This window comes from Delphinapterus leucas, chromosome 19 (genome assembly GCF_059928025.1).
Source record: "Delphinapterus leucas isolate spDelLeu-1000000601 "Yukka" chromosome 19, BTC_Dleu_Yukka2, whole genome shotgun sequence".
Lineage (NCBI taxonomy): Eukaryota > Metazoa > Chordata > Mammalia > Artiodactyla > Monodontidae > Delphinapterus > Delphinapterus leucas.
This window is the reverse complement of record NC_143147.1, coordinates 48,151,989-48,219,422: the sequence shown is the minus strand read 5'-3', so window position 1 is coordinate 48,219,422 and position 67,434 is coordinate 48,151,989. Positions and strand designations below refer to the sequence as shown.

General features: G+C 53.4%; 5 protein-coding genes across 19 annotated transcripts; 1 reads left to right on the top strand and 4 right to left on the bottom strand.

The window, feature by feature from the left end:
- Nucleotides 1-16,173: 16,173 nt before the first annotated feature.
- Nucleotides 16,174-28,611, bottom strand: OSBPL7 (oxysterol binding protein like 7). Of its 8 annotated transcripts, none has more exons than XM_089901151.1 (24): nt 28,471-28,599; nt 27,028-27,182; nt 26,794-26,919; nt 26,566-26,619; nt 26,215-26,259; nt 25,841-25,954; nt 25,375-25,485; nt 25,162-25,279; nt 24,381-24,484; nt 23,935-24,027; nt 23,718-23,850; nt 23,535-23,629; nt 23,256-23,351; nt 22,448-22,585; nt 21,760-21,853; nt 20,593-20,825; nt 20,311-20,448; nt 19,394-19,457; nt 19,215-19,293; nt 18,142-18,286; nt 17,898-18,042; nt 17,685-17,811; nt 17,352-17,474; nt 16,174-17,193 (listed from the first exon to the last, which is right to left on the bottom strand). In XM_089901151.1, exons 2-24 carry the CDS (start codon nt 27,100-27,102, stop codon nt 17,085-17,087), a joined length of 2,559 nt encoding a protein of 852 aa, XP_089757277.1. In that variant the 5' UTR covers nt 27,103-27,182; nt 28,471-28,599; the 3' UTR covers nt 16,174-17,084. The 8 variants fall into 8 exon arrangements, 7 of the variants coding, with proteins under 7 accessions (XP_089757277.1, XP_089757278.1, XP_089757280.1 ...); XM_089901152.1 differs by lacking the exon at nt 28,471-28,599 and adding an exon at nt 28,188-28,457; XM_089901154.1 differs by lacking the exon at nt 23,256-23,351 and having other exon boundaries at nt 28,471-28,590.
- A 1,398-nt stretch (nt 28,612-30,009) lies between these two features.
- On the bottom strand, nt 30,010-36,212 carry MRPL10 (mitochondrial ribosomal protein L10). 4 transcript variants are annotated; one of them, XM_089901159.1, is made up of 6 exons: nt 36,106-36,198; nt 35,944-36,006; nt 34,069-34,238; nt 32,670-32,834; nt 32,271-32,415; nt 30,010-31,550 (listed from the first exon to the last, which is right to left on the bottom strand). In XM_089901159.1, the coding sequence occupies exons 3-6, from the start codon at nt 34,171-34,173 to the stop codon at nt 31,294-31,296; spliced, it is 672 nt and encodes a 223-aa protein (XP_089757285.1). In that variant the 5' UTR covers nt 34,174-34,238; nt 35,944-36,006; nt 36,106-36,198; the 3' UTR covers nt 30,010-31,293. The 4 variants fall into 4 exon arrangements, with proteins under 4 accessions (XP_089757285.1, XP_089757284.1, XP_030617910.1 ...); XM_089901158.1 differs by having other exon boundaries at nt 35,916-36,212; XM_030762050.2 differs by having other exon boundaries at nt 35,944-36,212.
- Nucleotides 35,726-41,005, top strand: LRRC46 (leucine rich repeat containing 46). The gene is made up of 8 exons (XM_022557984.3): nt 35,726-36,649; nt 36,750-36,855; nt 38,167-38,275; nt 39,118-39,164; nt 39,451-39,560; nt 39,750-39,819; nt 40,119-40,267; nt 40,516-41,005. The coding sequence occupies exons 1-8, from the start codon at nt 36,640-36,642 to the stop codon at nt 40,884-40,886; spliced, it is 972 nt and encodes a 323-aa protein (XP_022413692.1). The 5' UTR covers nt 35,726-36,639; the 3' UTR covers nt 40,887-41,005.
- SCRN2 (secernin 2) lies at nt 40,861-45,122 on the bottom strand. Of its 4 annotated transcripts, XM_022557983.3 has the most exons (8): nt 45,043-45,122; nt 44,486-44,659; nt 43,998-44,179; nt 43,205-43,404; nt 42,545-42,760; nt 42,283-42,448; nt 42,010-42,190; nt 41,469-41,779 (listed from the first exon to the last, which is right to left on the bottom strand). In XM_022557983.3, exons 2-8 carry the CDS (start codon nt 44,657-44,659, stop codon nt 41,621-41,623), a joined length of 1,278 nt encoding a protein of 425 aa, XP_022413691.1. In that variant the 5' UTR covers nt 45,043-45,122; the 3' UTR covers nt 41,469-41,620. The 4 variants fall into 4 exon arrangements, with proteins under 4 accessions (XP_022413688.1, XP_022413687.1, XP_022413691.1 ...); XM_022557980.3 differs by having other exon boundaries at nt 40,861-42,190; nt 45,043-45,103; XM_022557982.2 differs by lacking the exon at nt 45,043-45,122 and having other exon boundaries at nt 44,486-45,036.
- Nucleotides 45,123-48,128: 3,006 nt separating this feature from the next.
- On the bottom strand, nt 48,129-55,407 carry SP6 (Sp6 transcription factor). Of its 2 annotated transcripts, none has more exons than XM_089901150.1 (2): nt 54,670-54,894; nt 48,129-52,834 (listed from the first exon to the last, which is right to left on the bottom strand). In XM_089901150.1, exon 2 carries the CDS (start codon nt 52,774-52,776, stop codon nt 51,649-51,651), a length of 1,128 nt encoding a protein of 375 aa, XP_089757276.1. In that variant the 5' UTR covers nt 52,777-52,834; nt 54,670-54,894; the 3' UTR covers nt 48,129-51,648. The 2 variants fall into 2 exon arrangements, with proteins under 2 accessions (XP_089757276.1, XP_022413846.2); XM_022558138.3 differs by lacking the exon at nt 54,670-54,894 and adding an exon at nt 55,007-55,407 and having other exon boundaries at nt 48,130-52,834.
- Between the last annotated feature and the right edge of the window lie 12,027 nt (nt 55,408-67,434).

Below are 67,434 nucleotides of genomic sequence, written 5' to 3'. Positions count from 1 at the left end.
CACAGACCTCAATGTAAAACTATAAAACTTCTAGAAAACATAGAAGAAAATATGTTTGCCATTAGGTTAGGCAAAAATCTGCTAAATACTATACCAAAAGCAGAGAAAAATTGATAAAATTGGACTTCATCAAAATTAAGAACTTATGCTCTTCAAATGATACTGTTAAGACAATAAAAAGACAAGCCACAGGCTGGGAGAAAATATTTGCAAAATACTTATCTGATTAAGGACTTGGACATAGAATATATAAAGAATTCTAAAAATACAATAATAAGAAAACAATTCAATGATAAAGGGGCAAAAGATTCAAACAGATGCTTCAGCAGAGGAGATATATTAATGACAAGCACATGAAAAGATGCTAAGATCATTACTCTTTAGAGAAATGCAAATTAAAACCACAATGAGATAACTCTACACATCTATTAAAATAGCTCAAAACAGGGAATTCCCTGGCGGTCCAGTGGTTAGGACTTGGCGCTTTCACTGCTGTGGCCCTAGATGGGGAACTAAGATCCCGCAAACCGTGTGGCAGCCAAAGATAAACAAAATAAAATAAAATAGCTCAAAACAACAAAAAACAAACCAATTTAAAAATCCCTAATAATACAAGTGGTGTTGAGAATGTGGAGCCAATAAAGATTTCATCCATTCCTAGTGGGAATGCAAAATGGTACAGCCACTTTGGGAAAGTTTGCAGTCTCTCATAAAGTTAAAGATATGCTTAACAATTTTTTATAAAGTTAAACATACACTTAGCATAAGACTCAGCGATTCCACCCCCTATATCTATCCAAGTGAAAAGAACACTTAAGTTCACACAAAAATCTGTACATGGATATTTATAGTGGCTTTATTCATAATTGCCAAGAACTGGAAATAGTCCAAATGTCCTTCAACTGGTGAATGAATAAACTATGATACATCCATACGGTGGAAAACGAGTCAGCAATACAAAGAAATGAACTGTTGATACACCCAACTATGTGAATCTCAAATGTCTTATGGGAAGTGAAAGAAGCCGGATTCAAAAGGCTATATATTCTATTATGCCATTTATATGACATGTGGAATAGGCAAAACTACAGGGACAGAAAACAGACCAGTGGTTGTAGGGGGTGGGGTGTGGGAAGGAGTTGACAACACAAAAGCACAAGAGAAATTTGGGGGGATATGCATTTGTTAAAATGCATAGAAAAAATTAAAATGCATAGAAAATTTAAAAAATGGAACTTTAAAAAGGGCGAATTTTACTGTATGATTACACTGCAATTAAATATTGCTAAAATGATGTTATTTGATTTTATTAGTTACTTATTTTATACATTTCATGGGTGATCTGGCAGAGAGAAAAATTATGTATATGTGTTCAATCTGTAGTCTTTACCCGAAACCCATTTCATATGCGTCTGAAAAGTAGCTTTTTAATTTCTATTTTGTTGGGTTTTAATTCATTTGTTCCCATGTGGGATGGTAAGGTTTTTGCTATCAAAACCGATGCTGCAGTGAATAGCTGCTCCTTGTTTGTGCTTTTATTACATGGGATACGACTTTAAGATTAGGATGTCAAAATCAAAGGGCACTTCTCTCTATGAGTGGGTGAAAGCAGGGAGTAAAGCTTCTAAGCCTGAGGGACCTGGGGCAGAGAATCTGCTCCCCGACACAGCAGAGTTCTGCATGTCACCACCAACCCCACTTACCTTGGAGGAAATCAAGCTTCTTTCTCGTTGCTTGCCAGCCCTACCCTACACTGGCTCAGAAGTTTTAGTAACAACCAACAATTAGTGCATTGCTGCAACTAAACTGATGGTCATAAAGTTTTAATAACACCTGTAAGTACTTTAGTGGTATTATAAAAATACATTATAAAAATGTACACTAATATGACCACAGCGAGGAAAAATGAATGCATTACATGGAAGGAAATGATCTAAAAAGCAGAATTTATCATTGCCTTTGGAGGTAGGAACATGAGTGATTATTTCCTCCTCTCTGTATGTTTGCATTTTTCTATATATTAAGAGGATGGCGTTATTTTTAAAATCATGGAATAAATGAAAGGTTGATGAGCAACTTTACAGTGGAGGCTTCAAGTTGTTACCTACTGATCAATATTGGCATCACTAAGAATGGGACACCCTGACATTATGTGCCTTCTGGGGACATGTGACGTGAAGGACTTAGCACCACCTCTGAAATGTTCTTATCCAAGAGAAAAGTTAAACCTGAATCGAATCAAACCTTTAGAACTAACTTCGTGTTCACAGGAAATGCAGAGGATAAAGGAACAAGTTAAATGCCATCCCAAAGACACAGAGAAATCTGGAATATGGGATATTCTACAAGGAAACTGGCCTGGTTTCTTCAACAACATCATAGTAGAAGAAGGGTGAGAAGAGGGTGGACTACTCTAGATTAAAAGAGATTTAAGGGGCTTCCTTGGTGGCGCAGTGGTTGAGAGTCTGCCTGCCGATGCAGGGGACACGGGTTCGTGCCCCGGTACGGGAAGATCGCACGTGCTGCGGAGCGGCTGGGCCCCTGAGCCATGGCCGCTGAGCCTGCGCGTCCGGAGCCTGTGCTCCGCGACGGGAGAGGCCACAACAGTGAGAGGCCCGCGTACCGCAAAAAAAAAAGAAACCAAAATAAAAAATACAAAAAAAATGAATCCATTTGCCAGTGCAGGGGACACTAGGGAAAGCCCGTGCACAGCAACGAAGACCCAATGCAACCAAAACTTAATTAACTAATTAACTTTAAAAAAATAAGAGATTTAAGAGACATCATGAAGTGCAGTGTGTGGACCTTGACTGAATCCAGATTCAAACAAACTATAAAGAAACATTCTTGGAACACTTGGAAAATTTGAAAATGGACTAGATGTTAGATGACACCAAAGAAATTATTATTTTTTAAAGGCATGATAATGGATGGAGTTTTGAAGAAAATATCCATATATCAGAGAAGTATACTGAAATTTATAGGATTGAAAAATATGTGAGGTCCAGAGTTTAAAACAATAATAACAGAAAGAATAGATTAGGCAAGTGTGGGAAAAGTTTGATAATCGCTAATTCTGGAGGATGAGAATATGGGGGTCATTGTGTTTTGTAATGCTTTCATAATAAAAATTTTAAATGTATATAATAGGTGGTTCTGTTGTGCAGATCACAAATAGCGAATGGGTATCTTGGGGTAACATTTCCAGGGACACCATCATACGTGATGCAAAAATTGCTTATCCTCAAGTAGCTTGGATGGAAGTGCTCAAACAGTCCCAGTAGTGAAAACAAGTATAATGATATCAAAGGAGCAATTTGGATCAAAAAGTTTCATAAAATGGGAGAGTGACAAAGCAATATTTCTAAACTAGTCTATAATATATTGCATAATTTTATATAATGACATTTTCAATATAAAAGTGTAAAATTAACAATTTAAATGTTTTCAGTAGTAACAAACAATGTCAGAAATGAAAAAAACAAAAGCTTTCATTTCTTTGGGTGGCCCAGTTCTTTCAGCACCTGGTAAACACATCCCTAGGCTTAATTTTTTTTCAAGATTCTTTTAAGGAATATTCTAAATCTTCATTATCTTTTATACTGCATTTTTGGTTCATGTAAAAAAATACATGTGGCATATACCTAGGACTTAAAGTGTAATATTAAAATAAATGCCTATGAATCAAACACTCAAATTAAGAACGAAAACAATACCAATAACTTTGCCTCTATCTGTGTCCTCCTTCCCTACCCAGCTGCCTTAGTCTCCCCCGGAGTTTACCATTATCCGGAGTTGTGAGTTTATTACTCTTTTGTTTAAAAATTATGATCCAATGTTCATATATTCTTAAACAAGGTATTATTTAGTTGTACTTCTTTTTGAGCTTTGTAACTCTTTTCAAGGCTCCTTGGGATTCTAGTCTATTTGGCTCAGGACACGATATCTCTGACTTAATTTTCTCCAGGGTTGTGGGGGAGGGAGGATTCTGGACCCTCCTTGAGACTGGAAGCCATAAAGCCACTGGAGTTAATTTCATAATTAGCATCAAATTTTTCCAACGTGTTTGGCAGGATGGCTTGTGAGTCGTCAGCACCCTGGACAGATCAGGGTCATCTCAAGTGTTCTGCTGCCTTCCCTTCTCCTGAGACAAAAATAACTTCTTCTCCTCTCACCCCTTGGGGTTTTGCGATGCTATCCTAAGTCATCAGTGTTCTCAACTCTGAATCTGTTGACTCTTCTGGTTCTGGATTTTGCCCAAGGCAGGAGCCAAAGAATCTGTGCTGGGTCCAGGCTTGGGGATAAGATGATTAAGGCTTCCATCTCTTCCACCTGACATTTTTCTTATATATAAAAATATGTAAGAGAATATTTTTCTTTTCTTTTAGTGTTGACAATATGATTCTCTAGTGCCTGAAAACATACTTTTCCCCGTGTAACATTCACATCATATTTCAGGCAGCGACTGACCTCTTCAAAATCCTGTCAAATCACAATGTGCAAAATTTAACCCGATTCAAAAATATTACTGTTTGCTGACCTCACACCCGTTAAAATGGTTATTATAACCAAAACAGAATAAAACAAAAAATAGCAAGTGCTGGGGAGGATGTGGAGAAAGTGGAACTCTTGTGAAATATTGGTGGGAATATAAAATGGTGCAGCCACTATGGGAAACCAGTATGGCAGTTCCTCAAAAATTAAAAATAGAATTGCCATATGATCCAGCAATTCCACTTCTGGATATATACTCAAAAGAGTTGAATGCAAGATCTCAGAGAGGAACTTCCCTGGTGGCGCAGTGGTTAAGAATCCACCTGCCAATGCAGGGGACATGGGTTCGAGCCCTGGCCCGGGAAGATCCCACATGCCACGGAGCAACTAAGCCCGTGAGCCACAACTACTGAGCCCACGTGCCACAACTACTGAAGCCCGCACGACTAGAGCCCGTGCTCCACAACAAGAGAAGTCAGCACAATGAGAAGCCCGCATACCCCAACGAAGAGTAGCCCCTGCTCTCTGCAACTAGAGAAAGCCCGTGTGCAGCAACGAAGACCCAAAGCAGCCAAAAATAAATAAATTTTAAAAAAAAAAGATTGCAGAGAGACATTTGTGCACACTTGTTCAGAGCAGCATTATTCACAATAGCCAAAAAGGTGGAAGCAAATTAAGCATCCACTCATGGATGAATGGATAAACAAAATGCGGTGTATACACAAAATGGAATATTATTCAGCCCTAAAAAGGAAAGAACTTCTGACACATGCTACAACATGGATAAACTTTGAGGGCATTATGCTAAGTGAAATGGGCCAGTCAAAAAGGACAAATAGTGTATGATTCCACTTATGTAAGGTACTTAGAACTGTCAAATTCATAGAGACAGAAAGTGGAATGGTGATTGTCAAGGGCTGAGGGAAGGGGAGAATGGGGAGTTGTTAATCAATGAGCATAGAGTTTTAGTTTGGGAAGATGAAAAAAGTTCTCAGAATGGACGGTGGTGATGGTTGCACAACGATGTGAATGTACTTAATGCCGCTGAACTAGACACTTAAAAACGGTAAGATGGTAAATTTTATGTTATGTGCATTTTACCACAGTTAAAATTAATATAATAAAATTACTATTTGCATTTTTAAAATTTAGAGGGGAGGTTCACAGCAATCCTCAAGTAATGATTTATAAAACCTTAGGAAAAGCCAGCCATGACAATCCTGGGCATATAGCATGTGTGTTATTCAATTATGCTCACTCTAGAAATATTAACATTTTACTTTTAAAAAATATTTATTTATTTGGCTGCATTGGGTCACACAGGCTCTTCGTTGCAGCACACGGGCTTCTCTCCAGTTGTGGCACGCAGGCTCTAGAGCATGCAGGCTTAGTTGCCCCGCGGCATGTGGGATCTTAGTTCCCTGACCGGGGGTCGACCCCGCGTTCCCTGCGTTGGAAGGCAGATTCTTTTTTTTTTTTTAATAAATTTATTTATTTATTTTTGGCTGCGTTGGGTCTTCATCGCTGTGCGTGGGCTTTCTCTAGTTGCGGCGAGCAGGGGCTACTCTTCATTGCGGTGCACGGGCTTCTCATTGCAGTGGCTTCTCTTTTGGAGCACGGGCTCCAGGCGTATGGGCTTCAGTAGTTGTGGCACTTGGGCTCAGTAGTTGTGGCTCGCGGGCTTAATTGCTCCATGGCACGTGAGATCTTCCGGACCAGGGCTCGAACCCGTGTTCCCTGCACTGGCAGGCATATTCTTAACCACTGTACCACCAGGAAGCCCCTGGAAGGTGGACTCTTAATCACTGGACCACCAGGGAATTCCCTAGAAATAATAAACTTTTAAAAATAACCAAATGGTATCCGTTAATAAAATGTGAAACAAGAAAGAAATGAACAGCTCCCGGAAGAGGAAATTCACATTTGGGGAAAATATTGCAAAACAGAAGTACTCTTTCCTTTTTCTTTTTTACTTTGTATTGAGGTACAGTTATACACACAGTCAAGTGCACAGATTTTAAATGTATAGCTTGGTGAATTTAGAACATTTTCATTGGAATCCCTCTCAGCCAATCCTCTCTCTGTAAAGGTCATCACCAATTGGTTTTTAACACCATAGAACTTTCCATAAATGATGTCATTCAGTACATAGTATGGCTTCCTTTGCTCAATATTATGTCTGTGATATTCATTCACGTTATTGTAAGTAGTGATATATTCTTTTTTCATTGCTCTATTGCTTTGTTTTCCACTGTATAGGCATACCACAATTTATTTATCCATTTCCCTCTTGATGGACATCTGGAATTTATCCACCATTTTGGTAATAATGAATAATTAATGTTAGGAACATTCTTATACATGTCTTTTAGGGAACACATGCATTCATTTCTGTTGGGACTATGGCTAGGAGTGGCATTGTTGGTCCTAGAGTATATATATGCATTTTTAGCTTTAGTTAATATTGACAGTTTCCCTAGTGGTTGTACCAATTTACATTCCCACCAGCAAAGTAAGAGAGGTCTACTGTTCTATTTCCTTTCCAGTACTTTGTATTATCAGTATTTTAAATCTTAACCTTCAGACAGAAATAAATTTGAGAATTAAGAAGGGGATGTGAGGGACTTACCTGGTGGTCCAGTGGTTAAGAATCTGCCTTCCAATGTAGAGAACGTGGGTTGGATCCCTGGTCGGGGAACTAAAATCCCACATGCCGTGGGGCAACTAAGCCTGCGTGCGCTAGAGTCCATGCACCGCAACTAGAGAGAGAAGCCTGTGCACCACAGCAAAAGATCCCGTGTGCCACAAATAAGACCCGACACAGCCAAATGAATAAATAACTAAATAAATATTTTTTTAAAAAAGAAGGGGATATGATAACAGTTACTGGGTTAATGAAAATAACACATACAACTACATACTAATATATTTGGAAATGTGGATTAAATGAGCAATTTTCTCAGAATACAAATGACCAAAATCCACTAGAGAGAAAGAAAAACCATTATTATTTGATTAATATTGAAGAAATAAAAATTATTATCAAGTTTGTCAGAAGTTAGATATTTGGGCGAGTGTGTTTCGGTTAGGAGAGTCTGGAAGTCAGAGGAGAACAGGTGAGGCAGTTGCTCAAATGCAAATAGACTCTGAACTATCGCTGAGAACTTTGCTTTTTATTATTATTATTATTTTTTTTTTTTTGGCTGCACTGCACAGCCTGTGGGATCTTAGTTCCCTGACCAGGGATTGAACCTGGGCCCTTGGCAGTGAGAAAACAGAGTCCTAACCACTGGACCGCCAGGGAATTCCCCCAAGAACTTTGACGTGATCTCATATTAAAGGCCATGTATCTCTGACAGTCTTTGTCCATCCATAGCTGGGCAATATGCCCCAGAAGCCGGCCGTATGTGTGGGAACAGACTGTGGGAGGATCCAAGGTTGGAGGCCAGCAGGAAGGAAGAGAGATACAAGCAGGGAGGTTCTATAGCAAGGCTGGTTCAGTCAGTGACCATGGGGTCCAGGGGTGGTGAGGGAAGCAAGATGTGGATGAGGCTGGTGGACTAGAGAGCTCTCCAGCACCAGCGCCAGCAGCCTAACTGTCTCAGACTGTTTGGGCTGCCATAGCAGAATGCCACAGACTGGGTGGCTTATGAACAGAAATTCATTTCTCACAGTTCTAGAGGCTGGGAAGTCCAAGTTCAAAGCGCTGGCAGATTCGGTGTCCGGTGACGGCCCATTCATAAATGGCTGTATTCTGAGTCCTCACATGGCGGAAGGGGTGAGGGAACTCTCTGGGGGCTCTTTTATGAGGCTACGAATGCCATTGATGAGGGCTCCACCCTCATGACCTAATCACCTCCCAAAGGCTCCACCCCCTAATACTGTCACATTAGGGATTAGGTTTCAACATATGAATTTTGGGAGGATACATTCAGTCTATAGCACTAGCCAAGTGAGTGTTATCTTTTGCCTGAACTAGTGCAGTTTGCTCTTTGCTGCTCTTGCCAGAACATTTGTGGCTCCTCGCCGTTTCATTCTTCTCATAAAACCCACAGTATTTGAAAGGCAGTTCCAGTAGTGGTTGGAATTGTGGTTCAGCTTCAATGATACGGGCTCAAGTTGTCAGCCGTCCAGAATCTCCTTCTTTGGGAGTATATACTCCTGTATTTCTTGATTTGTTTTTGTAATGAGTATGTATTATTTTCCTATTATTTGCCTGATATGCCATTGCCCGTCATAAACATATCTCCGTGTTTGAACATATACATGCATTTATATACATACACACACACTGAAAAAAGCAGGGCCACTAGCACCAAACCGCTAATAGAGGAGCCCTTGGCAGTGGGAGGGAATGTGGGGGCAGGATGCTTATTGTGTCTTATAACTTTTATACCTTCCTTTCGTTTGAATATTTTTCTAGGAGTATATGTTACTTTCAGAACAAAACTAAACTGAGATAAAATATTCCTACCCTTAAACCAGCGGTTGTCCACCTGGGCTGCATGTGAAGCATTTTGAAAATAGTGAGGCTCAGACCCCACCTGGACCACTCTGGCTCTGGTCTTTTGTAAAACTTCTCAGAGCAGCAGAATGTGTGACCAGGCTTGAAACCTGCTGCGTTAGATTTAATGATTCCATGTTTAGTAATTTAGCCTAAAAAATCAGATGTGGGTAAAGCTTCAAGAATTTTCATTTCTGTGTTATTATGATATGTTTTAAAGGTTATAAATCTAAACCTTCTATTCTTCAATGGAATATTACGTATATACTTTTAAAATCATATTTTTGAAGACTATGACATGGGAATGTAGTCCTGATGTAGGATACAAAACTATCAATGTATACGGTGTGATCATGCAACATTAGGGAAGAAAATGCTAATGAGTGGAAGACAGTCCCTGGGATATGGGATTATGGGCTATATTTTTTAACAATTTTTTTAGGACTTAAAAAAATTGAGGTGTAGTTGATTTACAATATGGTATAAGTTTCAGGTCAGGTGTACAACATAGTGAGTCAATTTTTAAAGATTATACTCCATTTATAGTTATTATAAAATATTCGTTCTAAAGCAACTATACTCCAATAAAAAATAAAATAAAGGCAATTTGGCAGGAATAAAGATAGATAAATGGATAAATGGACAGAATAGAAAGTCCAGAAATAAATCAACACTTCCATAGGCAATTGATTTTCATTTCAAGTCTTTTCCCCACATATTGCTAAAATAATTGGCTGTCCATACATAAAAAATCAACTCCTATTTTATGTAATACTCAAATGTTAATATAAGATGGATAATATACTTAAATATACATACTAAAACTATAAAGCTTCTAGAAGAAAATGAAAAAAAATATTCACTATATTCCCTGTGCTTTACAATATATCCTTGTAGCTTATTTACTTTATACATAGTAATTTGTACCTCTTAGTTCCCTGCCCCTATCTTGCCCTCCTCCAATTCCCTCTCCCCACTGGTAACCATTAGTTGTTTCCCTCTATCTGTGAGTCTATTTCTGTTTTGTTATATTCATTCATTTGTTTTATTTTTTAGATTCTACATATAAATGATAATATACAGTATTTGTCTTTCTCTATCTGACATATTGCACTAAGCATAATGCCCTCTAGGTCCATCCATGTTGTTGCAAATGGCAGAATTTCATTCTTTTTTCTGGCTGAAGAGTATTCAATTGTGTATATAAATATACCACATCTTCTTTATCCATTCATCTGTTGATAGATGTTTAGGTTGCTTCCATGTCTTGGTTATTGTAAATTGTGCTGCTATGAACATTGGGGAGCATGTACCCTTTAGAATTAGTGTTTTTGTTTTCTTTGGATATATACTCAGGAGTGGAATTGCTGGATCATATGGTAGTTCTATTTTTAGCTTTTTGAGTAACCTGCATACTGTTTTCCACAGTGGCTGCACCAATTTACATTCTTACCAACCCTATAGGGTTCCCTTTTCTCCACATCCTCGCCAACATTTATTTGTGGTATTTTTGGTGATAGCCATTCTGACAGGTGTGAGGTGATCTCTCATTGTGGTTTTGATTTGCATTTCCCTGATGATCAGTGTTGTTGGGCATCTTTCATGTTTCTGTTGGCCATCTGTGTGTCTTCTTCGGAAAAATGTCTATTCAGGTCTTCTGCTCATTTTTAAATCCACTTGTTTGTTTTTGAATTGAGTTGTATGAGCCGTTTACCTATTTTGGATATTAACCCCTTATCGGTCATATCATTTACAAATATTTTCTCCCATTCAGTAGGTCCTCTTTTCGTTTTGTGGATGGTTTCCTTTGCTGTGCAAAAGCTTTTACATTAGGTCATATTTGTTTATTTCTGCTTTTTGTTTCCTTTGCTTTAGGAGACAGATCTTTATTCTTTTCGTATTTTCTAACTGCCCAACAATGAACATGCATTATTTTTAACAGGGGTCGAGAGGGGGTAAAAACAAACAAACAAACAAAACACCAAAAACCAAAACAAACACACAAAAAAGACGAAAAAATCCACGCGCTATATTGTTGTCGTTTTAAAGAAATAAAAGGAAAACCCGACAACCTAGAAAGGGAACTTGGTCTCTACCTCCTCTCCATGACAGGGGCTCTAGATAATTCTGTCTTCAGACATCTCTGCCTCCATGCCTCCTGTCCTCACCCCTTGCGGCTCTTCCAGCCCACGCTGCCCCTTCTCTGTCCTCCCCTCGGTCAGGACTTCCTTTTCCAGGTGGTCATCCCCGGGACACACCTCATACTCGTTGAGGTGGGGAGGATGAGTGGTGAGGCTGTTGGGGGAGGCCGTCCGGGGCTGGGCTCCCGGGCCTGCCCTCTCTGCTGGGGGAGCGCCGCAGGCGGGGACGCGGTCCCCGGTCCCACAGCGCCAGGTGCGCGTGTTGGGCGAGGGGACCGGCGTTCGTGCGCGCGGAGGGAGGGCACGGAGACTCCGGCCGCCCCCGCGGACCCCGCGTCTCCCCGGCGCCCCGAGCCCCGCAGCCCCGGGGGAAGCGCAGAGGCGACCGAGGACGCGGCGCGCCTCTCCCTCCCGCCCGGCCCAGGCCCCGCGCTCGGGCGTCTCCGGTCCTCTGGCTCCGCCCCGCGGTCACCGGGCCAGCTGCAGCCGAGCGGCCGGGTTGGGAGGCGCGGCTCTGTCCCCGGGTCTCCTGCGAAGCTGGGTGTCCACACGCGCCCTGGCCACCTGCCACTCCGGCCACCCCGTGTCGGTGCCACAGGTGAAGGCGAAAGTGCCTGGGGCAGGTGCCCACTTCTGTCCCTTAACCTTCATCTTTATCAGCCTGGGACTTGCTGCCCTTCCAGGACTTTCTGGCCCCTTTTAGCTTGGAGTGTCTGAATCAGGTGGGACAGGAGTTTCTCAGAGCCCGAGGCTCCTTAACTGGGGAGGGAGGATCAGTCAGCTAACAGACACAGGGATGCCGTGTTCCGTCTCAGGCACTGATGGTGAGGGGCCCACAGAGGTGAGGGGTGGTGGCCATTCCCCTTGACCAGTGCCTGAACCACCCACCTTTTGGGGAAGGTGCTTTGTATCTTCCTTTTCTTGGAAAAAGTATTGGGAAACTTAGGGCACTGCTCGTGTCCGCATGCCCACCCTTGAACTCTGCAACTTTCTCTCTCAGGGAGGACTAGAGCTGCACTGGGAGCCCCCATGTGTTGGGGCAGCAGAGCCAGTGGTGACTCTGGTCCAGGTCATCTGAAGCCACCCTTGTCCGGTGCCCCACTGCTGTGTCTCACAGTCTCCTTTGACAAAGGAGAGAAACTGGGCCATTATCATTATACCCACCCTACAGAGGGAAAAACGGAGGAAGGGAATAAATGGCAGAGCCAGACCCAGAACTCAGACCTCCTGGTTCTTAGTCCAGTGCTCTCCCCTGCCCACCTTGCCTTGCAGGTGGTGGAAGGGGAGTGTGCCAGCCTCTGATGGACTAGCTTGGAGGAGAGAAGCTGCCCTAGGCCTGGAGTATCTTGCTAGGTGATAGAGAAGGGAGCTAATGGGACCAGCCCTCGCTATCTCCCACTCTCTAGCTCTCTCCAGGGGTCCTAGGTGAGATGGCTTCCCACAGCAGTCAAGACTTCTCTGCTAAACTGGCACTGACCTAGCTCCCTTCGCATGCCCAATCTCATCCTTCCCAGGAGGGCACACGGATGCCCCTCACACCCCACACCCTCCCACACATGCATACACCCTTGAAAAACACAACACAGGGAGTCTTCCCAGGCCCAGAACAGGAGTACGAATGCAGGCCTGTGTATCATGTGTTAAATACTTAAAGATTATAAACCAAGCTAACCAATATGTTCTATTATCCAAACTTGACAAAATATAACTTCATTATGACCTGAAAGGTCAGGTTCGAATTTAGAATTTCCAGACTCCTCCAAGCTCCTCGCCAGTGTAGGGAGACCTGGCACTAGGCCAACAGCAGATCCTCATTTCTGTCATGGGTGGGACTGCTCACACTGGTGGGCAGTTAACCCTTGACAGGGTGTGCCTGGAAAAGATACCTGCTCTGTGGCCTAGAAGCCAGTTGGTCAGGAATTCCGTCCACCCCACAGATCTGCAGCCCTGTGGGAGGGGCGCTGTCAGAGGAAAGCCAGAACCAGACCTTTCAAAGCTGAGGGCCCTGACAGGGGCACCTCTTGTCTGGACTTAAGCATGGCCCTCTTCCTACTCTACATTCTACCTGCCTTTCTCTTTGGAAGTTCAAAGTTAGGGTAGAAGACTAATTCAGAGTTTCCTGACCCAGTGTGTGATGGGTCTGGGGGCCACAGAAGCAGGAGAGGTGTTAGTAGAAGCTTAGTGGAAACTTAGTGGAAAGTTCTCGCATAGGGGCTCTGTGGGGTGGAGGGGTCTTGAAAGAGCCCCTGGGGGCACTGTTGCCTGCAGCGAGGAGGCCCAGCAGAGTGCCTCCCCCCGACCGCCTGGGCCGTTTCTGGGAGTGGCTGGGACACCTGGGTCTCCCAGAAAAGGGGGTTTCCTGGCCCAGTGAGTGTTCTCTGAAGAGTACAGGTGAACAGTGGTTGGATACACTGCTGATAAATGGTGTCTGTGCTCTCATTTCTCACTGCTGAGCTGGGAGCCAGCCACTGAAGATTCTCGGGGGCCTGATACTCTGAGTGAACAGTGGATGCAGCCAGCCACTCACCAGGTGGGTTCAGGATGTGCCTGAATGGGTCCTTTCAGGAGACCCAGGTGCCCTCTTGAGGCTACTTGATGAATCTCACTACCTCCATCCTGCATACAGGGACTCTAAAGCCAACTCTCCTCCCCATCCTTCTGGCTCCTGTCCAGACCCTTCCAATTTCTTCTTCCACCTACAGCCTCCCCATAGTCCAGCCCACCCATCATTCTGAGAGGCCTCTCATGTTAGGAACCAGCAAGGCCCAGCATCCCCAGTGCCCTGGCATCCTGGGGCACAGTAAAAACACTTTGGACTTACCCATACGAAAGCACCCTTCCAAATACTTTGGGGCCTGGAAGCATCTTCCAGCAACCTGAGGATTTGGTACCGTGTGATGACATATGTTAATGAGACATGGGTAGTCTCATTAACCCCAACTCCTAGGGCCAAGCTCACCCTGCCCCAGAGCCCCATGCTGAGCTGACTCTGGTGTGTTGGGGATCTCAAGAGCTCTCAGTGACCCCTCTCTGCATGGGGGCAGGTGAGGAGAGGATGAGGCAAGAATCAGGGTGGATCAGTCCCTGAACTCTTCAGGCCAGGTGGCTGGGTTAAGAGTCTGTACCGGGGGCTTCCCTGGTGGCACAGTGGTTAAGAATCCGCCTGCCAATGCAGGGGACATAGGTTCAAGCCCTGGCCCGGGAAGATTGCCGCAGAGCAAGTAAGCCCCGTGTGCCACAACTACTGAGCCTGCGCTCTAGAGCCCACGAGCCACAACTACTGAGCCCACATGCCTAGAGCCCGTGCTCCACAACAAGAGAAGCCACCGCAGTGAGGAGCCCGCGCCCCGCAACGAAGAGTAGCCCCCACTTGCCGCAACTAGAGAAAGCCCGCACACGGCAACAAAGACCCAACGCAGCCAAAAATAAATAAATAAAAATATAATCTGATCCTGCCTGCAATCTATTCTGAGTCCATATGCGGGGAAATTCTAAAAAAGAAAGTCTGTACCAGGAATAGGTGAGCAAGACTTAGCCCAGAGCAGCCTGTGAGGGTCCCTCTGAAGTCTCTGCTGCCCTCCCTGACCACCCAAGGGGCACAGAGACAGGTCCCAGGGGGAGAGCACTAAGCCCCACCTCCTTTTCTGCCCATGCGGGAACCAGAGGGTCTCTGAAGGGGGAAGTCACTTGTGCAGTGGGCCCTTTCCAGGAAGAGGGCATCATTAAGCTAATGACCAGCCACAAGGGGCCCCCTGAGCTTTCCCTAAAGAGGATCCCAGGCAATGTGACCAGGGATCTTTAAGGAGCCTGTGAAGAAGGGGAATAGTAGGGCCTTTGTGGGACAGGCTGAAACCAGCGGACCGAAACCAGCGGACTTGAAGTCAGGCATCAACACCTTTGCATCCTGAGCAGGCGCTGGTCAGACCCTGAGGGTATCCCCACCACTGCCCCGATGCTGCTTTCCTACTCCCTGTAGCAGAGCCAGTGGGAAAACCCCACTCACAGCCACCTGGGCTGCATGCCGTTGGGGAGCAGGGAGGTGGGTGTCTCCAGCTTCAGGGGATCAGATCCGGACCCTGTCCTCCAGGAGAGGAAGTGAGGTGTCCCCTGAGAGCTGCAAATCAGCACATAACGACTCCGCCCAAACCCCTGCACTAGGAGATGACCAAACTCTAGCACAGCTTCCAGCAGCCTGTGTCCCTAGGATGACCCCAGTCCCCTGAGATGCCTGCCTGAGAAAGCTCCACACTGCCAGCAGAATTCACTGCTTGTTCTAGCCAACACCTGACACAGGGCCCTGACTTCCTTTTCTTAGAGCAGGGCCTGTGTGTGCAGTGCGGTGGGCTGAGGGGCTAGGAGACAACAAATGAAATCAGGAGCCTGGACATACATTCTCCTCTAAGACACAAAAGAAGCCAAATGCAGGACCACGGAGTCCCTGAACAGAAAGGCAAGGCACTTGACCAAGATCAGAACAGCTTTGGAATAACAGAGCTGGGACCTGAACTCAGCCAAGGCCGTGCGGGAGGGGGAGAAATGCAGCTCGCCCTGTTCTCCCATCCCTTCTAGTCCCTCCCCCCTCCCCCCTTCCCTTGAAAAGTCACTGAGGGGGTGAGAGGGTGAGCACAGACCTGACGGAGGATGCTGGGGTGGGGGCAGCTTCTGTGCCAGAGGGGGACAGGGACCACACAGTTTTCTGCCTGGTTAAGGAGTTTGGGTTTTCCCCTGAGGCGCTCAGAAGCAATGGATGTATTTGAAGCAGGTACGAGGTGCCATATTTCTCTTTTAAAATATCACCCTGAAAGCCAGCATTAGAATGGAAGTGACTGGAGGCTCCAAGGATACTGCAATAGTCCAGGCGAAAGTTGATAAGGGCCCAGCCTAAGCTAGGTGCAATCACGAGAAGGGGTCAGAGAGACACTGAGGCAGAACTGACAGGAGGTGAGGATTCAGGGAGAGAGATGACATTGGGTCTTTAGCCCAGGTGAGTGGGGAGCTATGGGCCTTCACTGGGCTTGAGCGCACGTGTTTTTCAATGAATGGTCACAGGCCAAAGTTTGGGACAGTCTTTACTGGAGTTTGGAATGTCATAGCAATTCACCTTAATCAGAGGCAGACTGGTAAAATGAGCAGCAATGGTGGCGGACCCCCCGCGGGGGGCATCCGGCCTACACGAGGAATCCTGCTCGCCCGCAAGCAGTACACAGGCACACGCACACACTCTTCTACACAAACCAACACTCTCATGAGTGCTCGCTCACTCCGGGTGGGTCAGGGGCCAGGCGCCCTTCCTGCCCTGTCTGCTCTGGGGGATCCACTGAGCTGAGACTGAAGGAAACCACTTGAGGACCAGGGACGAAGGAGCTGCAGGCGTTTTGCAGTTTGGGAGAAGGGGATCCAGGAGGATAGGAGAAATTACCAGGGCCAAGCAAAGGGAGCCCCTCTGGGCCAGGGCAGGGGGAGAAGATGCTGGAGATGGGGCATGGGAGGGACGGGGGTGGGAGAAAAGGCCATCCCCTCTCCTTCACTCGCTCCAACCTCACAGCTGGGGCCAGAGTCCTGGGCATGGGAATCCTGGGGAACGTCGAGGGGTCCCCTGTGTCCTAGGAAGGCACTGAAATGGGGAACAGATCCTGGAGGGCCTGGAGTCTCCCCCAAGTACCCCAGGGGGTAAGGAAGGGGTTGACAGAGCAAGGAGGGTCTTACATGCTGGTTGTCTGGGGCAACAAGACTGGGGAAGCACGAATACTGCTTCCCACCCCAAACAAGGGGTGGGTGATGGGCTGAGATGCAGCCCCTCTGGCCGGCAGAGGGGAGAGGGCCAGAGCCAGGGCTTCCCCTTTGGTCTCCAGGGCAGTGAGTGGGAGAGCCTGGCCTCGCCCATGTGTCCGTGGCAGGGTGGGGGCAGGAGGGGGGACCGGGGCCTCCTGCCCCTGGGGCCTGGGCTACCAGAGCACGGCTCCGTCCAGGTTCCCGTAGCCCGGCTCGGCCCGCAGCCGCCAGTATGTGTTGTTAGTCACCCACCACTCCTTCCCGCTGCTGTCTGTCTGCCGCCTGGGGGGAAGGGGGCCATGGAAGAAGAGGGGTGAACATCCAGCACTGAGGCCGGGGTCCCGAGATGCTGCCGGCCCCACTCGAAGCAGGAAGGGGCTAGTGGGGAGGAGGAGGGGGGCCTGGGTTGCAGAGAGACCTGGAGAGGGGGGCAGAGGCACCTGAAGAAGCGAGCCTGGTGGACAATGTTGTTCTCCTCCATCACTTTGCGCCTGTCTCGCTGAAGCTGCTCAATCCTTCTCTTCTGGGCCTCGGCGGCCTGTATGTTCCCCTCCTCCAGGTACCTGAGCATCCAGACGGCAGTCAGCGGAACTGCCCACTCTCAGAGGCCCCCAAATCCAAGGCTGCTGTGCCTGCCCAGTTCTGCCCCCAAACGGGTCCCATCTCCCCGAGGCAACTCAAGGAAGGAAGGACATAGTCCCAGGTCTGCGTGGAAACCCATGTGGGGAGGGAGGAGCCCGGAGCTTCCGGAGCGGCACCCGCCTGGCACTGACCTCTGGTCTGGCCGGAGCCGCGTGTCTGTGGAAGGCAGGGACCGCTTCAGCTCTGCCGTCAGCTCATTCAGCTCCAAAGCAAACTGAGTGAAGCCGAAGTTTCGCTCATAGTTTGGGGGCATTGAGTCTAGGGGGAAGGCAGGGGGCTGGGGCAGGTGGGCTGTGCACAGCTGCCCTCAACTCTGCCCAGCCCACCCCAAGCGCCCCACTTACTGGGTTTCCAGATGCACTGACCGCCCGGCGGGGGTCCCCGGTACAGGCCCTCGGGCCACTTCCCAAAGAGTCGGTGGAGGACGCGGCCGCTTCGGCTGAACACGGCACCCTGCACCTCATGGACGTTGGAGCTCCAGTACTTGGCCTGGGGTGGGGGGTGGGACAGAGGGCTTAGGGAGGTGTCCCCTCCTCTTCCCCGGGGCGAGCTGCTGGGATGGACAGGTGGGGCAGGGAGGCCACCCACCTTGCAGAAGGTGATCTTGCAGTGGCAGGAGCTGTCCTGCGTGTTCCGGATGAGCACCTCCCCGTAGTGCTCAATCCAGCGCTGGCCACTCAGGATGTTGTGAATGCAGGACGTCACCTTGTTCCACTCAAAGTGGTCCCCAAACCTGAGAGAGACAGAGCATGGCAGGGGGCAGCTGGCCGGCCCTGGGGAACAAGTGCCACCTGAGCCGGGGAATGCCTGTCTCATCAGAGCAGGTCATGCGGGTCTGGGAAAGGAACCCTGGGGTCCTGGTTCCAGCTCATGGTCCTTCCATGAAGGAGGACGTATTTATAAAGCAAAGCAGCCTTCACAGAAAGTATTCAACTAACACGTCTCCATCTGTTGAGAAAGCTCCAGAGGGCCTAAGTCACAGGGGTAAAAACATAGACGGGTCCATGTCCTTGGGATATATGTCTGCTCACATATATCAGCCTGTTTACTCCCCACTTCTGTCGAATATTACTTATTACTCTTTTTTTTTTTTATTACTCTTATTTTATAGACGAGCAGACTCAAGGCTCTGATGCGTCAAGTCTTTCTGCCGCTTGTCTAATTAAGTAGCAGAACCAAGACTCCCACCCAGGACTTCTGACCCTGAAGTCCAGGGTCTTCCCCACCCCTGCACTGGCCTCTGGTTGCAGTTCCCCACCTATAACATGGCTAGATGAGGGTGCTTCAAATGTGGTTTGTGAGCAGTCCTGAAATCACTTTAGAATCACTTTAGGCTTGTGTGCGTGTGTGTGTGTGTGTGTGTGTGTGTGTGTGTGTGAATGGGTTACTGTGCACTGACTTGAAGTCTCAAATGCATTCCTTACTGTGAGTCATGGTCAAAAAGTGCGAAAGCCACTTGATCAGATGACCCTGATGAGCCCTTCCAGCTCTAAGACTTTTCACCTTTCTTTACTGACAACTGCTATTAACCCAGGTGTAAATGTACAGACACTGCCCCACCCTGAGCAGCTTCAGACCAGGCCTCTCTCTCCTGTCCCTCCCACCTCCCCATCCCAGCCTGGGGAGGATGGCCTGTAGGCTGGGCCTGTGCCTACACTCACCTGGGCAGGCTCACATTGACCATCCCCACAGGCACAATCTCCAGGGATTTGCCCCAGAACTTGTTCTTCCACTTCATGTCTGGAGTTGGGTGGGGGAAGGAGAACGACTGCAGAGATAAGACCAGAGAGTGTTCCAGCCCCTCCCCCATCTGCGCTTCACCCCCAGCCCCACCCTTTACCTTGCCAGAATATGAAGTTCTCAGACTCTGCATGGCACGCCGAGATGGGGGGGTGGTGGGAGACCTTGATGAGCAAGGAAGTCTTCTAGAGGCTGCTCGTGAGGACCCTGGGGTCTGCTCCTGACCCCAGGCCCCCAACATCCCTCACCCCCATCCCCAGTTCCCCTGGGAACCAGAAGACCAGTTAGTTCCAGGTCTCTTGTCTAGGTGTCCTTGGCCACCACCCAAATTCCATCTCCCTCTCCTTTCCCACGAGGCCCCTATGTTCTCCCTTCTCCCTCCCTCCCCTCTAGGGCCCTCCTTGCAGACCCTGTGCATGGTGCCCTCCAGAGATCCTGCCCAAGTCCTCTAGCAGTGACAGGTGGGGCCTCCACCCATGCCCTGCCTGAAAGCCAGCCCTCCCATGAGGACCCTCTTCCCTAATCACCTTCTCCCCCAAAGCGGATTACCACCCTGCAGCAATCTCCACAACACACCCTTGGAAAAACTCGGCCTTGCCCTCATTAGAACAGCTCCCCATCTGGAACCTTGAACTCAGGGATCCCACAGCCTGCCCTCCTTGCCTCTCCCCATCCCCTGGCGCCCACCACTGCCTGAGTGTTCCCTACAAACTGCAATTCTAAGCATGTCACTCTACTGCTTAAAACTCTCCCGTGACTACCCGTGGCCTTCAGGATTTAAAAACCAAGCAACCAATAGAGCTGAATAACCTCCTATGAGCTTCCACAATCCCAGCTCTAGAACATGGTACAGTAACTCCTTGTTTGAAGTCCCTCTCCCCAAGGAGCGGGGAGCTCCTCCCTTGACGGCCCGACTGTCGGGTGTTCTCGCCCACGCCCTGGCCCCTTGAAGCCCGGCTGTTCCCCGGCCTTGGCCACATGGCTGCCCCGACCAGCCCACTTCTTCCAGGGCCTCACCTGCTCACTGATGAAGCGGAAACCTCGGTCAGGCCGCTCGCACTCGTAGGTCTCCCCCAGGACAGGGTTGAAGGGCTTGCAGCCCGCCCGGTGGTACGTGGAGGAGTAGGCTGACACTGCGAAGGCTGCGATGTACACCTGCAGGGGGCGGGGCGCCGGGGGATCAGAGGAGATGCCGCCCCGCCACCACCCTACCATGAGCCAGGACGGGGCCTGGGGTGGGCCCCGTAGACCGGATCCTGGGAGGTGGCGGCAGCCTGGGCGGGGGCTGGGCGGACCCACCATGCGCTCGCAGGGGTCGGTGGTCTGGCTGGCCTGGTCCAGAAGGCTGCTGTACTCCAGCTCCTCACAGAGCCGCTGCAGGGTGCTGAGTGGCTCGTTGAGCTGCACGGGCATCGACACCTTGGACAGGTCCTTGCCGATGTTGTTCCACAGGATGTTCCACAGGCTCACGTCGGCCCCGGGCCCACTGGCCGCAGGTAGGCATCGGCGTCGGGGTGGTCCCACGGCTCCTCCTGGAACACAATCCCGGGGCCAACCCGCCTGTCACTCTGCCTTGGGCACCTCGCATCCAGGCCCATGGCCTCCCGAGCTCCTGAGGTGCTCCTAGGTCTGCTCGCTCCCAGGCCCCAGGCTCGACTCACTATGGGGCAGGCGGCTAGGGGCTAATTCTTTTTTTGGGGGGGTGGTGGGGAGTGGTTAATTCTTGATGAGCTCCTGGGGATTTAGGTGAGCATCAGAGTTAAGAACCAGAGGACAGTTCCCACTGTTGGAAACAGAAACCCTGCACCCCAGAAGCCCTTCCTGAGTCTCACCCTTGGCTTCTGCTCCGTTTTATAAGCACAGAAACCAATGTCAAAATTACTTAGCCCAGGGCTTCCCTGGTGGCGCAGTGGTTGAGAGTCCACCTGCCGATGCAGGGGATGCAGGTTCGTGCCCTGGTCTGGGAAGATCCCACATGCCGCGGAGCAGCTGGGCCCGTGGGCCATGGCCACTGAGCCTGCACGTCCGGAGCCTGTGCTCCACAACGGGAGAGGCCACAACAGTGAGAGGCCCGCGTACCGCAAAAAAAAATAAAAAATAAAATAAAACAAATAAAATTATTCAGCCCATTTTATAGATGAGGAAACAGGCTCCAAGAAGGAAAATGACACGTACAAAGCCACACTGCTAAAAAGCAGGCCCTTCTGCCTATCAGGCCCATGCAAGCCTTCGCAGAAGCCCAGGGTGGAGACTAGCCCCAGGCTGAGCCTGCCCCACCCCCAGGGCCACCCCTGGAGCACAGTCACAGCTTAGCCTTACTCACCCCCAGGGTCACCCCTGGAGTCAGCACCCGAAGCCATTAGCCCACCAGTACTACAAGGGACTACTTCCCAAGGGGCCTGGGCCTGGACGAACCCCATTGCTGTGCCCACCTCCTGCCCTCCCTCCTGCCCGTCTGGCTGGCACCTTTCTGACAGCGCTCAGCTCCCCTGAGGTCGAGCACCTCCTCGGACAGGCTGGTGGTGACTTCACTGGTGCACGACTCCTCCTCCTCTGAGCCCTGGGCCAGGGACAGATGAGAGGCTGGGCAGACTAGGCCTCCCCCAGGCAGCTGGACAGTGCCCAGGGCCTGGCAAGAATCTGCCCAGCTAGCCCTTTGGTGGGAAGGGGAAGAGAATATATTTGGGAGGGTCTGAACCCTAAGACACTGCCCTGGGAGGCCTGGAATCATGGCGTGCCCTGCCACCTTGGGAGGGAGAGGGCCTGGCCTTACAACTAGCAGGGAGACAGCTCAGGGACTTGGCGGGACACTGAGGGAAGGGAAGCTGGGGATTACTGGGATTCAGGGTCAGGAGGGTGAGCGTCAAGGGAGTGCTAAGGCTGAAACGAGGTCACAGAGAGATGACGGGGTGCAGCTGAGACAGCAGTTTCAGTAGAACCCATGGGGATGCAGCACATCAAACTGGAAGAAGGGTCCCCAGCAGACATTTCTAAGCAGGGCCGCACAAACCCAGCAGATCTGGACGTGTTCCCAGAGAAGTGGCCAAGGTGGTTAGAAAAGACTTGGGAATCTACAGATTCCAGTCTCCCGGGACCGCACCCCTCTATTCCCAGGGTCCCTCCTCTCTCACTACCAGCTTCCCCGCTCCCTCACCTCATTCTCAGAAGAGCTGGCAGAGAGGAGAACCTCACAGGCATCAAAGAACTCTGTGTGGGAATCAGCGAGGGAAAGGACGCTGCTCTGGGACAGCTGAGGGGTCAGCTCTCGCCCCTTCATGTACAGAGCTTCTTGCTGTGGGAGCGGGACAGGTGTCAGGCCCAAGGCCCAGCTGGGAGAGTCAGGCAGGGCTCCCCTGGCCTGACAGCTCCCTTGTGAGGGAAGTGTGACCGGGGACTTTTACTATCTGAGTCTGAGACCTGCTGAGCAGGAGAAGATGCGGAGGGGAGCGAGTGTAGTGGGGTACGAAGGCCTGGTGGAAAGATCCCGGCCTGGAAGTGAGGAGACACGGGTTCCATAATAACTGCCTGGGCACTGACTCTGAGCCTGGCTCCAAGCCCTTGGCGTGTATCAACTCCATCAATCCCAACACTCACCCTACCAGGTAGGTGCAATTATTACCCCCACTTTGCAGATTAGGACACTGAGGCTCTGGGTCATGAAGCCAGCACACAGTGGAGCCAGATTCTAATCCATGTAGTACGGGAGCCTGGGCCCATCAATTAGATCCTCTGAGTCTCAGTTTCCTCATCTGTGAACTTGAGGGTAAGAATCACTGCCTCACGGGACTCTGACTTAAAAGCAAAAGCACTCTGCACGCTGTTAAGAAATGACCCAGATGTGGCTGCTGCCCGTGTTCCGTGAAAGGGGCTGGAGTTTCAGGTCTGAACGCCAACCACGCCTTCACTTCTGCTGAGAAAGAAGGCCCAGAGGAATGGTCCCCACAGCCCACCCTGGCTCCCACCTCCTCGGGGTTGAGGGAGCTGAAGGAGTCTGCAGTGGTGTCGGAGGACACGGACAGCGAGTGGAGGCGCCTCGGGCCGGCTGCGGCCTCAGAGACCTGCAGGGAGAGGGTGAGGGCACAGGTGCCGGGACGGGGCGGGTGAAGCCCTCCCCAGCCTGCCGGGCGCAGCCTGCCTCCTCCAACCTCCCTTCCCGGCCCAGGTCCGGGACCACCCCCAGGCCTGCAGTCCTCGGGGCTCGGGCCCGCTCCTCCCACTGGCCACCCTGCCCCCAGCCTCACCCCCAGCCTGGACGGCTCCGAACCCTGGTGCAGGTCCCTCAGTCGGTCCCGTTCAGTGGTGAGGGCGGCCAGGACACTGCTGAGCGAGCTGTGCACTGTGGGGACAGGCCGGCCATCAGACTCCCCTCCTCTCCCTCTCCCTCTCCCCGCCTGCCCCCAGCCACCCCCAGGGCGTGCACTCACCCTTCTGAGCCAGGGCCCAGAAACTGCGCTGTACGTGGGCATAGTCTGGGGGTGGCAGCCCGCGGGGGCCCGAGGGGTCCCGGGACTCCAGGTAGCGAGATAGGTTGGGAACAGAGCCGTGGAGACGACCCACCTGTAGGCGAAGGGGAGGGGTTGAAGGGTGCAGCCTCCTTCAGAGCCTCCCACCGAGCATCTCGGGGTCCACACCCCACCTCACCCGCCCGATGCTGTCGTCCTTGGCAAAGCTCTGTGTGCACCACATGCGGCTGGTCCGCTTCCCCTTCTTGGGTCTCTCGGTCGTCACCGAGGCCTGGCAAGTCGAGGTGAGGGAGTTTCAGTCCCAGGGTGGGGAAGACCACCAAAGCCGGGAGAGAGGTAGACGGTCATGAAGGAGGACGCAGAGACACCAGCATCCCGGAGGCAGAAGACCGACAGCCTGGCAGCCGCCTGGGCACAGGAGGAAGGGGTCGCTCCAAAGGGGCAGAAAGACAACCATGAGGCGGTCTGGACACGGTGGGGAGGGGCAACGGGGAGATGGTGGCTCTCCAGGAAACCGCAGCATATAAGGGGGACTGGGGACCTGTCCGGGGAAGTGATGGAGATGAAGACAGCAAGAGCGGAGATAGCCCTGGGCGGGCCCCTGCCTCCTCCCCTGGACCTTACCTGGTGTGTGGGGATAACAGGGGCTGAGGGGATCCGGGGCAGGGACTCCAGGCTCTGGAGGAGTCTGTGGAGTTCCTGGAGCTTCCCCTGACACTCAGAGAGCTCTGCGGGAAGGATGAATGAGGAAGTCCCTCTCCCAACACTGGCCAGGCCCCCCAGAGTCTGTCCGTTAGCTTCCCTTCCTCCTCCAAAGACTTCACCGGCAGCCACGGAAATGCCGACACTGGCTGCCCTCCCCCACTCACGAGCCCAAAGCAGTTCCCAGCTCCCACCCTTTGGTCTGGCCTCACGGAAGCGCCCGTACCCCAATCTGCACTCTGTTCCCAGACCACACCTTACCTCGGCCACCTCCACACAGGCCAGGGGGCTCCCACTCTTGCTCTCCCCCCTTGGTTTGCATTTCCCTCTCCCAGGCCAGCATCGCAGCCTGCAACTCCAGGAATCCGGTTCTAGTGCACACCCCTTCCCTGGCACTACTCCTCAGGACCCCTCCCTGCGTTGGCATTCTGGATCTTCTTTTTCATGAGTCCTGGCCCTGTGTCCGGGTCTGTCTATATGCCTAGAGCACGAGCCCCATCATTCTCTGTAAGCCTGAGGCTCCCCAGGGCAGGGCCCTAGGAGACCTGATCAGCCTAGAGACGGAGGCTGTCTCCCCCATCAGACTGGGGCTCCCAGAGGCAGGGATGGAGGTAACATTTTCTCCTCCTTGTGCCTGCTGACGCCACCTAGATGCAATAGCATGGGCCCTTCCCACGGAGGCGCAGTGCCAGGGGCCCCTCACCATGAGAACAGCGGTCTAACCCATCACTGTCCCTCAGCCAGGAAGACACCTTCTCCCGAGGTCCAACCCCTGGCAGAGCCGAGGCACTACCCGCTGCCGGAAGCTGGGCACCAGGAACCTGTGGGGTGAGTCAAGGGTCAGCAAGGTGCCTGCCTCCCTGAGTCTCATCCTGAATCCCCACATCACCTGTCGCTGCCCCAGGGCCCATCTTACCTTCCGGTGAGTGGTGCTGGGCAGCAGGCTTCGGGGCACATCCGGGTGCTGGGCCAGGCGGTGGGCACGCAGCTGAGCCACCCAGCTCTGGAACAGGTCCTGTGATTTGATCTGCAGAGGTGATGGAGAAGGGGAGGGATGCATGAAAGGAAGGATTGCTTTCTAGAGGCAAGAAGTTGGGGCTCTGGTCCGCAGGCAGGCAGGGTCTCTCCCTATAGCACACAGCTTGTGCAAAGGTCCCTTGCGGGGAGGCAGAAACAGCTTCTGCAGGTCTCCAAGCCTTCAGCTCTGTTCCTGTTCACACAACAGCCAACAGGGCCAGTTTGCCATTGGCTATTGTACATGGTAGGAACTCCCTTCTGGTCAAACTCAGACAGACCCTCGGCCCCTGTCCCTCTCTCCTGCGTGCCCCAGTGCCTCTGACAGGCTGGGGACCAAGCCACCACCTGGCTCCCAGGGATGTCACCTTGAGGTGGTAGATGTTGTCTTCAGTGTCAAGGTCAATGCGCTGGGCCTTTTTGTTGATGGACATGACCGACAGTCGGACATCAATGGAGCCATGGAGCTTCCCCTTGGTGATCTGGGGTGGAGAGATCGGAGGGGGAAAGGAGGACTGGTTTTAGGCCACCAGGGCCACCATCACTGAGGTCACGCTAGGCTCAAGGGCCAGGCAGCAGGTTCACCCTCATGCCCAAGTCACAGTATCAGCAGGACTTGTCAGTCGTCCTCCTGCGCACAGGACACCCCGCTATGCCAAGTCACAATCTGAGCTCTAGGCAGTCACAGAGTAAGGAAAACTTTTCCCACCCTCAGGAATCTGCGAGGCTGAGAAAGGAGCACCTTCTTGGAGAGAGCCTGGGTGTCTAGGCCTTTAGTTCCTTGTTCCTGCAAGAGCGGAGGACAAGGACGAGGATGATAAAGCTCCCATGTCTTGGGTACTTATTTTATGCCTGGCACTGTCTTGAGAGCCCTCACCAAGACAAAGACTCTATAAATGGGTGGCTGCACTCTCTCCACCATAGAAGTGAGGAGCTGAGGCCCAGGGAAGTAACCTGCCCAAGAGCCCACACCCAATAACTGGTGTCCCTGGGATTCAGACCCTGCTCTGGGGGATTCCAGAAGCCCCCTGCCCGCGCAGGGCACTCTGGGGCCAAAGTCCTCCCTCATCCCCCAGCCGAGGCCCTGACTCACATCTTGCCGAGTCGTTCCGTAGTGAAGGATCCCATCCTCGAGCACAAAGTATCTCTGTGACGTTGCCCAGAAGGGACAGGGCCCGGGGGGCAGAGAGGAAAGGATGTGGGGAGAGAGCAACCATACAGAAGTTTCTTCTGACACACAAACAGACTGTACCCCCCGGCAACCCCACACATCCCCGTCCGGCGCCCCCATCCGGCCCCTCCCCTTGCCCTGCCTCCTTACCTTGTGCCAGCCCTTCAGAGGCCACTTCCTCTTCTTGAGCAGGTGGCCTTCCTGCCTCTCAGGCATGATACCCTCTGCCCCCAGCCGGCCCCGAGGCTCCTCCACTACCTCCCACAGCTCGGAGGCCTGCAGTCCAGGATAGAGTTGGGGAGCGGCCGGTGAAGCGACCACCTCTGCCTTTTTCCCCTGTGGGCCAAGCTCGGCGCGCCCACTGCCTACTCCCCACCCTCAGACCTGCTGGGCACTGCTGGGCTTGGCGGACTGTGTGCTCTCAGCCAGGGAGGGAGGGTCCCGCTCTTGGAAGTCCATGGGGAAGGGAGTGGCCACTCCCTGCTGAGGACGTAGAGAAGTGTGGAAGGGGAAAGATGTCACCTTTTCCTGAGGGGGCCCTTGAAGCAGAAAGAGACCCTGTTAGCACAGACTCGGCTATCACCTTCCCCACCTCCAGCCGCTCTTGCACCCTCTGGGATGAGAGCCCCCGAGCACATCTTCCGCTCACCTGCCACACCTCTCCCAAGCCTGTCCCCACCCCACTCTGGGCAGGTCTCAGCGCCCGCTGCCCAGAGAGGTGGAGCGCGCAGCAGGCAGGCCGGTGCCAAAAGAAAACCTCGAAAAGTCAGCCCTGCCCCACCTTAGGCACTCACACATTCCCCAGCTCCAGGAAACACCCCATGCTTTCTCTGGAGGATTCCCTGGGGGTAATCAGAGGTGAGGCAGGGGAGTGAAGGAAGAGGCCCCAGAATAGGACAGAGGGATCCAGAGACTAGACATGTGAGATCTCAACCCAGCTCCTCTTCCACCAGGATCCCTGAGCCCAGCACCACGGCATGGAGGCTCCTCTGCCATCATCCCTTTACAGAGCCCCCCAACCTCTTGACCCCAGCTCCCCACCAATTGGCCTCCATATCCTCTAGTTCCTGGGCTCCCATTTTTCTGCCTGAGGAAACTGAGGCCTGAGACAGCCCGCATTTTCCCCTGTGCCTCCCATCAATCGCCCCCCTAGGATGCCCACTTCGGACCCTCTGTCCCCCCGTCCCCCAAGCCTCCTTTCTTTCATCCCCATCCCTGGGGCTCCTAAGAAGTGCCATCCACCTGGAGAGAGCGGGGGACGAGCCATTGGAGACACATGCCGAGGACCGCACAGGTCCCGCAGCAGTGCCCACAGGCGCCCTTGGCACCAGCCCTGGCCATCCTGGCTCCACGGGGAGATCAATAATGCATGAGGCTCTGTGTGTGTGAGATGGGGGAGGGGACTGGAGGGGCAAGGTTGGCCTGAAGCTGGGGAAGCAGCCCAGATCTTCCGGTGGAGCTGAGGCCAGGAGGGGACAGGGACGTGGTGGGGTGTGGATGGCCAGGAGGTCAGGGCAGAGGGGCCCATGCTACCAGAGGCTGACCTGGGGGGAAAACTCCTACATTCAGCCATTGAAAGTTAACAAACTCTTCCAGCGTTTTGGGTGTCTCTGTGCCCTTTTCCTGGCTCCGTGGGATCCTGGCCCCTCACTGCTTGCGGGTGGAGGGGAGGCTCTATTAGTAGAGGGTGCAGGTCGAGGTGAGCCAGGTGGGTGCCCCCTTTCCACCTCCATTCCCGCCCTCATCTCTGGAAGAGCAGACCCACCAGCTTCAGGTGAATGTCCCCTTCTTGGGGAATGTCAGCTGATGCCAGCGCGGCCCCCTTACCCCAGGGTCCATGGACACCAGTGCTCCTTGGCCCGCGCACCGCTCCGCCTCTGTCACCGTCTCCGAGCCGCCAGCTCCCTGCTCACGGAACTGAGCAGTGGCGGCAGCTGCGGCAGGAACCAGGAAGGAAGGAGACGTCGGAGCCTCCCCTCTAGCCGGATCTCCCCACCTCCTTCTCCCCCGGCCCCTCCTCCAGCCAAACTCCGGGCAGCCGCTCAGCTCTGCCCCCCTGCTCCCCGGAGGACTCAGGGCTGAGCCGACTCCCCAGCGCCCAGAAAGCTTGGGAGTGGGAGCAGAGTCCCCAGTGGGCACAGTTCCAGATAGATCACAGAGGACTAGGGAGCTGCTGGCCCCAAGCTAGTGCTGGTAAAAAATTTGCTCACACTAGCATGGCCTTGACCCCAATTAGTACCCAAGGCCATTTCCTTATTAACCCCTGCCTCTCAGTTTTACATCTGAAAATAGATGGTGGAATTTGGAGCCAGCAAAGCTTTCAGGTTGACAGAAAGGGAGGGATGCCCCCATGGAACCACAGCTGACAGTGCCAAAGGCAGTCAGCAGGGCATAGTTCAAGAGGGCCACAGTGAGGCTGTCACTGGGGGTGATGCCCCCCAGGTCAGGACCCATGGGGGCCGGAAGCACCTATGTGGTAAGACACCCCCCACCCCCCCAGCCTACCGAGTCTTTGGATGGGGGGCAGGTCTGGGGCAGTAACCACCTGGCTGTTAAAAGGCTAGCTGGAGCCAACTCTGGTACCTTTGGCCTCCCTTTCTGAATACCTTTGCCCTTCTGCTGCTCAATTCTAATTAAAAGTTACCTCTTGAGAAAGGGCTAGAATTCATTCAAATGAACATGAACTGGAATGACAGCTTTAAGTGCAGTGCAGCCACTTTCTGGAAAGAAGTGGGTTTAATGCTGTGGCTTCAAGCAACGCCAGCAGGCGAAGGATGCAATTCGAGGCTGTTCTTTGATTCCTAATATGACATAGGCCACTTCCCCAACCAGCTGTCCCATGGGCCTTGGCTTACACATCTCTCAGGAGATGCCTGCTCTCTGTTCCATTCAGAACCTCAGCAGTCCCTGCCACCGCAGGAGGGCGTTGTTAGCACCTGGCAGGGTTCTGGGAGTCAGGGAGAGCACTGGGCAGCACTGGCCAGACCAGCTCAGGCATCCAGGAGCCTCAGGGGCCTTTTAATTCAATTCCTATTGATTGAGCATCCCTGGGCAAACGGCACAGAGCTGGGCACTGTGGAAAGCTGGTCCTGAACCAGGGAAGGGAAAGCTGCTGCAGATCATCATTGCCAGAGCAGTGTCTGCCCAGGACTAAAGAAGCTGTGGCACTGCTCCTAGAGCAATGATCAACTAACTCCCCGCATCACCCGTGTCCACCCGGAATGCGCTCCAATCAAGGACAAGGGCAGGCTTCTTGTCATACACCCCCTCTCCATTAAAAACCTCCAGTTCCCTGAGACTTGGATGAGGCCTCCTACTCAAGAGCCCCCAGACCCCCTTATTAAAACAGAATCCTGGCTTTCCCTCAGCTTTTTTTTTTTTTAAATAAATTTATTTTATTTTTGGCTGCATTGGATCTTCGTTGCTGTACGCGGGCTTTCTCTAGTTTCCGCGAGTGGGGGCTACTCTTCATTGCGGTGCACGGCCTTCTCATTGCGGTGGCTTCTTTGGTTGCGGAGCACGGGCTCTAGGTGCGCGGGCTTCAGTAGTTGCAGCACGTGGGCTCAGTAGTTGTGGCACGGGCTCTGGAGTGCACGCTCAGTAGTTGTGGCGCACGGACTTAGTCGCTCCACAGCATGTGGGATCTTCCCAGACCAGGGCTCAAACCCGTGTCCCCTGCATTGGCAGGCGGATTCTTAACCACTGCGCCACCAGGGAAGTCCCAGCTCTTTTGTTTTGAACCACCTGAGATGTGCCAGATACTGGACAAAGTGGGCAGCTGCCTTCAAAAGGACAAGCACTTAAGCAATGCCATTTGTGGGAGCAAGTACAGGGAGGTAACAGGCTTGGACATGGGAAGAGGAAGGATTTTCTAGGAAGAGAAGTGAGTCAGAGATGACCTTGGGAATAAGTCTACAGGGAGGATAAGCTTGTCAACAGCAAAACACAGTAAGTAAAATGCATTTCACTTTATCATAAAGCAGTGCTCCCAACTTTTCCACGACATGGCACACCCTGAGGGCGCAGAATTAACACCCAAGCACACTTGGGACCCTGATGAAAAAGCTTTAGTGTAGAAAGCCAGGGCAGCATCTTCAGAGTAGGAAGAGCCTGGTTCAGTCCCTGTGCTGACTCTTGCCAACTGCATGACCTTGGGCGGGCTATTTAACTTCTCCTCCCCTTAGTCTTCCTCTCTGTGAAATGGGGATAACATGTGAGAAATACAGGATCTAGCACATGTAAAGGGAGCCTGGCGTAGTAGGCTCTCAACAGATACCACTCTCAGCACAATTAATTACTCAGTTGAGCTATTCTGGCACATTGGAGCCACGAGGGGATAGGCTGGGAGGCACGTGCAGCAAGGGCAGTGAACACAGAAACCAAAGGCTTCTCCGCCTTGGACCTGGAGAATGGAAAGAGACCGCTGCTATCAGGTCCCAAGTTGGGAAAACTAGGGACAAAGACAGTGATTACGAGCCACCTCCGTTCTGAAATGGGATCCCTCTGCATCTCTGGGTTGCCATGTACTGGAAGAGATCTTTGTCAGTGAAAGCCAGGTAACAAACACCACTCCCCACCCCAAGCTCCCCATATCTCTGACAGCCAACGGGGCAGAGCGTATTTATGGGCAGGCTGGGTACAAGAGGCTGGCTACGAGTCCGGAACAGGGTCGGGAGGATCCGGCTGCCCACTGGCTGGCACGACAGGGTCCTCCTTGTGTTGCTGTCTGACGTACCGATCCAGCAGGGCAGTCAGCCGGAGGGGCTGGTGCTGAAGCAGGGAGTGGGTCTGGGCCGTGAGGAGGGTAAGTCCTCCTACCAGCTCCCCCTGCACCAGGGCCAGGCTGGGGAGCTTGGAGTAGTTGATGAAGCCCTGCCTGCTGAGGATGGTGTCATCAACGCAGCCACCTGGAAGAACACAGGATCAGCGAGGCTCCCACAAATGCTTTTCTTCTCCAAAAATAATGGTCCAACCCTAGGAATTTGCTCTCCATTGCCCTTTCCTACCTCCCAGCCTTCCCCCAAATCTGGTTCCCACTTGTGCCCCGCCCCACTCCCACTGTTTCAGATCAATCCTCTCCCTTCCTTCCTAACTCTTCCCTAGAATCCCTTACATAATACATCTACCTGGCCCAACCCCCACTAAGTCACTGTTTCCTAAACTTCCTTGAAGAATCATGGAGTGTGTGTTTGGGGCGGGGGGGCGGGGTGGGGAGAGTCTGTATAATAAACACAGATTCCTGCCCCCCAACACAGACCTGTGAAATCAGTATTCTCTGAAAGAAGCACCTCCAGGGACTCTCGGCATCAGGGGAGTCTAGGAAACATTGCTCACTATCCCTCAGCACCCTTCACTTGGGCTATTTGTTTTAAGTATCTTTGTCTTTGTGGGTTTCAATACCCACTACCCCCTTACTAGACTCAAGGTGTCTGAACTTCCCCTCCGCGGAGTGACACACACAAGCAGCCCTCATCAAATGGTGCTACTGACGCAGGCTCCATCGTGAGAGGGTGCCCCCTCCAAGCATGTCCACAATTTTACCCACACAAGCCTTGAAGATGGCAGCAGGCTGCTCTAGCACCCACTCCCTTCACCCTCACCCCCAACTGGCAGGGGAGCCTGCTCACCCAACAGCGGCAGGAAAGGCACACTCTTCAAGATTCGCACCATCTCCTTGACCTTGGGCTCTTCACTGACCAGCAGCAGGTTGTGCCCCACAAAAAGGGGCAGCAAATTTGGGTACTTGGAATCTTCCAGGAAGGACTTTAGGATCTGGAACAGCAAGAAAGAAGGGCTTACTGGGGTCAAGTAGGAGAAAGAGTCACCCACCTTGGTCACAGGCCACACCAGGCTGAGGGCTCAAGCCGAGGGTCTCCTCAAACCCTAATCACAGATTAGGCCCTGGACTAGAGGGCTGCCGTGGCAGGGAGGAGTCAGGAGTGCCACATCTTGAGAGAGATGCTGGGGTTTGAGATGGGGGTGAGGGAGGGGAATACGGCAACCCACGCCAGGGGGCCGTTCTCTACCTGGTTGGGGAAGACCTTCATCAGGATCTTGTGCCTCCGCAGCCGGTGCCGCATGAGAAGCTTGTCCTCCGCGCTCAGAGCCACGTTCTGGCAGACAGCTATCATTCGGTTGTCTCGGAAAACTGCTGCTATCTCCCGACGGAGGAGCCGGACGAGGCCTGTCTCCTGCAGTCAGAAAGGGAGGACCAAGGGGATGTAAAATGCCCCGTCTCCTTACACCCCTTACTCCCTCAGGGACAGGCACTGGAGCTTCCAGCGATGCCCTAACGAAGATCAGGGTACAGGCAGGAGAGCTGGGCCTCTGACTCTGAGACATGTTCTATCTCCCACTCTATCCTTTCATTTCCATTTGATAACCACAGGCTTTACAGCAGTGTTTTTATTTTTTTAATTTTAAAAAATTTTATTATTGGGACATCCCTGGTGGTCCAGTGGGTAAGACTCTGCGCTCCCAATGCAGGGGGCCTGGGTTTGATCCCTGGTCAGGGAACCAGATCCGGCATGCATGCTGCAACTAAGAGGTCCACATGCCGTAACTAAAGAAGCCCACAGGCTGCAAGGAAGATCCCATGTGCCACAACAAAGACAAAGTGCAGCCTAAATAAGTAAATAAATATACATTTTTAAGTTTTTGTTATTATTCTTTTTGGCTCCATCGTGTGGCTTGTGGGATCTTAGTTTCCCAACCAGGGATTGAACCCGGGCCTTGGGCAGTGAAAACACGGAGTCTTAACCACTGGACTGCCAGGAAATTCCCTAGAGCAGTGTTTTTAAAACCTGAGAATGCTCAGTCCCCTTGAACTGGACAGCAGTCTGACCCAGCAAACATTATTTTGATAATAATACTGTCAAAATCATTTAATTATCCCTGACACTGTACTCATGCTGAATTATTTTACCAATTATAAATACAAGATTACTCTTTTGCAATCTTAATTCAAAATTGAGGTATTTTTACAGAACAAGATTTTGTTTTCTCAAGACAGTATTTCTAAGTTGAGAACTTGTGGAGCTGAGAACCACCATGAAGTTACCAATTCTCCACTGGTCTTTTTCAAGGACAAAAAACCTCGTGTTGTTCCTCTAAGAAAACATGGAAGCTTCAAGACGGGAGCGATGTTCTCTCCTACCTCCGCCTGTGTGGATAGCTTTCACACACACATTTTTGGAGACAAGAATGAAGGAAATCCAGGAACCCTGTCCAAACCACAGAGCCCAAAAGGCCGACGCAGAATCAAGTGCAGATTTCATTTGAAAGCATCTGGACTACAGGGTCAAAGTGGGGAAGTAATGATGTGGATGACCATGTCCTGGAGTGCTACTTCATTATGGCCACAGAGACAAGATCACTTTAATCCACCATCCCACCACCAGGCGACATGCCCAGCCTGTTTCTTACCTCCTGGGGGGGCCTGGGAGGGGGCGGCAGGCATCTGGGGTTGACAGCAGGTTTGGGGGGGATATACTCAGTCACAGCCATCAGCTTCTGCCGTTCAAAGTGCATCACACGACGGTGACGGGTAACAGCCTTGGAGCCATAGCGGACAAGCTGGCGGATGGGCAGCTGGCCTGGGAGAAGAAACGGCCACATGGTGAGAAGCAGCCTCTTAGTCTGCACCAGATGGACAAAACCCACCCCCTAGGCACAGACAACCAGAGTTCACAGAGCTAGCCTCAGCACTGAGTGGGACAAGGAACTCTGCTAGAAAGCCTGAATCCCCGAACCTTCTCTTCTCTTTAATTGGTGACCTTAGCTCAGGTGCTTGATCCTTGGAGGTGCCCATTTCTCCAGCTCTTTATGCAAAGAGATAAGGAAAAAATGAGAACAAAGGAGAAAGTATTTTGAATACATTTTAAAAAGGAGGAGAGAGCTGGGCAAATGTTTTCTTAAATGACCAAATAAAAATTTTAAGTTTGAGAGCCATATGGCCTATCGCTACTACTCAACTCTGCCACTGTATGATGGAAGTAACCATAGACAATATGTAAACAAACAGATGTAGCTGTGTTCCAATACAACTATGTAGGAAAGATGGTGACCAGCCCTGCCATAGTTTGCCAACCCCTGCTATAAGCCAGTGGTTCTCAAAGCGTGCACCACCACCACCCCTCCCCAACCCAACATCAGCATCACCCAGGAACTTGTTAGAAAATCAAGTTCTCGGGCCCCGTCCTAGATCTACTGAGTCAGTAGCTCTGGAGCGGAGCCCAGAAAACAGTGTTAACAAGCCCTCCAGGTGATGCTGATGCTGGCTAAAGTTTGAGAACCACTCCTCTATGCATTGTTCCTTCCCCCATGATTTGAAGCAAGAGGGAAAAGTTATACTGTCCTCACAGCTCCCCCAAACAAGTCTCCCTCCTCTCTATGCTTCTTGTTTACAGGCATTGCTGGAGAGCACCCCTCAGAAGACAAGGGAGCCACTCGAAAGCCCTAAGACAAGGTAACCGCTTCACGCTCAACAAAAGGACCCAAGCTAGAGCTTCCCACTTTCAGCCCTTCCCAAGGCCGGAATGGGATCTCAGAGAAAGGTGCAGCCAGAAGGTGGCTCTAACAGTCAGAGAGCATGGAGATTTGCTTAAGTGAGAGGTTTTCTTGCCAGTGGCCACAAAACCTGTTAAGTTAGATCAGATGGAACAAGATTTTTCAAAAATTTTTGCAGTTTTATTGAGATATAATTGACACACATGGAACCAGATTTTAATCTCTCTCCTGCCACTTACTAGCTGTGACCTTGACCAGTCACTCAATTGGTCTAAACTTGAGTTTCTTAATCTGTAAAGAGGGGAAGATAATGCCTTCTTCAAAGGACACTTTAAGGTTTAAATGAAATAATACATGTAAAGTACTTATCACTGTGCCTGACCTATATTACGTACTCAAAATCATTCATTAAACAAATATCTATAGCATGCCTATTAATGTCAGGCACCATGCCACATGCTGGCTATGCTGAATGAACATGGGTTCTGCCATTATGGAGTTTATAGTCTAATAGAAAAAACAACAAATAAAGAAATGCTAACTTAGATTGTGATAAGGCGAAGGGGTCAGTAAACAGGGTGAGAGATACAAATTTAACAGGGGAAACCTTTGCGGAGGGTGGCGAGGGAAGGCCTGAGATGACATTTAGGCTGAGACCTTAAGGAATCTCTGGAGGCAGAAAGAGCTGGGTGGTGGGCTAGAGAAACCCCAAACAAGGCAGGGGGACTGGGGCGTCAAGAATAAATACTGTGGTTGTCGCTGACGTTTTTGCTGTGTAGAGTCCGGACTCACAGGAAATTAGATGGGGGAAGGAGGCCGGCGATATAGCTGGGGTCAGGGGTCATCAGAAGGTGTCTGGGATCAGAGATTTCGGGAGGGGATTAGTAGTAGAGAAGGGAGACGAGTAGAGAGCATCGGCCGGAACGCGCCGAGAAGACGTGGGCCGCTCCTTACCCGCTTGGGGCAGGAGACCCCCTCGCACCGTCCTAGCCACGGCCGCAGCCATCGCCACCGGATGAACGGCCGGGAGCCTAGCGAGACGGAAGGAGCTAAGGATTGTGGGTAGTCCCAGGGCCGGAAGCGGAGGGCGGAGCCGCCGGCTGGAGCAGCAACACGAATGCGCCGAGCCCAGCACCGGCGAGCCCGCCCTCCCGGATGACCCATCTGGCGTCCAGTCTCCTAGCAACGACGCTAGACTCCTCCAACCGCTCTTGCCATCCGCACGCGCCACCATCTACCTACAAGCCCCCTGTAGGCGGCCAGTAAAGCCCTATACACCCCTCAAACTCCAGACCCTCCACTTCGATTTACTTTCATCTTCTACGCCACCCCAACAATTTGCTCTGAATCAACCCCTTTCCTTTGTCCCCCAATTCTCTGAGCTTCTCTATCCTCATACCATCCTGGGTTCCTCCATTCCCAGGGGCTGTCCAAGCTGCTCTGCTCCTCTTCGTTCAAATCCCTCCCCAAGCCAGCAGCTTTTAGATCATGCCTGGAGGTGAGTAGAGAGGTGGGATGTTGGGTAGAACAATTGACTAACAGTAGAGTCAGGCCTCCAAGAATCAGGAAATGTAACAATTGGACTCTTCTTTTCACAGATAAGCCTACCCAGAGTCCAGAGGAAGGCGGTGTGTGCATTACTGAAGCCCTTATCACTAAGCGGAACTTGGCCTTCCCTGAGGATGAGGACCTGTCAGAGAAGATGTGAGTGCATGGGAGAGGAAAGGGGTGCTGGAAGATTGAAACACACAGGATGACCAGTCCCCTGAGCTCTACTGATCTGTCAACTTACCTTTCTTTGTCCCTCTCTTTACTTAACTCCACACATTCAGTCAGTGGCAATGTCCCACTTATTCTCCCTCCTTAAAAATCATTCTATTTCTTTTTCACCATGCCCACTCAATTGCTTTAAGTCAGGGTCTTAAATAAGTCATCACCTCTCAACAAACTCCTAATTAGTCTCTCTATCCCCAGTCCAGGCACCTTATACTGTTGCCAAAGTGATCCTTTTAAATGACAAATCTGATAGAACCTGACTCCCTGGTACCTCCAGAATAAAATCCAAACACCTTAGCCTGAGTTGACCTCTGCTGCCTTTTCAGCCTTATTCCTTGCGACTCTCCATAAGTGTGTGATTTCTCTAAGACCCCATGTTCTCACATCTTAGCACCTTACTACTCAGAGTGGTGCTGGGATGAGTGGGAAGCATCTGCATCATCTAGGAGCTTGTTAGAAATGAAGAGTCTCAGGCCCACCTACTGAATCAGAATCTGAACTTTAACAAGACCCCCTAAGGGATTCATGGGCACATTAAAGTTCAAGAAAGTCTGGATTCGCACATACTATACCTTCTGCTTGAAATGCCTTCTCCTCATCCCCCCTCACCTTCCTGGCTAACGCCTGCTCATATGTCACCTCCTCCAGGAAGCATTCCCTGAACACCCCAGTCTGAATGCAGTGTATAATCCATGGACTTCCTTAGTCCCTTGCACATGCCTCTGTCATCCACTTGTCATAGATGTTTGGCCAGCTTCCCTAGTAGTGATGGGCAGGGACTCTTTCATTTGTCTCTGATGGGCACTTAGTAAATGTTTGGGGATTAATGAATGGGTAGGTGGAACAAGTGATCTTCCCTCCGTGGACCACTCAGAAGGGAGGTGAGGAAGGATCTTCCTGCAGAGATTGTCCCCTCTCTGTCCCAGCCCAAGCTGGCTGGAGGAAGTCTTCCCCTGCCTCTGCAGGAACCGTAAGCTGCCATCACCCAGTTTCCCAGTCCAAGGGCCCTTACTCACCTCTCACTCTTATCCCTCCCAGTGCTACTGACAGATACCCAGGTCTCCAAGTCAACCCAGGTTCCCCGATCTAGACCCCGCCTCATGAGTCAAGCAGGTGTCCCTGACATCTGAGCAATCACTGAGCCATCCACCCCCTCCTTGAAACACCCTCCCCTCCGTCTTCCTCCTAAGAGACCACAGAAGTGGCCTTGTTAGCCAACCCTGCTGACCGTTTGCCCAGGTTCCACACGCTTGCTGAACTGCAGACTGTCCGCCTGGACCGGGAGGGAATTACCACTATCAGGAACCTAGAGGGCTTCCAGAATCTTCACAGCCTCTATCTGCAAGGGGTAACTTCCTGCCTCCTGCCCTTACTCCTCCCTGTGGACAGGACTGCATCCCCTGTGGGCCATGTCTGTCTAATCTGAAAGGAGCCAACCAGGTCATCTTGCCCATTTACTGGTGTTCAGGCAGGCAGACCTTCATAGAAACTGTTTCCAGATGAATCAGGAATTATCTTGAATTGAAAGACCAATCCACCGAAAAGACATGCTGACCATGCTCTTGAGTCACTGTTTTTTTGTCAGACAATTCTCTTGTTCTAGAAGTCCTTCTTGATGTCTGCCCTAAATCTCTCACGTTATATAGCTCAAGTCCATTTCCTGTTTTGAAAAAAAGGAAGAAGGAACCACGAGATTCCTCAGCATCCTTCAGAACCTTGAAGGCTTTTTGGTGGTGGTGGTAGTGGGGGTGGGTGGGTGGTTGATCTCCAGCCTCCCTCAGGTTGAATATACCCAGATCCCTTAACCTTCCCCCACAGAAACTTGACAGACCAAAGTAGTATAGGTACACTGTCCCCTCCATGTGTGTAATCCACCACCAAAGCCTTTTCCCTTTCCCCGTTTCCCCTTGGTTTCCTTCTCTGATGTCCAGGTCACTCTTTGGTTGTGGGGTGATCAGGGTACTTAAATCAAATTTAGCCCAGCCCCAAGTTTATGCCCTCAACCATCCACCTGGAGAAAACAAATCATCCCAAGGTAGTGACAACCAGTTCAAGAAGTGGGATGATCATTCCCAAAGTGCCATATCTCCAGCCTCAAGAGTAGACATGGTCTTGGGGCTTTGTCCCTTTAAAAGGCCCCCCATTCAGCTGACCTCAGCTTGGTTTCCCCAACTCGGTTTCTTCCTGCAGAATAAGATCGAGCGAATTGAGAACCTGGCCTGCGTCCCCTCCTTACGGTACGTGGTGCCAGGGCTCAGGCAGGGTGGGGGGAGGGAAGAAGAGGGAGGATGAAGGGGAGGAACCTGGTAATACCCCAAAGAACTGGCTCAGATCTCCCCAAGCCCAGCTGCTGGTCAGCCGAGGACCCTGCAAGCCTAGCTCTGCTTCCCTCACCCCAGAAGGCCCTGCGTCCCCACTTATCATCTGGCTGCCTAGCCAGGGGGCCCTGGACGCCTGGTGCCCCCGTCCCCCGCTTCAGCTGTCCTGTGATTCAGCTGTCTCTCCCCCTCCCTTCCCCTACAGCTTCCTGTCTCTGGCAGGAAACCGAATCAGGCAGGTGGAAAACCTCCGCGACCTCCCACACCTCCAGCTTCTGGACCTTTCTGAGAACCTGATAGAAATACTGAAGCTGGGTAGGAACGTCCTTGCCCTGGCTCATGGAATAAGTCCCGGTGGTGCCCTCCCTCCTCTCTGCTCTCCCTCCCCTTGCCCGCATTATCAGCACGTCCTCCGGGTCTCTGGGGGGCTGTGCAAAGAGGCGGTGGCTTTAGACAGGAAGGTGGGTGTGAGAACCTCATTATTCCTCTCTTTGCTGTGTGCAGACGAATTCCCCGAGAGCCTTCTCATCCTCAACCTGACTGGAAACAGCTGCACCAACCAGGAGAGCTACAGGTGAGGAGGAAGTGAAGGTGGGAAGAGAGGGGTGATGGCCTGCAAACCTGGGGGGGCCGTCCCTGGCACCTTCTCCACCCTCACTCCAGCTCGAGTCGGGCCCCTTTGGCCTTCCCACCCCCCATAACTCCACTTGGGGCCTGCCCTCAGCTGGCTGGCCTGACCACAGGCCTATCTTCCAGCTAGAGAACACCTCCCCTCCTGGTGTGGCTGCTGTGGCTTGTGTCTGTGCATCCGCCCAGGCTCCACGCGCAGGCGTGCCCTCCTGGGTGGTAGCCTCTGTTCTTTCTGCCCTGCAGGAGGCTGGTGACAGAAGCCCTGCCACTGCTCCTGGACCTAGACGGGCAGCCTGTGGCAGAGCGCTGGATCTCGGATGAGGAGGATAAAGCCTCAAGCAATGAGGACGAGGAGTTCCCAGAGCTGAGAGGCCCGTTCTGCTCAGAGCGAGGTGACCCTGCTTTCCAAGGCTTGCAGCCTCCCCAGAGCACACCCCTGCCTGCCCTGTGGGATCTGGGAGAAGCTAAGACAGCGGTGGTGTCTGGGGACGTGGTCCCAGGGCCAGACCAGTCTGGGCATGCAGGTGACTTGTCCCCTCCACCCCATCTCAGGCTCCTCCTCATTAGGGATGGTAGGGGAGAGTCTGTTCCTGCTAAGCCCGGGGCTCCATCTACCACCCATCGTCCTGGCCCCTCACAGGCTTCCTCAAGGAGCTGGAGCAGGAGATGAGCAGGCACCGGGAGCACAGGCAGCAGACAGCCCTGCTGGAGCACCTACTGAGGGTGGAGATGCGGCCAGCCCTCACCGACCTCCCACTGCTGCCAGGGGCGCCCATGGCCGGGAACAGCAGCCCTTCCGTCACTCCCAGGCAAGGGAAGGAGACATCCCCGGAGCCCGTCTCCTTGCCACAAGCCTCTTCTGCCACCAAGAAACCATGCCTTCTGGCTTCCAGGAGCCAGCAAAGCACTGTTCAGGCAGGGAAGGGGGCCAGAGCGGCCGCAGCCGCCAAGGCCTCGCCGGCTGGGGCCCCCAGCACGACAAAAACTGTGACCAAAAAAATCAAGAAGTGAAGCGCAGCCCATCGCTACCAGCAAAGCCCCAGGAACACGGAGAAACGAGTAGTGGAGTGGGTCTCCCCTCCCCCTCAGAGCCCTCGCCTGTGACAGGAGCCTGTCCCCAATAAAGTATCTCCAGGCCCTGCATGTGTCTTCCATGTCACTTGGGGGAATCTCAGGGGAAGCTGTCAGTAAAAGCACCCAGAAACAGTGGCAGGAATACAGAGCCTGATTCTAAAGAATAGGATCTTGCAGGAACTACCCAAGGGACTGGCACCCCGTCTCAGGCCATCTCGCGGTGCACACATCGCCCCCCCTAGGGAGTGCCCTTCGGAGATTCAGGTCAAGGACCAAAAAGCCGTGGTTCTAATCCTCCCCACGTAGCGGCCACCTGCTGTGCCAGGCATGCATGCTCCTCCGTGTACACACACCCACACGCCTGGGGGCCACTTCCTCTCCCCACAGGGCCCCCCAAGACCTTCACCAAGTCAGAAAAATGCACCGCCCAGCAAGGCACCCAGAGGCCCTGCAGCCGCCTCAGGGCTGCCCTTTGCCCTCTCTCGGCTCTCCCACACCCACTGGCCCTGGACACTGAACGAGGAAATAGAACACATTTATTAAGGCAAAGGCTGACCCGGCCACTCAGAACAAGGCGGAGGCGGTGAAGGGGTTGCTCTGTCCCTCTACCCCAGGGGTCCTGTGCCCACTGCAGCCCGCTGCACCCCAGGCCAAGCCGGGAGGAGCCGGGCTCAGGCATATACCCGGCTCTCCTTCTCCACAAAGGCCTGGAAGAGGCCGCCCAGCTCCTGGGGGGGTGGGGCCCACTCCCTGGCCAGCAGCCCCCGCACAGCCTCCAGGCCTTCCTGCTCCAGGTCCCGCTGCTTCTGCCAGAGCTGCTGCCCACGATCCTGCCCGGGAAAGGTAGCGCTGAGTCCCTGGGACCGGCTTCCCTCTGGAAGCGGGGCGTGGCTGCCGTCTCACAGAAGCAGAAGAAAGGATGGAGCACCCAACATTCTCCTGGACAGCTGGCTTTGAAGGGAGAGACTCCTCTCCCCAACTCTGCAGTCTTTCCTCCAATCCCAGGTCCCCTCACGTTTCCAGAGTCCCAGCTGGGAGTGGGGGATTCCCTGGGGGTTACCTGCTCACTCTCCATCAGCCCCAGGGCCACCTGGTGTCCGCGGTAGAGGGCGTGCCGGCGATCCACCTGAGTCTGGAATCGAGGCAGGCTCCGAACAGGGTCCTGTGCTCCAAAAGTGGGGGACAGCACCTGGGGGACCTGGGCCACTCCCACACCGAAGATGAAAGGTTTGAACACCGACCTGATGGGACAGGGATGGAAGGATTGAGGGCTATCGCACCCTTCCGTCTCCCCTGCCTGGCCCGTTCTCCCCAGCCTTCCCCACACTCTCACCGGGACGGGTCTGGCGTGGCAGTGAGGAAGTGGACGCAGGGCTGTGTGGGGTCCTGGGGCAGCACGGACACCATGCTGGCCGTGGTGCGGAAGCCTCCGGAGTCCATACAGATGCCACTCTCCTTGCTCCTGAGGATGCCCATCATCGCCTCTGCCGTGATGCCCCCTGCCAGGGCAGAAGGGGGCCCTCCGGCCTCAGACTAAGCCCCCTGAAGCTGTGGGAGGGGAGGGAGGCCAGCCCCCACCCCATCCACTCACTGACCTTGCCGTTGCTGCAGCAGCTCCTGCCCGGCCCGGAAGCGGGCCTTGGCAGCCTCCATGCGCACAGGCTGCTGGGTCAGGGAGAAGGTCTGGGCAAAGTCAAAGGCACCCTGCCCACCCCACCAGCCCTGGGCCCGGGCGTGGGGCCGGAGCTCAGGGTGTTCTGCTGAGATGTCTGTGCCGATGCTCAGCTGGTTGGAGATGTTGCGGGCCCCCTCTGCGGAGGAGATGGGGAGTCGCTCATTTATCGTTAAGCCCCTGTCCTGTGCCAGGGTTTCAGCTAGGTGCTGAGAACACAGTGGTGAAGGGAACAGACAACCCTCGTGGAGGGGGAGACAGACAAACCGATCACAGAAATAACTGTGAGCTTGCAGCTGTGGTGAGCATCAAGAAGAGGAACCTGCTTGCGTTTAAGGGAGAAACCTGGCCACCAGGAAGTCCAGGAAGGCTCCCCAGAGGAAGCGGCAGGGTGGAGCACAAGAGGACTCAACCAAGTGAGGGGGGAGGATAAGTTCCTGAGTGGACTCATTTCCCATCTCCCTGGATGCCCCCACCACCTGAGACATTTGCTCCTGGATCGGGCCTTCCCTACCCCCAGCACTGTTCCCACCCCAAAAGGGGAACACCTCTGGGAGGCAGGCCCCAGCACCAGGCCCCTCACCCTGGATCCTCTGCGCAGCCCACAGCCTCCCTGCCGTCTCCAGCACCCATGCCTCAGTCCGGTCGGCCAGCAGGAATGTGTTGTGGTAGCAGAATGGCATGGGGTCCTCCCGGCAGCTGCCCCCCTGCCCGTAGCGCTCCAGCAAGCCTGTGATCACGTGCAAGGCCTCCTGGGCTGAGCTGCCGCGTTCTAAAGCCAGCCTGGCACAAAGAGAGTCCAGGGGACAGAGGGCGATGGGGTATCAGTGGCTGGTGGCAGAGCTTCAGTGGACAGAAGAGGCCCAGAGAGGTTTGGTGACAGGCCCAAGTCACAGAGAAAATCGGCCAACATTGGTTGTATTAAGCACATATAGGCCAGTGGTTTTCAAGTTGTGCTCTAAGGGGTTCATGAAAAGGACTGAAACATATTCTTGGAGAAAGAAGTGCCCTGAGCCCTCCAACCTCTTCAATCAGAGCTGCTCCATGTTTAGTGGTTTTACAAATCAAAATTCTCGTGAGATTTCATTTGAAAAAAATTTTACTTCTATTGAAAATAATTTTAAACCACTGTCCTATTTCTGGGTCAGCAGAAGCCCAGAGATGGCCACACTTGGGAGCTCCTTACCAGACTGTGGAGATGGGGCCAAGAGAGGGGCGGGGCAGGGACAGCCTCCCTGGAGATGATGACAAAGTGGGCAGAAAGGGGGAGGCGCTTGTGAACCAGGCTTGGGGGCAGGGCAAGGAGGATGGCCTGGGTCAGTACTCAGCCCCAGATTTCTGGTATATTGACGGGATGAGGGAGGCAGGGTCCACACCTGAGTAAATCCATGCCCAGCAGGGCTTCCCCTGTCCCAACTGGCTCCTTGGTCCACACCGCCTCGTTGCCAATGCAGACACCATGCTCATTGGCACCCATCTCAGCCCCCCACAACCAAGAAGGGCGGCTCAGGATCACAGCATGGGTCTTTGACACCTGTTCCACCTCAATGTAGGTGCACTGGAGATAAGGGAGGAGAAAGGGAGAGTCCACTCAGAAAGGAGGAGGTACCTATAAAGTGGTGGCACTTATGCCCATCACCTTACACAGTCCTTCGCGGAAGGTCTTATTATTCCCATTTTACAGGTGAGGGAACTGAGGTCGACAGAGGCTAAATAATAGGTTAGGTTCCGGTCGGTAGACTCAAAGCTCATGCTCATTTCACCACATCTGGCAGCTTCCCAGGTGGGGGGAGCAGAGGAGGAAGGTCTTAGAAGAATGCCTAGTTCTGCCACAACTCCCAGCACCCTATAAGGCCTAACCCACCTGGAGCCGGCTCCCAGGGACGTGAGTGCCTGCCGGTACAAACACCACCTCCTGCACCTCTTCCCGGGGCCGGTCAGAGTTCTTGGCAAAGATCACAGCTGGGATGGCCGAGGCCGGGGGCACCGAGACAAAGCAGTCGCAGGAACATGGGGTGTCAGGGCTCCACGATGCCATCTGCGGAGAGGTGGAGATGAGTGTGTCCCTCTCGTGCCACCTCTCCATTATCCTGAGCGGGGCGCAGTCCTAGGGAGCCCTTCTCCCAACACGTGAGACACTCAGGGAAGACACTGCCGTCGGGTTTTGGACGCTCAGCACCGCACGCACACTCGATGCCCGGCGTGCGCGACGGAGACGCCCACTCTCTCGCCAGGCTCCAGACTTGGGAGCCAGCAGACGGGCGCAGACCGCAGGCTCCGAGGGCCGTGCTCTCCCAGAAGTCCTGACCCTTCAGGGCAGTCGCGGGAGCGTCTCCCTCGCTGCCCAACCCCTCTCCAAGAATCGCACGCCACTCTTCTGTCTGCCAGTTTCTCGCTTCCCCAATACTGTATGCCCCTCACCCTCTCTCCCTCCAGGATCCGCAGCCTAGTCCCGGGCGCCACTGCCTCCGCTTCGGGTAAGGTCGGTCTCAAGGGGCGGAGGCTCCTAGATGACCTGGAAGGCTTTGGGCCTGGGGGCGGAGTCGGAATCGAGCACCTGCAGTTCCTTGATTTTCCACCAGGGCGCGCGCCAGCACCACTTCTTGGAGCGAGGCGGCCTTCAGAGTCCTGCTGGCTGCCTGCCCTACCCCGGGCGCAGCTTTCCGGCCAGATAAAGGCTGCGACGAATCCGCTAGCTCCTCCAATGGGGCCACTGTCGGGAGAGGGAGCTGGGGGGTGGAAAGGAGCCCACGTGAAAGGGGAGGAAAGAAAAACTTGGCTGATTTGTTAGAGAACGGGGAATGCTAGGGCATCCGGAGATGACGGAAGAACCTCAGCTACTTGTGACCTGGTTTGAATTACAAAGGTACAACGCCAGGCTGGTGCCCCCTCCCCCGCATCCTCTCTCTGTCCCGTCCCTCCTACTCCTCCCCATCTCCCACCTCCCACTCCCCAACCCCTCGGAAATAAGATCTGTAAGAGTGGTCACACAGGAATAAAGACGCAGACGTAGAGAATGGACTTGAGGACACGGGGAGGGAGAAGGGTAAGCTGGAACGAAGTGAGAGAGTGGCATGGACATATATACACTACCAAATGTACAATAGATAGCTAGTGGGAAGCAGCCACATAGCACAGGGAGATCAGCTCGGTGCTTTGTGTCCACCTAGAGGGGAGGGATAGGGAGGGTGGGAGGGAGACGCAAAGGAGATATGGGGATATATGTATACATAGAGCTGATTTACTTTGTTATACAGCAGCACCTAACACAACATTGTAAAGCAATTATACTCCAATACAGATGCTAAAAAAAAAAAAAAAAAAGAGTGGTCACAGGTCAGGAGGTGTAGGAATAATTTAATGCATTTTTTTAAGGCACATAGGCACAAAATCCATCCGACCTCCAAAAGGCCAATTCTGCCCCACAGTGCTCAAACTCACTGGAGGTTAGCTTTGAAAGGAAATTTGGAAATTTCTAGCCCAAAGATTTGGAACTGAAACAGCAAGGGAGAAATCCTGGCCAAGGGGGCACATATCCATGTGGAGGTAGACTCCGAGCCCAAATGTTCTGCTTCCCAGGTCATTTTCCTCTATAAACCATCTCCATAACCAGCATTTAAGCTAATGCATCTCACACCCTCTTGCTCTATGGAGCCCTCCAGGAAAGGGGGGAGGGGAGACACTGCAGATTATATACTTCTCCCACATCCACCCTGCCAACCATTCAGGGCTGCTGATTGGAGCCCTGGCCACAGCATCCCAGCCTGTGGTCACTCCTGGGATGGGAATGAAGGCTGAGGTCGAGGTTTCCCCAGGAGGCAGGCTGCGGGCAGGTGTGCTGGGTGATGGCCGGGGAAGACCTGCCAGATAAGGCTGTTGGGACACCTGAAATCTGAGATATTTTCTGATTTCCTCTAGATAAACAAGAATGATTCCCAAGAGGGTGCTGTCTCCAGGGAGATGGACTTCACTTTCAGAAAGGGGACTGCCACTTGCACAGAAGGTTGACCTAGAAGCTGGGCTGGAGGCAGAGAAGAGCACTACCCGGAACTGTGCAGACTGGCCTCTCATCCTGCTCCTGCTATGATATAGCTCCGCGGGTCTCTTCGGGCAGGTCACTTTACCTGCCAGGGCCTCAGTTCCTTCAATAGCAAGTGAAGGCATTGGACTAGATCAGTGGTTCTCAACCATGGTTGGGATGAGGAGGGATTAGTTTTCAACGACGCAACTCCCATTGCACAACACAATATAATACTTTGCTTCTCCAAGTGTCCTCGGATTGCCAGCATCAGCGTTATCTGGGAGCTTGTTAAAAATGCAGAATCTCAGGCCCCACCTCAAACCTACTGAATAGGAATCTGCATGTTAACAAAACCCCCAGGTGTAAAGTTTGAGAAGCTCTGCTCTACTGCACCCCCAAGGGACATAATTCGGTGGGATGTTGGGGAGTGAATTGGAACATCTGGAAAAACTCCATGGGTGACTCTAATATGCCCCCTACCGGGTGGGAGCAACTGTACTATTTGGCGCCTGAGATTCTTTTCAAACCTACACTGCTCAGGTGCTGAGCAGCCAGACTCGCAAGGATTAATGGGAGGTGAAGGCTGCTTCTGGTGTGATGTATGGGGTGGGGGTCGGGAGGTTGCCATTGGACGTCATTCCAGAAGCAAACATCAAGACTGTGTGGTGATAAACGTGAGTCCCTGAGGTGGCTGACCTGAAAGCCGGTTCACATCCTGAACTTCCCCAGCTGCCCGCTGGGGGGCAGGACCGGGCAGGACAGCACAGTCCCAGGCTGCAGTCCCCAGGCTGCAGGTTCCTCGGTCACTTTCCCATTCCTGACTTCACTCACGCACCCGAGAGGGATTCTATTCCCACTTCCCAGGAGAGGAGAGGGTGACTCAGAGACGTTGCCCAGAGGGCCAGCCCAGGTGTTTTGACTTCCCAAACTCCCTCTCAGCCCCTCCAGGACTGTCCTGCCAGGGGTGCCAGAACTGAGGGGTCAGAGGTGGCCTCGGGCTCCATTGCGGGGGGGTAGGGGGGCGGGGGGGGGTTGTGGCTGCAGCCAGGCAGCATTGCCGTCAGAGCGAGCAAGTGAGCGTCAGGGCCCCACCAAAGGCCCCCGATAAGAACGCAGGTCAGGGCTTCCCTGGTGGCGCAGTGGTTGAGAGTCCGCCTGCCGATGCAGGGGACGCGGGTTCGTGCCCCGGTCCGGGAAGATCCCACATGCCGCGGAGTGGCTGGACCCGTGAGCCATGGCCGCTGAGCCTGCGCGTCTGGAGCCTGTGCTCCACAACGGGAGAGGCCACAGCAGTGAGAGGCAGAAGGAGCTGCGAGGGGAGGAGAGGCAGTCCCAGCCCTGCCCAGACAGGCCCAGCCGGCCCCACAGCTGCCCTCACAGCTGCCCTCCTGTCCCTGGGGGCAGCAATGGGGGAGAGCAGGAGAGGACTCGCCAGGCTCCTGGGGTCTAAGTCCCCCAGAACCAGGAAGACAAAAGCGGAGCCCCAGGGAGTAGGATGGGCCTGAGGTCCCCGTAACACGCCTGTCCCTCCTCCACCCAGGCAGACAGAAACAAACATTTGGCCCCCTCAAGTGGTCTGCTTTCCTCTGTAACCCCTAAATCATTCTGATGCCCCCATTTAAGAAACTTTGTGACCCCAGACTCTCCCAAACAAGTGGTGGAATGGGCCAGCCTGGGTACCATATTTGGCTCTGAGAAATTGGGTTAGGGTTAGAGTGGGGGGAAACAGGAATCCCACTGGGGTAGATGATAATTTTGGCCAAGATGTAGGATGGAAAGGTGAAAGAACGTAATACCCTACTCTGCCCCCTTGGAGCCAAAAACTGATCCTCTGTCAACTTTCCTAGGTTTGGGGCTCTGGAGCCATGAGGCTTTTACTCATCTGACGTGTGTTAGGCACCAACTGCGCACCAGGTGTTTGAGCAGCCTGGGAAAGTGTGCATATCCGGGGGTTCCCGATGGGTCCAGTGAGGAAATTCTGTGCACACCGTGGTTGCATAACTGTGGCAGGTCTCTAGCTGGGAGTTGCACTAGGAACCTTTCCCTCATGCTTTTCAGCTGGGTGGGAGCCCATCAGATATCTTGGCTGTCTTTCATCACCTTGTCCCTGATAGGGATCATCCTGGGTGAAGAAATCGCTGTCAGTCACCCCCACCTCTCTCAGAGCCAGAAGGCCTGATTGACAGGCACACACCCACGGGGGTGGGGTGAGGGGGCCAAGGGGCTGGCCATCTGTGGGAAGGCAGGGAACCGGCATTCTTGGCAGGGGAGGCGAAAGAGGGGGCTTCCATGTGGAAGAGGAAGGAAATATCTAGAACCTTTTCATCTCCACAGGAGAAGACCAGGGAGGGACAGTCAGCCCAGCTACGAACCCCGAGGGAGTGCCACCCTCCTTCTGCATCAACAACCTCCGGGCAGGATCAGACCCTTCAATCAGCTCAGCTCTGCCCCCAAACAAAGGGAGGTGAGGCTGCCCAGGGCTGCAGGATCAAAGAGAAGTGTCCACCCCACCCTGCAGCCAGCCTGGTCCTTGCTGCTGAGACACCATGAGTCAAAAAGGAAACCAGAGCTGGAAGACAAATGAAGCAGTGATGTGGTTGATGACTTTATTATGGCATAAAAAACACAGGCTGTTTCTTCCTCCTCCTCCCCCCCAAAATGGGTTCACAGCACTTAAAGAAAAAAAAAAATCCTACATTTCTCCTTTAGGGGGCTGCCTAGAAGGGGGCAGACAGCCAAGCAACCTAGATCTATAAAAGAGGGGAGCAGAAGAAAACCTATCCAAAGCCCTCACCAGCACACCTTAGAGCTCGGGGCCTCCATGGGGGGAATATCCGTGCTGTCCTCTCCCCAACGCACATTTGGGAGTTCCCCTGAGGATGGTCACTGGGAAAGGCTGTCCTAGTGGCAAAGGGAGAGGCGGCTGGTTTCCTCAGCTGGAGGAAAACGGCATCTCACGCCCACAGCGCCCTCCCTCTCTCCCCCTCATCCACCTGGCTAGGCAACTTGCAGGCACTGCCAACTCTCTTCTGCCCCCAGCCCTCTCAGCAAGGAAAGGGACCTCTGGTCGGATTAGCAGGAGGTAGGGGAAGAGGGAGCATAAAGAAAGGACATTACTTCTTAACCTACCCCAGGCCCATGCGTCCTTCAGGGAGAGTCACCCCATCCCTCTTAAGAAGGGCTCTCTTCTACACAAACATATTCCCACCCAGATCCCAGCCCCACTTCCCAATAGCACCCAATCCTTGGACTGATATCCCCAAGGAAAGAAGAGATGCTGTGGGCCTAGGCTCCAGGACCTCGGCTGGGGTGAACAAGATGGGGTCTCCCTGGCTGGAGACCCCAGGCTCAGTAGAGAAACACACACACACACAGAAACACACACATAGGTACACACAACATGAACACACATGTCCTAATATTAAATAAAATACCCTTTGCTTATAACTTAAAAAATCAATACACAACTAATCCTTGCACAGGGCTCTGGGTGGAGAAAGAAAGGCAGGGAAACGGGAGGTCGGGGGGAATCTTAAGGCCTCTACCTGGAGCCTGGGAAAGCCCACTAGTTCCAGGCTCCTGTGGCCTGTCAGTCCCTGCCCCCATCAGCTTTTTTCTTTTTGCCTGGCTCAGCCTCTTCTGGCTTCCCCCCCTCCCCACGTTCCCCACTCCAGGATTACCAACAGGATGTATTTCTAGCATCTAAAGAAGGGAACAGGGACAGCTTCCTGGACATCACCTCAGAAGGCAGGCCCCTTCCAGTGACAGGACAACTTCCTCATATGGAAGGGGAGCCCCACAAGAGATGAGATGGGCAGGAGCCTCCTAACACACTCTACAGGAGGGGCAAGGCTTTTAGGCAGCACGAAAGGGGAGCGTCGAGCTAAAGAAAGAGTGGGGCTTAGCTTCTCTGCAAGCAGATGGCCAGGCAGGGACAGAGTCCTCCGCTCTGAGCAGGAACCGCTGGAGGTCCCTCTGCTGGGACACCCCCACCTACCCTCACCCAACCGAGGTAACCCTCTTCCTTCCAACCCTAAGGGGAGGGCAAATGCCAGGCACCAAGGGTGAGGAACTACATCAATTCTGAAGCAAGGGCTCTTGGCTGTCTTGAAGGCCTGCCTGGGGTGACAGATGACAGTGGACTACTGAACTTTACTTTTATAAAGACCAAGAGTTAAGGACTGAATCAGAGTTAGAGAGGGAAGGGCTTAGTTCCACTCCCTGACCAAATCCCTTTCTCTCATTTTAGAGGAGACTTCCTTGCTCAACCTCCACATCTAGCTCCCTCCTCCACCCCACAGTTCTGGCTGGAAGCTGTAGCCCATTCTGGCCCTCTTCCCTTCTTCCCTCGTGGCTCCATCAGACTGGGTCTGGAAGGCTTAATAAAGAGGCACATCAGAGACATTATTTCTGCGGTGACAATCCTCCCAGCCAGATAGAAACTCCTCCCTTAGGGGGACCCCCAGCCTCTGCTACTCCATCTCAGCTCTCCCTCCGGAAACCCCGGGGTAAAGCACTCTAAGGGGGATGAAAGGGACCCGGGCTGCAGCGCGGCTCCAGAGGCCCTTTTATGTCCGGGTTCCCAGGCGCTAACGACGTGTCCAGACAGCTACCCGGAGCGCCCGGGGCGGCCCCACTCCTCTCTGCTCCGGGGACGCGCCGTATCCTCCAACCTATCCCCTCGGCCCTCCAGCCACCGTAGGGGTAGTCCGCCCCAACCCCCCAGCCCAGGGGCGTGAGTGAAAGAGCGAGGAAGGGGAGAACTGATGGGCATGCGCAGCTCCTCCCTGCCCAGTCAAACGCGTCCGTCCTGTACAGCCCCAGAGACTATGAAACCCCTAGCGACCCGGCTCCCTGACCCCCGCACCACTTTTCCTCCCTCTCAATAAATAACCACCTTGTCTTACTCAAGCCACCCCCACAAGGGCATCAGGCCAGAGGGCTCTCTTCTGATGGCCCCAGGGGAGACCAACGGGGAGGCGGGACGGGGAGGCGGGACGAGGAGCTCAGTTGGAGGGAGCCGCACTGCCCTCGGCCTCGCGCTTGCCTTTGCCCCCGGGGGTCTCCGCTCCGCCGGCCTTGCTCTCTCCCGCCGCCGCCCCGGCAGCCTCCTCTTTGGCGCCCTCGTGGGTTTTCATGTGTTTGGCCAGGTGGTCGCTGCGCATGAAGACTCGGCTGCAGACTGCACAGGGGAACTTCTTGGTGCCGGTGTGGGTCTGGAGGTGGCGCTGCAGCTCGTCTGAGCGCGTGAAGCGCTTGCCGCAGAAGAGCCAGTTGCACACGAAGGGGCGGTCGCCGCTGTGCCACCGCAGGTGTGCCTTCAGGTGCGATGTCTTGGCGTAGGCTTTCCCACAGCCCGGGATGTGGCAATTGTGCAAATGCTTCTTCTTGCCCCCATCGGGCCCGCACGGAGCCCCCAGTCGCTCCGCCTCCAGGCAGTTGGGGCAGCGGCACACGGTCTGGCCTGAGCTGCGGGGTACTGACCGCCGGGAGCCTTTGGGCCGGGCCGCCCCATCCAGACTGGTATCCAGCCCCTGGGATTCCGGGGCGGCTGCTTCCAAGGCCTTCGCCCCGTCGGGAGGCCCGAGGAGGTGCTGCCCTCCGGCGGCTGGGAGGAGATGGTGCGGGTGTGGGTGGGGCGGCTGGGCACAAAGCTGGTGGTCTCCGACGTAGCCCCCCAAGCCAGCCTGAAGCGCCCCGGGGTGGCCAGGTGAGGTCAGCGCGCCCTGAGTGTGGGGGAGGTCCATCCAGCTGGTACCCGGATGAAGGTCCCACCACGAGCCATCCTCGGTGCCTGGGTGTGTCGGCCGGAACCACGATTCATAATGGTGTGACATGTCCGGCTGCAGGAACTTGGAAAAGGGTCCCGGGGCCAAGGGACTGTCGCTTTCCAGGTCCTCGCAGGTTACCCGAGAGGAGGCCCCCGGCAGCTCATAGCCCTGTGAGAAGTCCACCTCTGGGCCCAGCGGGAGGCTCTGCAGCTCTCCAGGCTGCAGCGGGGAGGGGTAGTCCCCGGCCTCCGGGCTCGTGTGGCCCTGGTATGTTTGGAGAGGCTGCAGGTCGAGGCGCGGCGGGGAGGCGGGAGGCGCGTCCGAGTGCTGGCTGCCCAGAGAGCCACAGACGGCGGTTAGCATTGCCGGGATCCGGGGTGGGGTGGGGGACAGGGATGGTCAAGGGCACCTCAGGTGGGACCTAAAGGAGGAAAAGATGAGGTAAAGTGAGGAAAGTAACCGTCTCATTTCCCGTCCTAGCCCAGTTCCCTTCCCTGTCAAATGCTTCTTTCCCATCCCCAGGTGAAGAAGAGGAAGGCCTGTCCGGGTGGGGACTACAGATCAGTTAAGAGAACTTGCGAGTGGCGAGTGCTAGGAAGGGTTGAGGGTGTGAGGTGCAGGTGATGGAAGCCTACCTTCCGCTAGGTGATCCCTCCTGTAGGACCCAGCTCATCCTGGAAGTTGGGCTGGTCCCAGGCAAGTAGGTCAGTCAGATACAACTGGAGTACAGCGCTGGAACCATTGCAGCTGCCCAGCCCAGTGGGAGGGGCAGTGGCATTGCCCCATAACCCCTGCCCCCACGCCCGCCCACCCGCAGATCTGCTGCCAGCCCAAATGGAGAATCTAGGCCCATCTCAGCTTCCCCAGTTTAACTCAGGACGCAGCTGGGGAGAGGGAGGTGGTCTAACCCAAAGCTTAAAGTGACCTGACTTCCCGAAGCCCAAAGCAGCTTCTGAGGTTTTGGAAGAAGAGCTCTCCTTCCATCCCTGAGGCCTGCTCAGTGAAGAAAAGCATTTCACTGCTCTACACCACTCACCCCAGCTCCCTGCCTTGGCTGGGTTGCCTCAGCCCCACCAAACCCACTCCCATGCCCCTTTCCCTCTGGCAGGGACTTCACCTCCCTGGGGTGCAACTGCAGTGTCAGTTTCCAGAAGACTTCTCCCCGCCCGAGAAACTAAGCCCCCCTCCCTGTCCTGACCTACACCAGTGCCCAGCCAGCTTTCTGGCTGCTACCCCTGCCCTCCTCCAATCTAGGGGAGACCAGATGTGAAGCTCGGAGGGGTCGGCCAGAGAAGAGCTTACCAGCACGCTCGGGAAGATAAAATTGCCACCCCCTTAAGGGATTCAGGGACAGAGTGGGGGGAGCAACAGGAAAAGCCGGAATCACACAGAAATTAAGAGGAAGAATTTACCCAAAGAGATTATATAGGGCGTGCATTCTAGGCCTGGATCATTTTTAGGAGCTCTCCAGATGATTCTAACATGCAGCCAAGTGTTGAGAACTACTGCTCCAGGCCAGACCTCTTATTTTAGAGAAGAGAAAACTGAGGCCATATTTGGAGAAGTCACTTGAAAAAAAATGTATTCATTCAGTCAGTAAATATGTACTGTATATACCTCTGTGAACCAGAGGTATATACAGTATATTCCTGGTCTGTTTCTCTTTCCCTAAACCACTGGGAACCTAAAGAACCCCCCACCCCTCTCTGGACCACATACCTGTCGCTTGAAGTTCCCCCTCGTCTCACCACCTCTCCCTAACGTCTGGGGGCCCTGCTGTGATGCCTGGAGTATGTGGGTTTGGGTGCCTGAGCCTTCTCTGATGATGGGGGAGGAGACGCAGTGGTTTAGGGCAGGGACTTTTCCTTCCTAAATCAGGATTCGGATGACCCTACCACCTTCTGCTTCTGGGACCAGGGAGGTCGCCCTGGTGGTCTGGGAGAGGGAGGGAGAGGGGGATTGGGGCGCCTACTCAGGTTCCTGCTGCCTCACCACAAGAAAGGAACAGGGTGAAGCGGCAGGAATGGAGCCTCAGGCCCAGGCGGGGCAGCCCAGCAGGGGCTGGGCGGGAGCAGTGAGGCCTGGGACCCTAATAGCTTTTGGCGCCTGGGAACTGCCCCAGGGGTTGGGGGCGGGGGGGAGGCTAACGATCCAGGCTCCAGAGTGGCCTCTCCCGCCACAGGGCCAGGGAGCCCAATCCTGGGATGCACTAGGCTGCTACCGAGACGTCGGGAAGGGAGACAGCCGGGCGCGTACCCCTGCTTGCCGCTCCCCAAGGCGGGAAGGCTGGTAGAGACACCCTCCTTCCCCCTTCCGCCGGCTGCCTCTCCCATCACCGGTGCTCAGGTGGTCAGGACTTCCGTACTCCCGGTCCTCAAGGTTCCAATCCTCCAGTTGTCCCAGTCGCTCCAGTTTCCCCAGTCTCCAGCCTCGCCCGTCCGCCCCGTTTTCACTCCGCCGGGGCTCTAAACCCCTCGGATTCTTTAAGACCACCTCCCCCGAGGCCAGAGGAGGCTGTGGCGCGTTCCGGGCGCGTCTTTCCGAGACGATCCCCGATGCGCGCACCCCTCGCCGCCCTGACCCGGGTTCCTACCTCGAGGCTGCGCTCGGGCGCCTGGCACGGCAGGCTGGCGCCCTCCCGACGGGCGCTCCTGGGCCTCGCGCGCCGGCGGGCTCTCCAGCGGCGAGGGGCAGGAGCCGAGGGCGAGAGGGGGCCGCAACAAGACCCGGCGGCTGGGGGCGGAGAGAGGCGGCGGGAGGGCGGAGGGCGGGCGGGAGCCGGCGAGCGAGCAAGCGAGCGAGGACAGCTCCGCCCGTGGCTCACCGCGCTCTCTGCCTTCATCCTCGGCCCTGCGCTCCTTTTCCCCGAATTCGCGGCCCCGCCCACCTCACCTGTGGCCGCCTTTAACCCTTGCGGGCTCTGCCGGACCAGAGGCCGTGCCGGGCCGGGCCAGCGGGGAGGGGTCGGGCGGAGGGAATCGCTATCTAGGTGGCACCCTGCCCCTCCCTCGCTCCTCCCTGGCCCCTGCACTGCTGGGGCGAGGGGCCTGGGCGGAGTGTTTCCCAGGTTCTGGGGCCCGCCCCATCGAGTGGAAAACTGCCCTTGAGCTGTCTCGGTTTGGCGGGCACCCAGGACTCTGACCCTGCGGGAATGGAGGAGGGGGCGGGTCCTGGGGGTGATACCGAGTCAACCTAGGGCGCCGTTTGCCTCCACGGCCCTCCACCCACCCGCCCCGGTCGGGCAGCGCTGCCCCAGAACTGAGAGGATAGAAGGAAACAGGATTGAGCGCCAAGGATTTGTCCGGTCTACACCCAGACCTGGGCCGTGAGAAGCTGGTCTTGGCCGCTGCCCTCCTTCACCATTCCTCCCGCCGCTTCTTTCCACCACCAGCACCTTCCCCGGTCCTTTCTCTCTCTCTTGCTGCCCGGCTCTCTTTCTCCGGCCACTCACCTATTTTTGAGTAACCTCCTCCTCTCCTCTTCCCATCCATCTGGCCCGTCTCTATCTGCGCCTCAGCCCTCACTCTCCATCTACCCTTGGGCAGCAACCCCAGCGCCTCCCAGGTCAGCCTCTCCAATACACCCGAGCTCCCTTCGGTCCCAGAGGTGCTCAGCCTGCGCCCAGCCACCCTCGCCCCCGGCTCTGAAAGATGGGGCAGGCGCCGGGATAGCCCTGGGAAAGGACACTTCTGCAAACATTTGCGCGAACCCTTGCCACCATTCCTTCCCTATTCTCATCTGAATGTCTAAACCCAAGGTTCATAATTTTGGGGAAGGGTCTTGGATTCCTTTGAGAAAAACAAATGCACATACACAGTGCAACCGTCTGCAACACAGTGCAGAATTTCAGGGCGTTTGCGACGCCCACCTAAAAACTTCTCTCAAGGTCAGAGTTGGTTGAGATATCCAGCGCGGTGGGTAAGGGTGTTCCCCTCTCCTTCCCCGCCAGGAATGGCCTGTGCGACCGGGTACGAAACTCCCTTCCCGGTGGATGCCTCCCCGAACCGGCCACTTTGACCTCCTGAAGTGACTCTTTTGTTGCAGGGGGCACTCTGATCAACTTCCTAATTTTTTTCGCTGCCTCGGTTGGCTTTCCCTACGGACTCTGCCATCTGCTTTTTTAATTTCGTTTTTGTCTTTACAGTCTATTTCGTACAGCCTGAGCAGAATTTAGGCTGATTCGTTTTCGCGGGTACAGCCCCGATTCCACCACCGTTGGTTTACCTGTCCTGAATACGAAGTGCGACTATTAAACGGCTAAACTGATCCACAAGCCACTTGAAAATCGATCTTTTTGTGTGTGGTTCCCCCCACCAGACATACACATTCTCGTATCCAGAATCAGGGTCTGATTCATCTGTGCAAATCCCTCTTTTGTAAGACTCAGTTTCCTCATCTGGACAAGCTGAGTACAAGTTGGGAGGGTTTCCTGGGGCTTAAAGGAATTGATGTTCTTAAAACACTTAGCCTGTGGGGCCCCTGGTAAGCTCAGAGTAAAGGGAAGATATCGTTGGTAGCGTTATAATTATTAAATAAGTCGGTTCCCAGCAAATGTTTGTTGGATAAAGGTATATCCACAAAGATCTTTGGGCTAGAAGTTGACAGACCAAAATTCTAGCTCCAGCCCTGCATTTGCTAAGCTGATCTGGCAGATGAGGTTGCTCTGAGCCTCAGTTTCCTCGTGGGTGAAATGCGGTTAGAGCAGCCGCCCTGCGGGGTAGAGGACAGGCACTTGGGAAGACGGGAGGTGCCTCCCAGATGTCAGGGATTGTACTTTCAGATCAGTCAGATTTCATTCCCGACTCTTGGGCCCCTGAGATGTAGATTCTCAAGAAGCGCTCTGGCTCTTTGTGGCCATGGCTAAATCGACAGCCCTCTCTGTCCATACGGTTTTATCTCTGTGCACTCAGCCTGCAAATCTTGACTTAGTTGGTGTTGCAACTCAGTTCCCAGCCATGTCTGGAACAGAGTTATGGGCTCACATTGCAGAGCCTGCTACTCGAATTCCTGGGTTAAGTCTGATTGGACCCCTAGGCATTCTCTTCCTCCTCCTCCTCCCTGCAGCCTGCTGGCCTCTGGCTGTTCCCCAAAGCTGCAGCTCTTAAGGTGCTAACACCTGAGCAAGGATCTGACTCTCAATGGGAAACCTGAGCCCCCTCTCCCATTTATTTATAGGCACCAGATTGTCTTGTCTTCCTAGCTCCTTCCATCTTTTCCTGGAAAGAAGATGGAAAGGGATCCAGCCCCTGGACAGTAGACATCCCACCCCACTTTCACCCCAGGCCCCCTTTCACCCCACCTGGTCCTGACCCGCAGCCACCCGGGTTTCCCAGAAGCAAAGACCCTCCATCTGCCAGGCACTCATCCGCATGAAATTCAACCGCAATGCAGTTGTCTCAGAAAACTCAGCTGCTCTGACGTCCTGCACTGCCTGGGTTTCTGCCTCTGACTCAGGGCACTTTCTTTTCTTCCAGATACCCCTCTGCTTTTGTTCCTTTGATTCCAGCCCTTTCCATTTCCCACTTTCTAGATGTTTCCTTACTTAATGGTGCTCATGATCTGTTGACGTGACTGCCAAGATCACCACTGCCCACTGCCATGTTTTCATCTCACCTCAAAGTTGAACCATGCAGCCCACTGAGATCTGCCCAGGACTTGGGCCATTTCTACTCCTTTCCCTCATTCCACTAAAGGGGTAAACGGACAGATTTTGCCACAAGTGTCTGTCTCCCATTCTTGCCGCCCCTCTGCTTCTCATGCCTCATTTTAGTCAGCAATCCACTTTGTACCTGGAGCAGCCTTATTGGTCTCCATGCTTAGAGTAACCAGCATTTATTTACTGGGCACCTACTATGTTCCAGGTGCTTCACACAAATATCTCTAATTTTCATGAGCATGGAACAAAGTAGTTGTTATTATGCCCCCATTGTACAGATGAGGAAGCCGAGGATTAAAGAAGTTAAATGACCTGCCCAAGATTACAGAGCTGTTAAGAGACAGAAGGAAACTGAGTCCAGATCTGTCAGGCTCTAAAGCACACGTTCTGCCTGCTGTTCCATCCAGCCTCACTATGGCAGCAGTGATGGCCCTGGCAGTCCGGCTCCCCTATATCCTGAAGGTGGAGAGGACGACATTTTTAAACTATTCCCCAGATCAAGGCCATCAAGATGCTGTTACTAAGATAGGACAAACTGGTCCCATCTTGGATTGGATTGCTGTGGTCTCTTCCAAACCTCAACTGTCCCTCCATGGAGATTGCACTATAAGAATATAGATATCTGCATTCTTATAGTGCAGAACACTATAAACTGTTCTGCCCATAAAAACTGTCCAGTGCAAACCCTCATTTTGCTAGTAGGGGAAATTAAACCCCAGAACAAGGAGGCAAGTAGCTCAAAGTCACACAGGTTAGAAGCAGAGCAGGGAGCAGAACCCCAATCTCCTGATTCCTGGTCTCCTAGTTGCTCAAGCTTCTTTTCTCCCATCCCCCACTTCCAGGCTGCACTCAGCCAACTGCGAGCTGGTGATCACGGACACTAACACCTTCCTCATATCCCCTCCTCTCCCCCACACTCTTCAAGCCTCCTGGGAAACTGGACAAGGTCCAGAGCTGGAGCCAAATGGTTTTCTTTCGTTCATCCTTTATTCACTGAACTAACATTTACTGAGGGTCTACCCAGGGCCAAGCACTACCCTGAGCACTAATTCTATTATAAACCCAAATGTCCCTATAGCATCACAACCACTCTTGGTCTGAAAGATGAGCCCAGCTGAGGCTAGTGCATTTGTGTGTGTGTGTGTGTGTGTGTGTATGTATCTACAGATGTGTGTATCTACAGATGTGTGTGTACCCACCATGCCTGTGCGTAACCACCACACCAGTGTGTACCTACCCACCAGTGTGTACCTTTGGGGCTTGAATGTGGGGTGTCTGTCCTCTCTCCTCCATCATAAAGGGTGTTCCCCACAGGCCATGCACAGCGGTTTCTCCCTTATGACTTCTGCAGATATGCTCTCATGCATGAACTTCCATGTGGTGAGTGTGTGCCTTGTATGTCTGTTATATTAGCCCATCTTTTTCCTCAGAATGAAGTCCCCAGTCATCTATTAACCGGTGAAAGTGGTGAATCACCACTCCACTTCTGCCTCAGATCTCAGCCCAGTCCGGAGACCTCAAGGAACCCTCTTTCGTTCTCCATGCATCCACTATCTCCCTCTTAGGTCCCCCTCCCCAGTACAGAGAGAATCAAGCCTTTTAACCCCTTCTCAATGATCCCCACTTTAGAGTGAAGACCTGATCCTCTTGTCCCCTGAACTGGACAGGGAACAGCCCCTCTTACCAGTCCATGGAGCCCAGAGTTGGCAGCGGCAGTGAGGGGCAAGTGGGGGTGATGGAAGAGCCAAGCTTTATAAAGGAGGCAACAGTCAGAGCCAGAGTGGGAGGTAAGAGACTCGGGCAGGGATGCTGCCAAGTCCTCACGGCCTCGGAAGCTTCTAGGATAATCCAGGAAACAGTGGCCCCCGGCTCTCCTGGGGGAGCGGTGGTGCTGAGATCTGAGTCTCTGAGGTCTGCCAGGAAAGGAGGATTTCGGCTGGAAGAGGCAGCTGAGGGTGGGGGTGGGGATTGGGGTGGGGAGGAGCAGGACATCCTTCCCTCCCCAGAGGCTGGCCAGGTGGTGGGAGAGGGACAAAGGTGGTGGGAGAGGGACAAAAGTGGTTCTTTCAGGATGGAGGAAATGAGAGCATCGCCAGGGGAGAGAGCTGGGATGGCTGGAACTCTCCAAATTCCAACCCCCTCCTTTTGTTTCCTCCATGGACATGGTGGGAGAGAAAGAAGTACCACTTTTAAGACCTCACACACACACACACACACACACACACACACACACACACACACTCCCCTTCACATGGTCCCTCCCTGCAGAAGCTGAAGCAGGTCTCTCCTCCTCTGCTGGAGCCTTGTCCCTCCTCCCTTTCCTTTGTCTCCTTTTCAGTTACTTCTCAACTTGGAACCACCAGGAGGGTCCAATAGAATTCACATTTTGGATCTGGGATCTCTCATTGTCAAATAGGGAGGGAAGACCCACTCCCTGACTTAGGGTAGCATGGGGCAGCTTGGAACGGACAAGAGTTCACCTAGAACCAGAGGCAGAGCCCAGCCAAGAACTTTCATGGATAATTCAGGAATCCCAGAACTCCAAGAGAGTGAAGAGGCTGGGAACATGGCCTGGAAAGGGAGAAGGGGCCTGGAAGTGAATTTAGGTGGACCCCCATCGTCCCCAACGAGTTACGTGAACTGAATTTTAGGCTAATAGGAGCATGTCCTGGAGCAGAGAGGGACAAAAGACCAGGAAGGGGAAAGCAGATGAAACAGGGTAAGACTGGTTTCCCAAAGCACTCTGAAACTAGGAATTATGACCCACATAGGAGAGTGGCCTGGAGACTTTTCTCGTGACCACTTCCCATTCAGTCAGGGCATCTTCGCCCTGAGCTCTTGTACTGCTCCTCCCCACACACCCCTAGAAATCTCTAGACTGAAGATTCCCAGTCCTCTCATTAGCTTTTCAGTAATTATCCTGTAAAGGCCCCAACAGGTCCTTCCTCTACCCATTTCAGAGGTGAGAACATTGAGGCCCTTAAGAGTGTGAAAAAAACTCAGCAGAAAGCTACTCATCAGGCAGGAGAGAGTAGAGTGGTGGGGGACTTAGGAGGCAGAGCTGCACCCTTTCCTTTAATCCCAGGGAAAATTAAGAGGACAGGGCGTGAGTACAACTCCCTGGGGGAGCCCAGGTGTCAGGACGGAGGCAGGCTCCAGGGAGGGGCTTCCCTGGCCCTCCCCACCTTCCAGCCCAGAAAATCAGAGTGAGGGGGGAAACAAGGCGAGGAGACCACACAGGTGGAGTAAATAATGTTAATACGGGAGCATTATCACTAGGGCATTTCCTCATGGATAAATGTCTCAAATACCAAAGGATGCCTCCAAATTATAGTTAATTACAGAGTTGATTTGCATAAATTATAAGGTGAGCATACAAATTCTTTCAATCGGTTCCATATGCTTAGGTAGCAGGTCCAGTCCAAAATGGGAGAATCTTGTGGGGTGGGGGGTTGGGCAGAGGAAAAGGATGAAGCCCTTGGCCTGGACCTGCTGGCCCACACCCCTCCCCAGCTCTCTGATCAGTAAAGAGTGCGTGGAGACCCTGCCTGGTTTGCGGGGAGGGGCTTTACCCGGATCCTGGTTCACCTGGACCCTGTCTGGCAGGAGACCCCCTTACCTCCTCTCCATTCGCACCTTGGAACAAAGTGCTCTCCCACCACCAGTCATGAGGTAGGCAAGTGGGGGGGGCAGTGCCCAATGGGGCCTCAACCTACATGTCAGGGGTGGGACTCTGGAGCCCAGGCGTTCAGAGGAAAGAGACAGCAGGGTTCGGGGTAGATTCAAGCCCCTCTCTTGCTCTCAGCTCCCCCTGCAGCCACCCCCACCCAGCTCCAGCTCACTCCCAGAGCCAACCTTCCAATCCCAAGTTTGATGTTGCCGCTGCCTGCACCTTCCAGGCGGCTCCTCAGAGGCTCAGACGCCCAGACTTTTGTCTCCAGTGCCTGGGCCCATTTCCTCTGCCCTCGCCTCCCAGCCCCGCCTCCTCCCTCACCCACCTCTAGCTGCTAAGACTCTACTTCCTTCTCCAGCTCTCTAATGTGTCCCTCCCTCCCTCCTGGCCCCCATTCTCACCCAGAGGCCTGTCTCCCACTCTTCTCTCCACCTCTGTCCTCCTCCCCCAGCCTCCCTCCCCCAGAGATCCCGGGTCGCCCCTACACTCAGCTGTCAACTTTGCTTTTTCCCTCCCATCAAGAGCTTTCTGCTGCCCAAGCTGCTTACCCTCCTGCCCTCAGATTTTCCTAACTCGTGCCATCCCCCAAATCCTTACTGTGTGTAGTTCTCTAATTTTTTTCCATGTACCCGCTCCAAAGGCAGAAGTTACTGGATTAGATTGGGGGTTGGGGGAAGGAGGAGGCTGGGCTAAGGCCCCCAGATGTGCGCAGGTGAGAGTTTACCTGAGAGAGAGAGAGAGAGAGAAGAAAGGAATGAAGAAATAGCCTAAAATGGTTTTTGGTACTTGGTAAGTGTGGCTTAAATATTTGTTGAATGAATGAGCGAATGAATGAGTTGGAAATGAGCACTGATGTGTGAAAATTCTAGAGAGGTGCCAACTTGGTGACAGGAATTACTTTTTTTTTTTCCTGACAGAGCACAGCGAGGATTTATTAAGTGGTAGGTAGTTCGCTCTGAGGGGGACAGCGGGCCCACCTGGGTGAGTAGCTGCCAGGAATTGCTTCTCATTTGGATTATTTTTTAGGTCTCCTATGGGTTTTCTCCCACTTCTCTGCCCACCTACCCAAGGTGTCCCGCAGACCAATACCAGATTAATCATCTTGAAATGTCCCTCCACCTTGGCACACTTCATCTCAAACACGTCCGATTGGGGCTCTTCCCTGGTGGCACAGTGGTTGAGAGTCCGCCTGCCGATGCGGGGGACACGGGTTCGTGCCCCGGTCCGGGAAGATCGCACATGCCACGGAGCAGCTAGGCCAGTGAGCCATGGCCGCTGAGCCTGCGCATCCGCAGCTTGTGCTCCGCAACGGGAGAGGCCACAACAGTGAGAGGCCCGCGTACCGCAAAAAAAAAACCAAAACATGTCCAATGGCTCCCCAATTCTAGCCATGACATTTAAGACCCTCCTACTGGGCCTCCATCACCTTCCCGGCCTGCACTTGCAATGGTCTTTGTACAGAGCCTCCAGCCCAGCCCACTGGACTTAATCTTCACTAAACATGTCTAGCCTTCCTAGTTTGCTCCAACTATTTCCACCCCTGTCACCCCACCTGCCCTCAAGAAAGCTTCTCATCCTCCAAGCTCCAGCCTCATGCTTTCTCTATGAAGTCTTCTCTCACCAGCACGTCACTGGCTTGCTCCTGTGAACTTCCCTAGCACTGATTTCCACATGCCCTGTTTCCACAGAGTTGTCTTATCTTCCCTACTGGTCGGTAGGCTCCTGAAGGGCAGGAACCATATCCTTTTCATGCCACACAGTCCTTAGCTCAGCACCTTTCTTTGAGAAGGGGCAGATAGGGCACAGATGAGTGAATGGAAAAGTGCTTCCCTGGAATCAAAGCTTCCAGAAGCTCCTCAGTCGGGGAGGGTAATGGTGAAGGCAGAAACCTGGGTAGGGAGGGAAGACACAACAGAAGCCTTGACACCCAAAGATTCATGAAGGAACCGAGTCCAGCTTCCCCACCAGCTGTCCCATCACCTAGCCCCTCCCCTACTTGTGTGATGGAGGTTGAAAGACCTAGCAAGATGTCTGAGACATGAAGGGTTGGGGTGAGAGCTGGGAGAGAGTGAAGCGCTCTGCCCTGTCAGCCTGCTTGGAACAAAGAGTTGGAGGTTTGGGACAAAAGGAGCAAGGATAATGAGTGGGAGCTGGGAGAAAGGGCTGGCTAGACAGCAGCGATGGAGAAAAGAAGAGGCAGAAAAAGCAGAATCCTCTTTGTCCCTCTGTGGGCAGTTAAAATTCTTCTTACCAGGGTGGCAGGATCCTGATCATGTCATGCCTCAGCTCAAAATCATTCAATAGCTCCCCATTCCTTGCAAGAGAAAGTCTGTACCCTTTGTCCTGGAATTTAAGCCCCATTTCCCCATCTGGTCTCAGCCTACCTTTCCAACCTCAAACCTCTCACTCCCCAGGCTCCAGCGACAGGGGGCTTCTACTCCATCCTATTGTTCATACAGTTTTACACCCTATAGTCTTCTTTGTCTGAAATGTTCTTCCCCATTTCCCTGCCTGTGAACTCCTATTGATCCTTCGAAGCCCAACTTATGTGTCCCCCTCATCTATGAAGACTTCCCAGTTCTCCAAGTTACCCTTTTCTGTGTTCCTAGAGTTCTAACATATAGAGGCCTTAACATTGCCTGATGGTTGATACGATTAGTTGTGTGTGTGTGTCAGCTCATGAGCCCCTTGAGAGACTGGAGTTTTCTCTGTTCATCTTTGTATCCCCCCAGCATCTCGTACAATGACTAGTGCTGAGTGTGCAATAAATATGTGTTGCACTGAATTGAATTGCACCCTTTGCAGAGAATGGGCTGCCAGGCCGGGGGTTGGTGGGTTCTCTATAAATCACATTGTCGCAGCCATCCAGAGTTTGCCTCATGGGCATCAAGATGTGGCACCAAAAACACAAAAGCATGCCTTGACCCTTTGTCTTTCACCCCTCACTGTGCCCAGGGCCCTGTCAGGAATCCAAGATCAGGCTGGTGGCCGAGGCTTACTGAGAGGTCCAGCATCTTGTGTCGTGGCCAGCCGGGCACTGCCACCAACCTGCAGCCAGGGTCACCCAGACAACCTCCAGCTGGATGCCACGAGAGGGGAGTTAGAGGGGAGGGCTGGGATTCAGGAGCTGGCAGGCGAAATCTGACAGGGAAGGGGGAAGGCAGGCAGTGCCCTGGAAAGGGGGCCAGTCTCATTGTTGTGGTCTGTCTGAGAGATTCCTCCCCTTTTTAATTTGCTTCCTGATTGAGGGGTTGGCTCTGCCTGCCCAGCTCCCCAGTCATTATCTGCTGCTGGTGGCTCAGGTGCTGGCGAGCCTGGCATGGCCCCTAGGTTATTACCTGGAGCTCCGGGGGTGGCAGAGGGCTGCCCCTCTGGCCAGGGCGGGGGCCTGTCTGGAATTTGCCCTGATCCTACCACCCACAGGGCAGCCATATTGACGCCTATCATAGTGGACATGCTCGCACAGCGGGGGCATGGGCTGCTTTTATGGGAGACAGCTGGTCCCAGGGGGACTTTAAAGTCTAGAATAAGCTTCATCTGTAAAGTCCCTACAATATTGATTTGGGAACCTGAGACACATAAGAGGTGGGTGCTAAAGCACCCAAAGTCGGAGTCCTTCCCCAAAGGCTAGTGAAAGGTACTCAAGTTAGACATCAAGAAGAACTTCCCAGCCATGTTGAGAATAAGAAACAGAGGGCAGTGAAGTTTGGTGATTCCCACCCTGAATTCCCCCTGTTCTGCAGCATTCAGAAAACCAAGAGTCATAGAGGGGAAGGAATATCATTGATCCGAGAACCTGTGATGATGAGAACCCAGAATCTAGAAACCCTCTATAGTGTGGGCGCAGGGGGCTCAGGCTCCTCACTGAGCACCCTGGAATATGACACCGCTGACCTCTGCCCAGTGTCCCTGAACACAGCCTAGAAACCTACAGGGGAGGGCACCCTGGCCTCTCCCTCTCTCTGAGTCCCCCAAAGCTCTGGCCCTTTGCCCCATCCCTGACTGGGCCTGTGGGCTTCAAGGACAGAAGACAATACCAAGACGAACAGGAAGTGCTGAATTAGAGACATGAAGTTTGTTGTTTTAGAGGGCGCCCAGCGCCAAGCAGCGGTGCCAGGTTGGCAGCCGGGACCCTGGCGTCTGCCTGCTCTCCAGGCAGCAGCTGCCCCTTCCCACCCTCGCTCAGGACCTCGGCAGGAGGACTCCCTGGAGAGGAAGGGAGTGGGGGGAGATGGGGCATGGCAGGGAAGGGGTTAAACAAGAGATTCTTTCTTCCTTCACCAGCTGACTTTTTGCAGTGTTACCTCTGATTCATATTGGGCATCTAGTCACTCATTCGACAGATGTCTGTAAGTGCCTGCTTTGTCCTAGGAACGTGCTAAGCACAGCCCCTTCCCCCTGTAGCTAACATACTCCTTGCTGGAGGCAGGCGGTTTTGTTCATCGCTCCACACTCCCAGTGCCTGGAAAGGTAGGTGCCTGGCACTCTATGAAAGCTTTATGAGTTTGCTGAATGGACTAATGGAAGGATGGATAGGTGGAAGGAAGGAAGGAGGGGGCCATTAGAATGAGTCTAGGGGGGGTCCATGATTTTTCAGTCTACTGGACTTCTTAGTGGGGGCACCGGTGATCCACAGGTGCTCTCCTCCCCATCCTGGCTGCCCCAAATAAATCTTTTTATTTATTTATTTTTGCTGTACGCGGGCCTCTCACTGTTGTGGCCTCTCCCGTCGCGGCGCACAGGCTCCAGACGCGCAGGCTCAGCAGCCATGGCTCACGGGCCCAGCCGCTCCGCGGCATGTGGGATCTTCCCTGACCGGGGCACGAACCCGTGTCCCCTGCATCGGCAGGCGGACTCTCAACCACTGCGCCACCAGGGAAGCCCCCAAATGAATCTTTGAGTCTTGACGCCAGTAGGTGGCCATTGTCCATTCTCTTGCCCAGATGCCACCTGGGAATTCAACTTCTAGGCTGCAATCAGAGAGGATGAGGAAGGAGGGCTGATCAGGAAACGTGGGTGGTCCATGGGGTAAAGCCCACCAGGCCACGACAGTCCCGTCCCTGGGCATCAAGGTGCTAGTGGTCTCCCAAGCCCGGAGCTGTTGGCCCTCCAGGGCCCTGGTGAGCCGCCCTCTGCCCAGGCTCCCCTGCTCCCTCCGTGGTGGCACCAGGTAAGGCTCGGGGCATGGCAGAAGCTGAACTGAGAGCCACCCCACCTTGTTCCCGTGGCTCCATCCCCCATCCACACCCAAGAGGTGAGATCCTGGCGCAGTTCACATCTGACAGCCTGGCATTGACTCATGCCAACGGCTTGGAAGCTGCAGTAATTAGAAGGGAAGAGGGAGAGAGGGGGAGAGAAGGAGTGCGAAGGCAAGCTCAGGAGAAACCTTCTCTTGCCTGCCGCAGGGCAAACTACTTCAAACGAATTCGTTTCGCTCTTGTGAAACTGAAGACAATTTCCTTTTCTGTCATAAAACAAATTATTGCTCATCAGAAGTGCTGGGCTAGTCTCTCTCCCTCCGGAGGGTTTTCTCCTGCTCCCGTGCAGGGCCCCAGGTGGGCAGGAAGATGGGAGTGTCAGGGGAGGGGGCCCAGGGAACAGGAGGCACCTGAGGAGGGGCAGGGAAGGATGTGTGGAGAGATTAATGTCCCCATCAGGACTGAAACAGCACTCTGTCCTCCTTGTCAAGCTC

Bases quoted from the DNA above. Each gene is read 5' to 3' on its own strand.
- SP6 (XM_022558138.3), bottom strand. From the start codon at position 52,776: ATGCTAACCGCCGTCTGTGGCTCTCTGGGCAGCCAGCACTCGGACGCG.
- SCRN2 (XM_022557979.2), bottom strand. From the start codon at position 44,707: ATGGAGAGGTGGCACGAGAGGGACACACTCATCTCCACCTCTCCGCAG. The intron at 42,761-43,204 runs GTGAGGGGCCTG...TCTCCTCCGCAG, and splicing joins GGCTGCGCAGAGGATCCAGG to AGGGGGCCCGCAACATCTCC. The intron at 42,449-42,544 runs GTCAGTGAGTGG...CTGCCCTGGCAG, and splicing joins GCTGCTGCAGCAACGGCAAG to GGGGCATCACGGCAGAGGCG.
- OSBPL7 (XM_089901151.1), bottom strand. From the start codon at position 27,102: ATGGACTTCCAAGAGCGGGACCCTCCCTCCCTGGCTGAGAGCACACAG. The intron at 25,280-25,374 runs GTAAGATGGGCC...CTCACCCCACAG, and splicing joins CCAGCACCACTCACCGGAAG to GTTCCTGGTGCCCAGCTTCC. The intron at 19,458-20,310 runs GTGAGGCCCTGG...TTGCTCATCAAG, and splicing joins TCCGCTTCATCAGTGAGCAG to GTCTCCCACCACCCCCCCAT.
- LRRC46 (XM_022557984.3), top strand. The intron at 39,165-39,450 runs GTACGTGGTGCC...CTTCCCCTACAG, and splicing joins GCCTGCGTCCCCTCCTTACG to CTTCCTGTCTCTGGCAGGAA. The intron at 40,268-40,515 runs GTGACCCTGCTT...GGCCCCTCACAG, and splicing joins CCCGTTCTGCTCAGAGCGAG to GCTTCCTCAAGGAGCTGGAG.
- MRPL10 (XM_022557987.3), bottom strand. From the start codon at position 36,157: ATGGCTGCGGCCGTGGCTAGGACGGTGCGAGGGGGTCTCCTGCCCCAA. The intron at 34,239-36,105 runs GTAAGGAGCGGC...TTCTTCTCCCAG, and splicing joins GGGTCTCCTGCCCCAAGCGG to GCCAGCTGCCCATCCGCCAG. The intron at 32,416-32,669 runs GTAGAGAACGGC...TTGCTGTTCCAG, and splicing joins TGAAGGTCTTCCCCAACCAG to ATCCTAAAGTCCTTCCTGGA.